Consider the following 66,870-nt stretch of genomic DNA (forward strand, 5'->3'; position numbering starts at 1 on the left):
TTGACACAACATATATGACAAACAAATATAATAAACCCCTGACAATTATTTTGGGCGTCAATCATCATTTCAAGACCTGCATATTTGGAATGGAACTGCTTAACTCCGAGGATGAGCAAACTTACTTTTGGTTGCTTGAAAAATTTATTGAATGCCACAATCATGTAACACCAAAGGTTGTGATGACAGATGGAGATGGAGCTATCAAAAATGCTGTCTTGAAGTACTTCCCAAATGCAACTCATCGGTTGTGTGCGTGGCACCTGTATACCAACGCTTTAAAATTTTCAAAAGACCCCCGATTCTTACAAGGATTTCAAGATGGCATGTACAACTATTACACAATAGAGGAATTCATGCAAAAATGGGGGGAATTAATACACAATTTTGACCTCCATTCTAGCCAATGGTGCACCAACACTTATCACAGTCGTCATTCATGGGCAGAGACATACCTAAGAGGGAAATTTGTCGCCGGAATGCGGACCAACCAAAGATGTGAGTCCATGAATTCAAGTATTAAAAAATTCCTACATGCAAGTTATAGTCTCCGTGAATTCGTTACCTCGATTGACGTTGCTATGACAAAGTTGAGGCACGTCGAGAGAGAAAATGATTACAATAGTCGACACAGTAGTCCTCCAATACCAGGTCCCAAAAATGCTCTTAAGACGTACCATGAGCAGTGTGCCAAATTATACACTAGAAATATGTACTATAAAGTGGCTGATCAAATCAAAGCGGAACATGCGTACTTTGTCAACAATTGTGAAGACAACGGTGAATCATTCTCCTACAGTTTGTCAAAGTTCCAACATGAGGATAGAGTGTACAACGTTCATTACCACCCACGAGAGGAGACATTCACCTGCCACTGCTTGCTTTTTGAGACAGACGACTATCCGTGTAGACATATTTGGGCCGTAATGAAATACCGTCATATGAAGATAGTACCACAGTCTCTCCTGCTGAAACGGTGGAGTAAGAATGCAAAAGCAGACCTCCCCATCGAACTAAAGCAACACTCCACAGAAAAGCAACAGTTATTTGAAATGGCTAGGCAGGCATCCTTCGCTTTGGATACAAAATTGTTGAGCTATTACGCTTCCAAGTCTGAGCAATCTTACACCAAAGCGAAACAAGAAGTGGCAACACTAACTGCAATGTTCAAGGATGCAGTTCCATTGGAATCAAACACCGGTGACAGCGACTCGGGACGATATCAAACCTATCAAGAAAATGAAAACATTACCAGGGACCCAACACCTTGTAGAACTAAAGGATCCGCCTATGCAAGAAACAATAGGGACAATGTTACGATAGATATGTCGGATGGAGCCGTTAAAACTAAAAGGAAGTGTTCGAACTGTTATTCTGCAGACCACAATCGAAGAACATGCCCTCAGCTGGTCGTTCTACCGCTTCCTCACAGTCAACAACCCTCACCAAGTAAGAGAGCTTAGCATTCGGCTAAATTCGACGAATCTAGATGACCATCGAACTTTATGATAGAATGATAGTGCAAATTGGCTAAGTGTCTATTTTCGTAGGCTTTCTGTCCTACTTAACAATTAAAGTGTTTTGTAATGGTTTATGTGGCTGAATTAGTATAACAATTGCATTAATGTAAGTGAATTCAAATTGTAGCTAAATAGTAGATTTGTTTCAATGGTAAAAAATTATTGATTATGGCAGTTCAATCATATTTGTAATGTTTTATAAAGGTAGATTAATGATAATCAAATGACCAATCCTAAATATACGTTCCTTTTTTAGTGACGCTTCACTCTATTTGATAAAATTAGATAACAAATTGACTGTAATCGTTTCTTTTCTTTCTCTTCATTATATACCATGCGTATCACTATTATTGAAATTTCATTAATTGTACATTAAAGAGTAAATTAGTAAAAATATTCATCTTCACAATTAAAATGAAGGATTACAAAATATGACATAATTACACTTAATCATATCGTGTAGATTCGAGCCTACTATCTATACTTACGAGATTTTAATAGTAAGTAACTTTGTTAGCTTTTTTAATTGATTGCTTAAAGTATATATGCTTCTCACCAAATAGGCATAAAATCATTAAAACCATGTTTAAAGCATAATATTAATATGAATTAGGTAATTAATTAGGATAAAAAAAAACAAAAAAAAATTCATTGTTAATGCAACTCACCAAACTTGTTTATTACTATTACAAATTTACCAATATTATTCTATTAAGTAAACTAATAATATTGTTATCTTTATCGTTAATTAGGATAAAAAGAAGTGTTAATTAGTTTTGATTTTAGCAGTCCTCATTGTTTTACTAACTTTTTACTACAATATTCAATACTACGTCTTTTGATATATTAATTGATCACTACTTTGTCTGCTGGTAACATAACAAAAGGGGAAGATATATTAAATAAAACATCTTCATTACAAAAATTTATCTTACGTGCCCCATTCATAACTTTGGGCCTAATAAAAAAAAATCTCAATTTTAAAGTTTATTTCAATGTAATAGATCCTTTTCGTTTGGGCCGTGCTCATGGACTCGGACTGGCCCATCTACCTGTGTTAAACAGTATGTGTTGCGAAATCATAAACAATGTGCAAAATAGTAAGGACAATGTACTAAATGTACACTCAATGTAAAAAAACAACAAATATGTTATGAAGCTACAAATTACCAAAAGACCAAAAGTTCAAGAAGTACAATTACCAGAAAACCACCCCCAACGTGTAACTATTCACATTAAATGTTATAAAACCAGTTATCTCTGGTGGCTTGCACAGTTGCATTAACTGTGCGATGGGACAAACTACACTATTTAGCCTCACTTTTTATCAGAAATAGTGTTACAATGTCAGTCCAATAGTAGTACAAATTGGGGCCTCCTTTGACTATTTTCTGACTGAACCGTTCCGTGAACGGAATATAATCTAAGGCCATATATATATGTATATATATATAGATATAGCACACTAGAAGAAGAAAAAACACAAATTGATTTGTATTACTTTTTTGTAGTGTAATTCGTCCATCTAGGAGAGCTATTTATATAAAGCTATTGACTCACCACTAACACTAGAAATTTTCTAGTCGAAAATAGGTCCGCTGCTACATCATATCTGAGTCTGACCCCTAAGAGCTTAACTTGCACTACATCCATTATCTCCTAGGATTACTAAAACACTACACCACTACACCTAAAGACTCGGTCAAATAGCCACATAATGAAAAACATAACCATTATTACATTTTTCCAACATTCCTCTCTTAAATTGATGTGTTTGCAAACACTCAGTTTATTAATATATTAATATTTATTTTAACTAATATAAAATTCTTCAAATAAAAACTAAATAGTTAATTAATTAAAAATTAATCAATTGCCCATAATTATAACATAATTATTTATTTTCCTTATAAAATTAATTCATTTGCAATTTAATAATTTCTCTATTAATCTTCCTAATGATATCCAAACATGATTATTAATTAAATTCTTTAATTCAATAATTTTATTTATTAATTCTGTGATTATTCCACTATAAATATGGAATTAATCATGGAATTGCACTCTAAGTATTTATAGAATTATATTTACAAAGTTTTCTCTTATAGTCTATTGATGTAATCAATAAATGTAGTTATGTCCTCCATTTATTGGTTCGCTAATTAGAGCTAATCAAAATTACCGTTTTACCTTTCTAATTACCTCGTGTTCCTTAAGTACCATCAATTCACTAGCGAATAATTAATCTATAATCAAATTATAGATTTTAGCTCAATAACTATTCAATGCTAGAATTAACCCTTAAGAGAACCAATATTCGATTTGTTAGGAAAGCATGGATTCCATTATTGTAAAATCATGTTCCCAGCCATTCATGATATTGAATCTCTAAAACAAAAGTCACTAGCCTCGGTAGATTAAGAGGCCTTAACGAATGAATCAAAAGATCCAATAAACATAAACACGAGTTCATGAATACTCAGGATTTAGACTGATCTACAAATGATCATCTATTATGATATGAATTAAATCTTTATGGCAAACGGTAAGTTTATGAAGATAATTAATTCATATCGATCCTATCATATATAATCACTATTATATACAACACATTTACCAAGATGTCTATCTACATTAGTAATCTGAATCTAGATTACTCGTATCTCATATGTTTAGTAAATTGTACTAGAAACCATTCATTAAAGATGCATTACTTTCATACGTTGTTGACTATTTTATTCATTATATACAATCTTAATTTTCTCGTACTAATACAAGATCATATTCACATAAATGAATATAGAATTTTCTGATATTTATACAAATTGTTCAAACAATAATTATAACATTCTAATATAATAAAATTGTACTTTTATTTAAATCAATAAAATATCTTTTCACATGCTTTTAGAGCATAAACCCTAACATGATCTTCACTTCTACAATGAATAAGATCAATAACTCCTTTCTTTGTGAGATCTCTTAAGAAATGAAACTTCACATCTATGTGCTTGCTTCTTCCATGCAAAACAGGATTTTTGGAGAGCTTTATTGCTAAACTATTGTCACAATAAATTGTAGTAGCTTTTTCTTGCTTGTAGTGTAGTTCTTCAAGTATATTTCTCAACCAGATAGCTTGAGAAGCACAAGTTGTTGCAACAACAAACTCTACTTCAATTGTTGATAAAGTAACAATTGGTTGCTTCTTTGAGGACCGTGAAACAGCTCCTGAGCCCATCATAAAAACATATCCAGATGTGCTTATCTATCATCTAGATCTCCAACATAATTGTTGTCTGTAAAAACCAACTAAATCTTTCTTTTCTCCCTTCTGGTAGAACAGCCCAAAATTAGTTGTACCTCACAAGTACCGAAAAAATCTCTTAGCAGCAAGTAGATGCATCTCTCTTGGACATTCCATATACTTGCTAATGAGAGTTACAACATGCATTATAATTGGCCTTGCGGCTGTCAAATACATTAAGCTTCCAACGATTTTCTTATATAGAGTGTTGTCAACCTTCTTTCCTTCAGGATCTTTGATAAGCGTTAAACCAATTTCAATTGGTGTGCCCACAGAATTGCAATTCTTAATTTGGGACCTGTCTAAGATTTCTTGAACATATTTCTTTTGAGAAATAAAAATACCAGCATCAGATTGCACTACTTCTATGCCAAGAAAGTAATGAATTAACCCAAGACCAGACATATCAAATTCAGCCATCATGGAATGCTTGAATTTTTCAAACATGGCACTATTATTTCCAGAATAAATCAAATCATCTACATATAAACAAATAATGAGTATTTTACCTCCATCTTCAAATTTAATTAAAAATGTATGTTCATATGGACATTTCTGAAAACCTTCTTCTAAAAAATATGCTTCAATACGACTATACCAAGCCCGTGGAGGTTGTTTTAGTCCATAGAGAGCCTTTTTTAATTTATACACTTTATGCTCATTTCCAATCTTAATATAATCAGGAGGTTGATCAATAAATACATGTTCTTCCAAGTCTCCATGTAAGAATGTTGATTTTACATCCAATTGGAAGATAGGCCATGAGTTTTGGGCTGCTAATGCGATTACCAATCGAATTGTATCATGCCTCGCTACTAGAGCAAAAACTTCTTTGTAGTCACACCAAAATCTTGCTTATAGCCTTTAGCCACCAAGCGTGCCTTATATTTGTCAACTTCATCATTTTCCTTCAACTTCGTCTTGTACACCCACTTCACACCAATACTCTTTTTCCCTTTTGGAAGCTTCGTCAATTCCCAGTATTGTTTCTTTCAATTGCTGCAATTTCAGCGTCAATTTCCTTTAAACAATTTGGTTATTTGAAAACATCTTCATAGGCTACGGGGTCACAATCTGAAAATAAAGCAAAATGGGTGAGTGGGTCTTCTTCAGAATCATCAGAATCAGATACCTCAGAATCCATCATCCATGCAAGCATTTTCCTCAGCCGATGAGGCCTGTGTTCAGTAGATGCTTCATTTGTAGGTGGATTTTTAGTGATTGTTGTTGGTTGTTGGATTGTCTCTATAGGTTGTTGCATTTTCTCTTCATCACCGACAAAATCTGTTGGAATTTGTTGTTGAACAATGTTCTCGTTCCATGCCCAAGTTCTTTCTTCATCAAAAATAGCATCACGGCTAATAATGATTTTCTTGGTTATAGGATTGTATAGCTTATAAGCTTTTGATTGATTACTAACACCAAGAAAAATTCATTTTTCTCCTTTGTCGTCCAACTTCTTCCTCTTCTCATTTGGAATATGGGCATAAGCAATACACCCAAAAATTCTGAAATGATCTACTAATGGCCTTTGCCCTCTCCAGGCTTCTTCAGGTGTCATATTTTGAACAACAAGAGTGGGACATCTATTCAAAATATGTGTTGAGATTGGTTAAATATAATGGTTAAGATGTTTACACATTGAGGTACAAAACACTTAACGATTTTCACTTAAGGAGAAGTGAAAATATGAGATTGTGTAGAATGCATCTAAAAGTTACTTTTATGGGTCTAAAGTGATACAATGAGGTATCCAACACATTCCCAAAAAGTTTGGGAGCATTTGGAGGTGTTTTGAGACAAGTCTTAGAGTATCGAATCAGATGCATCGGCGATGTGTCGCCTAGGGCTTCAAAACCCTAGCTGAGATAGACCAGGTAATGCATCGCCTGGTGCCAAGCGACGCGTTGCCTGGGCTGTTATGGGTGTCCATACATTTTATGTAAAATGCTCCAAATGATGTGTTTTAGGTGCTTTAATCCTATTGGTTAGACAAATGATGATGCCTACACTATAAATATGGGTTATTAGAGTTGTAAAGTCTTGATCGCACTTTCTAACTCTCTCTCTCTCTCTCTAGCTTTAAAAGTTCAAAGTTTTCTCTAAGAAACTCATCATGCTTTGCTTGACTTGCATAAGTTTTAAGGCTTGTAAATCTCAAGTCTCATTCTATTTAGTTGAAGCTTTAAACAATAAGGGAAGACTTGGAATAGAGATTTTGGACAACAATATTCTTATAGTGTATAAGCCTTAGAAGTTCCCCAAGTTTGAAGATTCAAGTAGCTCTAAATCAAAGATTGTATCTATCTAACCCTAACTTTCTTTTGTGTTACTCTATTATGTTTTAATTGTTAGTATTGATGATTAAATATTTCTAAGTTCATCTTATCATCATTAAATCATTTAGCATTTTATATTAAAGATTAACACTCATATCATGAACATGTTTATTTGATTATCAAGAATTGCATTCATACTTTGAATTTGGATCATGATTAACATCTAGGGTTTGGAATATTTCACTATTCCCATTATTCATTGTTGATTTGCAAAGTATAAAGTCATATATTCCCAATAATCAAAATCTCTAATTCTAACTAATTTTATTTTTGTGTTTTGCATAATCAGCAATGAGGGAAATTGGTTCATCTTCTACAACCTTCAAATCCTTGTTTCAAGAGTTGGTTTTTGTTGAACACATAACCATGAAAGATAGAAAAAAAATGTTCTATTTGGAAATGCTCTACATGAATGTGGATATGGATTCAAAGTATTCATCAACAAAGGATGAGACAGCTCAATGGGATTAAATATTTAAGGAGATTGGTATCATCAAATTCTTTATTTCTAAATGTGTAGATTTCAAGAATTTGAATGAAATGTGTTTTCTGCCATATCTTTGTGAGTTTGAGCTTATTGCTAATATTAAGAGTACAATGTGAATGTTAATGAACAATTCAAGGGTGATTGTTATACTTGTTTCGTTTGGAGAGTTATTGATCATCATGTGAAATATGGTAATTATAAAATTAACCATAATAAGATTAGGGTTAAGGCAATTGATGTTGAGATCATTGCACTTCTAAATAAATTTAATTTGGACACTTTAATTGATGATGATATCTTTGTGACTTTGATTAAATTTAATGCATTTAATGAGAAATTTATTGTAACCCTAATTGAGAATAATGCATTCGATGAAGAATGCATGATAACCCTAAAGAGAATTTACATAATTCATGCATGTAGTGATGAGAATAATGCAACCTTAAGAAAAGGTGAACATGTCAATGCAATTGATGATGAGATCATTGTAAAAGAAAGTGAAGATACTAAGGTCAATGCATTTGATGTTGAGATCATTGCAAACCTAAGTAAAGATACCAATGACAATGCATTTGATGTTGAGATCATGGCAACCTTGAGTGAAGTTAATGCAACCCAAGTAAAGGTGCAAGGATGTTGGTATGATACTTGTGCCACCATTCATGCAACCTATGATAAAACTCTTTTCAAAACATTTGAAAGTGCAAAGGTGGGACTTGAATTCTAAATGGGAAATGAAAAGAGATCCAAGGTACTTGGAGAGGGATGCATTGATGTGTTCTTCACTAATGGAAAGAAAGTGAATCTAGCTAATGTTTTCTATGTTCCCAATATGACTAGAAACATTGTGGGTGGAAGTCTATTGAGTAAATTCGATATCAAAATAGAGTTTGAATTTGATAAACTCAATTTGACTAAATTAGGCACTTTTGTGGGAAATGGTTATACATGTGATGGAATGATCAAACAATGTATTCTTGATAGTGACAATAATTATAACACCTTACTTCCTTAGAGTCGTTACTATGTGAGTTAAAAAGGTGTCATTAGCTCGATAATCGAGGTTTTAGGTTAAAAGTGTGACTAAACGAAAATAAAACTCGTTTACTCACATTAATTATAAAAACATGGACATTCATTGAAATCATAAAAAGTTACACAGTTGGGATCCCAAAATACTGTTTAGAAAATATATTACAACTCAAAAATATAATTACGGTCGACCTAAGCGAAAAAGCAGTTCATTACAGTAGTTTTCCAAAAATAACCTTGGTCATGGCAGCCAGGTAGGCCAGACATGTACCCGTCGCTCCACGCTTTCCGTACTCATGGTTGGTCGACTTTTCCTTTGCCCTTACCTACACCATAGAGCACTCGTGAGCCGAAACCCAGCAAGAAAACTCAACATATAACATATAAAAAAACAATCCACAATATACAGCAAAACAGCCAACATGCTAAACTCATAGCGACCTACGCTGTCCCAGGTGCTTTACCAGGCCCTGGGTTCACAGTCTTCATCAAGCGGGTTGATTCATCACCCTAGGAGGGTCTCGCTCTAGCATCTTGCACTCAACGTGCCCAATGCCGATCCCGGCCCCTTACCGTTCTCAGCCTTCGTCGTTCACTCACAAACATGCATAACATAGCATAATAATCACAGATGATAACCACGCATATATTAAGCATAAACAATATGGGTGCGTTATGAAATGCAAACAATAGAGTCATGCCCTGCTCTACGGGTACAAAAAATTTCTTACCTGTGTCCCAAGCTGATAAGTCAATGCGATCCTGAGCGCAGTCCCCTAATCTGAGCTTCGTTGAATACCTAGTCACAACACATTCATAATAACCATCCATCAAGTTGTAAACCAATAAATAACTTCATAATATTAATCTAGCCTTCAGGACCTTGGATTCCACTAAACTGGGTAGTAGAATCCTTCCCGTGCCTTAACATTCAAATTCCCGAGCTTAAAACCTCAATTTCCCTTTTCTTTCCATTTTGGGTCGCGGTGCGCCTACAGGTCAGAAAGAAAAACTATCTCTGCTGAAGGACACGAGCCGCAATGCACCTCGCCTACTCTGCGATGCCTGGGCAAACTCAGAGGCTTCTCCAGCCTCTTCGAACACGCGGGCCGCGGCGCCTGAAGAACAGGGTCGCGGCCCGAGCCCCCAAACCCAGAAATTCCATCATTTTCCTGTGTTTTTCTCCGAGCCTAAACCACTAATTCACACCCCAAATATCAATTAAACCTAGAATTGAGCCTAGACTTCCTTTCTACACAACTTAGGCTTCATAACAATCTCAGAAACAATTCGTATACTCACCAAAACTTAAAACCAAACTGAAATCCACCTCCCATGCAAACTTAAGGTTCTAGAAAAATTTAACAGAAACAAACCAACATTAATACTTACCTCTATGATATCTCCAACCTTGAGTTGATTTCCTAAGCACAGCAAGCTTTCAACCCTTCAATTTCTTAGTTTAGAATCCTCAAAGTTCTTCAAGCCTTCAAACACCAAAAGAGGGAGAGATAACTGAAGGATAGAGAGAGACTTGGAGCTAAAGTTCTATTTTTTTTTTTTACTTAATTCTAGTGTTTTATCAAAGCCACTAAGCTGCCTAAGTCTATTCTAGCTACCCCATGACCAAAATGCCCTTATATCCATCTGTTTACCCTAAAAACGGTTGTTGATGATGTGGCAGGGATTTATCACACGTGGTTGACACGTGGCAGAAGTGCTGCTCGGCTATCGACTAGAAGCACATCACTTCGTCAGGCTTAATTATAAGATACGACCAGTCTGGTCGTATAGTTTGTTTTATTTACTTCTAAAATTGCAATCTTATAATAATTACATTGAATATTTCCTCATTATGACCTTGATACGCGGTTATTAAGGAAAGATATGGCCCGTTGGCCCATGTAACCCTCATTGAGCCTATAAATATACATGAAATAGCTCAAGGAAATGACTTTTTGAACCCTGAATTTCTTTGTTAAGATAGAGAGAGAAAGAGAGCTATAGTGCAATTATCCATCGTTTCATTGTATTTCTTTTAAGGTTTGTGAAACTCAAGAACCCTAGTTCTTTGATCACAACTTTGAGATTCAATATCAATAATAGCACTAAGTGGACGTAGGTCATTACCATTCTTTGGGGCCGAACCACTATAAATCCTTGGTGTTTTCTTCTTTTCCATTGGATTATATTCTTAATTGTCGTTTTATCTTCTGTCGTACATTTGACTCCGTGTCGTTGGCCAAATCATGGGTCAACACCATCCTCAATCCTTTAATGCCACCAAGGGCAATCCCCTCAATTGCCACATCCCGCTAAATCCTCAAGTGTTCCTATAAATCCCCATTTAATTTCGACATACCCAAATAATTGCTAAATCACTACCCGTTACCTGGTAATTCCCGAACATATACTATATTCCCAAAATACCCTTAGGCTCCTCCTAAGTCGGGTATTCGACCCCGTTGTGACTATTTAACTACTCCGCTCCCTAAGACCGTCTCAGATCGCACATCACAAATATATCACCACTCACTCATGATATCAATCACAATATACACATATATCACATTTATGCCTTCAACAGGCTAAAATTACAAATATGCCTCCAATAACTAGATGGGGTCCACATGCATATTTAGTTCACCTAAACATGCATTTCTAATGACATAATCATTAAATTCACATATCAGCATAATTAAATCAATTATTGCCCTCCCGGCACGCTAATCAATGCCCTAATACTTATTAGCAAATTTCGAACCCTACAACTATCCCTTCCTTACAGAAATTCCGTCCTCAAAATTTACCTGAATAACTCGGGATACCTATCCTGCATATCAGTCTTAAGCTCCCAATCCGCCTCTTCCACTTTGTTGTTCCTCCACAACACTTTCACTAAGATACTGGTCTTGCTCCGCAAGACTTTATCTTTTTGGTCTAGAATCTGAATCGACTTCTCTTCATATGATAAATCTTGATCCAGCTCCAGGTTCTCATAACTCAGAATGTGCCTAGAATCTAACACATACTTCCAGAGCATGGATACGTGAAACACATTGCGAACCCCCGATAGAGCTGGAGGCATCGTCAATCTGTAGGCTACCTCTCCAACCCGCTCCAGAATCACAAAGGGGCCAACAAACCTAGGCTCAACTTGCCCCTTACTCTAAACTGTTTCACCCCTCTCAAGGGAGAAACTCTAAGAAACACGTGATCACCGACCCGAAATTCTACTCTCCTGTGTCTCAAGTCTGAGTAACTCTTCTACCGACTCTGGGAGGCGAGCATTCACGCTCTAATTTTCTCAATTGCCTCATTGGTCCCCTGAACAACCTCAGGACCTAAATACCTCCTCTCACCCGTCTCTTCCCAATGGATGGGTATTCTGCACTTCCTTCCATATAACATCTCATATGGAGCCACTCCGATAGTCCCCGGATAACTGTTATTGTATGAAAACTCAATAAAAAGGAGATACTTACTCCAAGATCCCCCAAAATCTAGTACGCAGGCTCGCAACATATCCTCCAGTATCTTAATCATCCTCTCATACTGTCCATCCATCTGAGAGTGATATGCGGTACTAAACCGCAACTGTGTACCCATAGCCTTCTATAGGCTCTCCCAAAACTTGGAGGTGAAGGTGGGGTCCCTGTCGGATACTATCGACCTCGAAGCCCCATGTAGTCGCACAATTTCCTTCACATACAGTTCAGAATACTACTCCACCGTATAAGTTGTCCTAACAAGAAAAAAGTGGGCTGACTTGGTGTACCTAACCACAATCATCCACACTGAATCATGTTGTCACACAGTCTTCGATAATCCAACCACGCAGTCCATGGTGATATCCTCTCATTTCCACTCTGAAATCCCTAGAGGCTGCAAGAACCCTACTGGCCTCTGATGTTTAGCCTTTATCTGCTGACAAGTCAAACAATTGGCCACACAATCCACAACATCTCTCTTCATTCCCAGCCACCAATATAAAGCTCTCAAATCTTGGTACATCTTTGTCGTATTCAGATGCAAGGAATAGGGAGTGGTATGAGACTCGTCTAAAATCTCTTGCCGGATACCAAAGTTCATCGGAACGCAAATCTGACCTTTGTACCTTAATAAACTCATCTTCAAAATAAAGTCCTTAGCCGCTCCAGCTAAGATGCCCTCTGTGTGTTCCCTCAACTGGGGATCCTACCCTTGTGCTTCCTTGATCCTCTCAAGGAGCGTAGACTGAAGAGTGATGTTGGCTAGCTGTCCAACTACCAACTCAATACTAGCTCTAGTCATCTCTTTAACTAACCCATCTGATATCTGCCTTGGACTGTATAATTGTCCTGGGCCTTTCTGACTCAATGCGTCGGCCACCACATTGGCCTTCCCAGGATGGTATAGAATGTCACAGTCATAATCCTTTACCAATTCCAGCCAACGCCTCTGGCATATATTAAGATTCTTCTGATTAAATAAATACTTCAAACTCTTATGGTCGGTGTATATTTCACACTTCTCGCCATACAGATAATGTCTCCAATCCTTTAATGCAAATATCACCACTGCAAATTCCAGATCATGTGTGGGATACCTCTGCTCATACTCCTTCAGTTGTCTCGATGCGTAGGCTATTATCTTTCCAGCTTGCATCAGTACACACCCCAAACCCTGTCTGGAAGAATCATAGCAGACTACAAACTTTTCATTGTCTAATGGCAGACTCAATACTGGAGCGGTGATCAGTCGCCGCTTCAAATCCTTAAAATTGTTCTCACACCTATTTTTCCACACATACTTAGTCTTCTTACGCGTCAGTTCGGTCAATGGTGTGGCTATTCTGGAGAATCCCTCAACGAACCGCCAATAGTACCCTGCCAATCCCAAAAAGATCTTAACCTCTGGTACATTGCTCGGTATGGGCCAATCTCTCACTGCCTCAATCTTACTTGGGTCCACCAGAATCCCATCCTTACTGAAAATATGACCCATAAATGTTACTTGAGGCAGCCAAAACTCAAACTTGCTGAACTTAGCATATAACCTATGCTCTCTCAACTGCTGTAGTACAAAGCGAAGATGCTGCTCATGCTCTACCTCTGACTGAGAGTACACTAGTATGCCATCAATGAATACGATCACAAACTTGTCCAAATAATCCCTAAATATCCTATTCATCATATCCATGAAGGTTGCTGAGGCATTGGTTAATCCAAAGGACATAACCAGGAATTCATAGTGTCCATACCTCGTGCGGAATGCGATCTTTGGTATGTCCTCCCCTTTAATCCTTAACTGGTGGTAGCCTAATCAAAAATCGATCTTGGAGAACATTGTCTTCCCCTATAGTTGGTCAAACAAGTCGTCGATCTTAGGCAGTGGGTACTTGTTCTTAATGGTCAACTTGTTCAACTCTCTGTAGTCAATACACATCCTTAAGGATCCATCCTTCTTCTTGATGAACAACATTGGAGTACCCCATGGCGAAAAGCTCGGTCTAATGAATCACAAATCTAGTAACTCCTGCAACTGAATCTTCAATTCCTTAAACTTTTTCAGAGCCATTTGATAAGGTGTTCTAGATACTGGCTCACCAATTCTATGATGAACTCGATCTCTCGATGTGGTGGCAACCCTAGAAAGTCTGCTGGGAACACATCAAGAAACTCGCATACTAATCTGGTCTCATCTGGTCCAACCGAAACAACTCTAGAAGTATCCACAATGATCGCTAGGAATCCTATGCAACCCTCTTGCATTAGGTCTCTAGTCTTCAGTGCTGAAATCACAGGTACTCGCGGTCCACTCACTGTCCCCATGAATACAAATGGTACCTCCCCTTTTGGTTCAAAGGTCCCCATCCTACACTTGTAGTCAATCATCGCGTACAAACCTTCAAAGCTAGATGAGTAGGTAAATGGTTTAAACAAAAGGAATGAATCGATTATTTAGACACGTATGCACCGGTTGCTAGGACAACCACAATAAGAGTTTTTTCTCCTTAGCATCAATATATAACCTTTATGTTCATCAAATGGATGTCCAAATGGCATTCCTAAATGGAGATATCAATGAGGAGATTTATATGGAACAACCAGAGGGTTTTGTTCTAAGGAGAAATAAACGTAAAGTGTGTAATCTTGTTAAATCATTATATGGTTTAAAACAAGCACTGAACAATGGCATGAACAGTTTGATAAAACTATTGTTTCGGATGGGTTTAGACACAATAATGTGTACAAGTGCTTATAATCTAAGAATTATCATGGCTATGTCATCTTGGTGTGTCTATATATTGATGATTGTTGATTTTGAGTAATGAGATGAAAGGCATAATATAATTGAAGAGGTTTCCATCTTCCACTTTCTAGATGAATGACCTTTGAGAGGTTGATAGCTTATTTGGTATAAAAGTGAGAAGAAATAGTGGGGGTTATGCCTTAATTCAAGCTCACTTTGTTGAGAAAGTGCTTGAAAAGTTTAGTCATCTCAAAATCAAATAGGTTACACCATTTGATTCAAGCATAAAGCTTGAAAAGAGCAATGGTAGAGCGGTTAGTAAACTAAGTAGGTTTACTAACAATCCAAATATGGAACATTGAAATGTGAGTGAGAGAGTTCTAGGGTACCTTAAAAGGACCAAGCAGCTAGGCCTCCAATATTCAAAGTTCCTGAAGATACTTGAAGGATATTTCGATGCGAGTTAGATATCAAGTGTAGGATATAATCTCTCCACAAGTGGTCAGGTATTTATGCTCAAAAGAGGAGCGATTTCTTAGGGCCCAAAGAAACAAACATATATTACACTCAACCATAGAGAATGAGTTTATAGCTCTAGCAGCAAATGGAAAAAAGGCCAAGTGGCTTAGGGATTTCATGAGGAATATCCCAATGGTGATAAACAAGCCACATTAGCTATAGCTTATAATGACATGAGAAGTCTATACATATAAGTCTAAGACATGAATATGTGAGACAATTTATTCGAGAAGGAATCATATCAATCTCATATGTTAAGACAAGTGAGAACTTAGCGGATCCATTAACAAAACCTCTTGCGAAGAGGTTAGTAAGTTCCACTTCAAAAGGGATAGGACTAAAACTGCTAGAATAATATATTCACCAATGATGGCAACCCAAGTCCAAACTTGTGAACATCAAGGGAAAAAGTTCAATGGGTAAGAATAAGTTATTAGGTGAATAGTTTTAACACTAACAAAGTCATGAGTTCCATCCAAGGATGGTTAGTGTTGGTTGCTACCAATTGACAGTTAAACCTGGGGATTTTAATGAAGTTTAGTTGTATGCAACAAGCATCTCTAAAGGTAGCAAAGATGTTGTAAGAACTTCACTTATGTGAACTTAGAGGTGGTGCCGCCTCTCATGGGAGTTGGAATTTCTCCTCGGAAAGTTCATGAAATGGATGAGCACAAAGTCATATGAGTGCTGATTAGTTATTGAAAATTCCATTTTATTGATATTAAATGTTAAAATAAATTAAGTTTAAATTAGTATTGTCATTGTACGCCCTAAATATCCACGAGTTATTAGCGAGCTGGAAAAGAGCATAATTCTATCCGCCACGTGGAAGCCACCTACCCGGAGCTGCTGTTACGAGTCTCCACCTCTTTAGCCCGAGCTAGTCAAAGGGTTAGTAAGAATACTCAAAGGCATCGGGTATTCAGCAGTGTGGATACCACGAGCTGGAACCACATCAAGCTTGAGGTGCGGCATAGAACTGACACCCCCGACCATTTATGAAGTCAACCATGCAATGTAAACGTGTGCATATCAGACATCACATGTCTACTCCATTCCTGAAATCTCGGACACGCAGCATAAACGTGCGTGTTCAAGCACCCCACGACTGGCTTGGGCCATGCGGCCCATTATCCCCCTTACCCATTGATTAGACAACACTTCATTGTCAGGTTTTAGGAATTAATCATAAGTGTCACAGAAGTGACACGATGGGTATGAAGGTCACGGGATGACCCCCTTTACCAACACCCAGATATCCTCTCCCTATAAATATGGAGACTCTGGGTATTGCAAGGGTTAGAGTCTAGTTTGTAAGGAAATACCCTGTAAGGAATACTAGAGATATATCAATAATATTGGCTGGTGGACTAGAGGGATTTTAACCTTTGAACCACCTAAAAGGAAAGGAGTGATAATCTTCCCACTATACTATTTTCGCCAATTTGGAATATAAACATTTACATATTACGGTTCACTATTTAGCACTAATCCATCCCATTTATTCATATAATTATCTGTTGCTAAAGAACAGCGTCAATAGTCATGAATTTTATATGATATATTTTTATATTGAAAATATTTGATTTTAATTTAATTTATGTTATTTTGTAGGAAATAAATTGTATTGTGACACAAAGAAAAAGAAAGAAAGAAAGAAAGATATAAAATTAAAGAAAGGAAGAAAAATGGCATTTTTGAACATAAAGTATCCCAGGCCCATTTGGTCCAAGCCCAGCCCTTATCTCTCTCCCCTGCAAGTCGCAGCGCCTCATGGAGCTCTCGCAGCCCAGCCCGATCCGGACCCGCACCCGACCCGCCTACCCGCGTGCCCACCTGGTGATGCGCACCCAACCCGCCTGTCAGCCTGTTTGTTAGCCCACCTACAAGAGTTCAATGGGTAAGAATAAGTTATTAGGTGAATAGTTTCAACACTAACAAAGTCATGAGTTCCATCCAAGGATGGTTAGTGTTGGTTGCTACCGAGTGACGGTTAAACCTATAAATTTTAATGAATTTTAGTTGTATGCAACAAACATCTCTAAAGGTAGCAAAGATGTTGTGAGAACTTCACCTATGTGAACTTAGAGGTGGTTATGCCTCTCATGGGAGTTGGAGTTTCTCCTCAGAAAGTTCATGAATGGATGAGCACATAGCCATATAAGTGCTTAATAGTTATTGAAAATGTCATTTTATTGATATTAAATGTTAAAATAAATTAAGTTTAAATTAATATTTTCATGAATTTTATATGATATATTTTTATATTAAAAATATTTGATTTTAATTTAATTTACGTTATTTTGTAGGAAATAAATTGTATTGTGGCACAAGGAAAAAGAAAGATATAAAATTGAAGAAAGGAATAAAAATGGAAATTTTGGAGATAAAGTACCCCAGGCCCGTTTGGTCCAAGCCCACCCCTTCTCTTTGGCTAGCTTAACTGAGCTCAATGATAAATAAGTTGTCCTCAGCTACAAGTGGCTGAGCCGCACCCTGTGCGCAAATATTGATTCCGGCACTCGTAGGCTGTTTATCACATGTCCCCATGGCATAATACCATCTCATGACATTATACAAATATAGGGAGCTCTTAGTCCCAACATATTCACATGGTTTATAACAATCATATAACAGTGCACACAAATATAGGGAACACTTAGTCCCAACCTATCCACATAAACGGGTGCATTTTTCTTACCTTTGATCCCAATAACTTGACTAGTGAAATCAACCTTCAAGCACGATCCTGTCTACGCCTTAGTGTACACCAAGTCACAGCCATAAATTAGAACCATTACTAAACTTCAATTTCAAAACCTAACCTCGGGACCAATCCCGAGCCCTCGCGACCAATCCCGAGCCCTCGGGAATCCCTAATTCCACCAAACGGGGTGCTGGAATCAAACCCCGAGCCCCTCGGGCTAAAACCCTAAGAAATTACTCAAAAACCCACTTCTGGAAGCAGCGCCCTAAGGAGGGCGCTACAGGGCTACAAACAGAGACTAAACCCATCAGGAAAGGAAGCCTGGCATTGTAGCGCTCCAAGGCTAGCGCTACAAGCAGCATGCATGAATTTTCTAGGTTCTCCTTCGAACTTCCCCGAGCCAAGGCTCTACCAAACCATTCCAAAACTTACCCAACCTCAAAATTGTCCTTGCAATCCACTATAACTCAACCAAGACAACCCATCAACATCAAAAACTCAGCCAAAACATCATCAAACACAAAAATCACACTTGAGCTCAAGAGCTCAAGAACACCATCAAAAAAGCCAAAAGTTCAAAACTTAAAGGTTAGAATTTGTTACCTCAACTAAGTGGATTCGACCCTAGGTTGTTTCTATGTCCTTCCAGCCATTAGGTCCTCAAATCCCCAAGCTTAAGCCCTTTGATTTTCATCCAAAATTCAAAGTCAGAATCCATTTCTTCAAATTTAGAAAACTTAAACCAAATTCTTAAACCTCACCTTAACTCGAGCTAAATCATGCTGAGCTTCTAGCCATCCCAAGGATTAGAGTCCTAAGACCTTGCCTAGCCTTTTCCCTAAGTTTCCAGCTCCAACAGCCACAAGAAATGGTGGAGAGATGGCCAACCGAATGGAGGAGGAAATAGGTCTCTGTTTTTCCTTCTCCTCTTCTTTCCTTTGGATTCTATAATCTTCTACAACTCCCACTAACTCCAAATAATCAGATATAAGAAGTATATCTCTTAATAGGCAAAAGTCTCTTTTACCCTCCCATTTAAATCAAGCCTTCTAAAACACTCTAAAGGCGTTTTGGTCATTTGTTCCTGATTCCCGCTAACTCCTCGTGTGTCCCTAATATTTACCACTTAATTCCTGTCATCTAATTAATCGCCAATATATTTCCCAAGCTCCCAGGAATACCCCCAGGCTCCCTCGAGCCGGGTATAAATCCCCACCATGACTATTTCGCTAAACCGCTCACTAGGATCGTCTCGAGCCACAAGCTGCAAATATATCCACATAATAATGTGGTCTCAACAATTTATCACATATAATTACATTTATGCCCTTAATGGGCCAAAATTACAAGCATGCCCTTATAACTAAGACATGGCTCACATGCATATTTAATACTCATAAACATGCCTCTACTCATATCCATGTACTCATATAATCATGCATGCCACAAAATCATGCATTTAATCATTTATTCACATGAATACCAATTATGCTCTCCCTACACACTAATCAAGGCCTTAAGCCTTATTAGCAATTTTGGGTCGTTACAACTATCTCCTCCTTATAACAATTTCGTCCTCGAAATTTATTCGAACACCTATCAGGCAATAAATCTCACCCCTCTGATCATAATTCCAGAGTCCAATTCTTTACCTTTAATCTTTCAATAACACTCTTACCAGAGTGACAGTCTTGCTCCATAAGATCTTATCTTATAACTGTACTATCATTACCCTTTTCTCAACCAAAGATTCTGATGAAACCCCAGAGTCCACTTATCTCATCAGCAATCGCTTCCCGTCTTGTTATTGACACCAATAAAACCCATAAGCCATTACCCACACTAGGGTAAGACAAACTTGTAGGCCCCTGGCCTAATTTTTTGTACAATCTCAAAATTCTTGTTAAATCGGGAATCGATCTCCCTTTTTTTCTTCCTCATACCATCATACTCTTTCTTATCTGCACTACTTGGAGACTTACAAGTCTCCCATCCTGGAATTTCATGTTCCGACACTTGATTCTTGCGAACCCTTATGTCCTTTTAGATAGGCTGATGCTCCTGCCCTAATGATTCTCACAACTTCGTTGGTTTTCCCCTGAACCAACACTGAACCATATTACTCGTTATTTTTCGTTTGCTTTCTTGGAATCAGCACTGCATGCCTCCTATCTTACCACAGCTTATGCTGTGTCACCTCAGCCGCAAACCAGTATTCATCACTGTGGCTGCTCACCAAAGGACTATATTTTTCTCTTAATATAACAGACACTCGTACATTTAATGCGTAGTTGTTAAGATAACCATCAATCCTTCAGATTGCCATTTAACTGTAGACAGCCATCAATTCTAAGATCCAATCCTACTCCCTTCGTTCTCTAATTTATTTCCAGAACTTGGAGAATTAAAGAGTCTCAACCCGTTATCATCAATTGTCACACATGCCACTCATTTACACGAACCCAAAATGTGTTAACTCAATCTGTCGTGTTACAACCTTTCATGTCCAATTATCCTACTTGTAGTCCAACGTGGTCCACACCAATGATCCACTACTATACCATGTTACCTCTAGGATCTTCACCTCAGCATCGAGTTCCATCAGATCACTCACCCGATTTTCATTTCTCAACTCATATCACAATGGTAGGTTTCTTAACCATTCTCATATAATCCTCTTCCTAAACTTCTTTGCCCATCGAGACATATACCTATCCACAACCCATCACCGGTACCATACCAATCCCCATTGTTATTTTATCTGACCTAGCTGTAACCCGTGGTGTCTTGTCCAACCGGCACAGACCATCCCCATTAAGTTTCACCCGATCCTGGTCTTAAGATTATTCCTTTACAAACAACCAAATGCTCAAATCTCTTACGCTCTACCTTCACTATCAACTGAATACTCTTTGTACACCAACCATGTCCCATTTCCTCACCTACCGCGAGGCTCAAGCTATCATCCCTTTAGTCTATATCTGGGCGCGCCTCAACCTGACGCACTGCTTACAACTTCATGACCCTAAAACAAAGTCAAGGTCCCTCATACTATCCTTCTATAACCATCCACTACACATGGAGTTCTATACTACGAGGTGTTAACCAATCCTAATTTCGTCTTCCAAAAATCTAATACAAGGTTGTCCATTCAGTCTACCCTTAGGTTCTTTTGTCATTTTAATCTCTGATACGACTGTCCTCCAAAGATACTTATGTAGTAGATGACATGTTCACCAGTCTCGTTGTGATTCTTATCCTTCAGACGTTCTTCAGTAATCTCTCTGTGGCTTCAAACTGAACCTCTTCATACCTGATCCCTTCTCTGCCTGTAGCATGACCTTGAATACCCTTGGCGAGATTGAAACCGACACCTTCTGAAGCCTTACCTGTTACCCTGCTTCTTCAGTCTTAGTATCGTCATTATAGTAGTCATTCGCATTTTGCTTCTAGCTTGAAAGTAGTTCAATGCATCCTTAACAACCCTGGATGTGACTTATTCATATCCTTCCTGTACTCTCTGCTTGTTAAATCTACCTGTGTTGTTGAAGCTTACGTCAGTCAAGAATCTTTACTGGTAATCCATCACACCCCACTTGGTACAAGTGATAATTCCTGAAATGTCTCTTTCCTTGATCCTCAACTGGTAATAACCAGATCGAAGATCAATTCCTGAAGACATTGTTATGTCTTGTAACCGGGCATTTAAAATCTTCATCCTTAACAGATGATAACAACAAATTCCACGGTACGACACTCTGTCCAATCCATCCCTAAGTCAGATACTCCCTCCGCTGAACTAGTAATTCTTTCTGCCAACCTAATACCATTCTTCACACTGTTCCTGATACTGAATCTGCCCATAGCCGACTCCTGAAGTGTACTCAACAACTCCTTACAAACCCATCTGAATCCCTACTGATCACTTCAGTTTCTATTCAATCCAACTTATATACTTCAACTAATGTCCCTCACAATTCATGGTTGTCTCTTAACAAATTAGCTCTCACTCAAGCTCATAACAAGGCTCTCATATGACGAGCTCAATTACTTTCACTACAAAACTCTTTATCAGTAGCATTTCCACTATTCTTTTAGAAGTTTCTAATTCATTCCTAACAAACACGAATATCTCCAGCCACTTGAATAACAACCTTGACGCATGTTCTTCATATAGGAATCTTTCCTGGAAGATACGCAACACCGAACTCTTTCACCCCATTATGTAACCAAGAACAAGGATTATCAAGTCAACCGGTCACCTCCGAGAAACTAGCCTCGAGCTTCGAATATAGCAAGACATTCCAGTCTTCCATTCTCTAATCCTGGGCAATCCCCAATCGGCCCTAACGTACTAAACCATTTCATATAGATAATGTGCCCTTATCTGGCATCTTTCCAGTTGGCGTTTTCTGCATCTGGTGCATACTGATTAATCTTCACTAAACCTTATCACTGTCCTGATGGCTATCTTGTAAACTATACCCCTTCTTGTCAAAACCAAAAGACAAAGAACTGTCGGAGGTTCTTTTATTCTGATTACTGAGCACCTGCCCTGACCATGTTCCACTAATGAAAACACCCTCATCCGCATTTCCTGTCCTTCGACACTTACACTCCATACTTCATTCCTTATATCTCAGATACCATGGTTGTCCCTGCTGCCTAGGCACCAATGAAAACCTCATGCACCGGAGCAGCCCTGATGCCCTAGTTCATCCCAGAGCTTAATCCCTAAATGATTCATCATCTTCGGCTACATCCGCTTATATCAGTTTCCCAAACAAATCGACCAACCCACAAGCTCATTGACATACGTTGTCGTTGCCTTACCATTCTCAATTAAGTTCATAAACTTATAAGCCTCCGTAGCTCAGCCTACGTCTTTATAACCTCTTTGTTGAATCACTGCCTGAATTCCTCTCAACCCTTTATAACGACATCTTGGGTCAGAGTACTATTTTTCAGGTATTCTTCTACCACAACCACTTAGCACCATTATTCTATCACGTCCTATCACCTTCATGTAAACAAGGATGGGATTAACTATGCTCACCCTTTAATCAATTTTTGGGCACATCCAAAACTTCCTCATAACCAGGGAGTAATGCCTCTAAAGCCTTCCCTATAGCACTCCTGACCGTCTATACCATTAAGTCAACCAACATTGATGCCCCTGTTGTTACACTATACAAAGCAGCTCTTTCCCCGGAAGAACCCGCTGTTTCACCCATCTAGTCTCCTTTATCAGACCTCACAGCTTACCCACATACCAGCGAACATTTGCTGCAACCTTCAGAGCAGATGGAGGGTTCCAATCCCAACCTATCATCTGCAATCCCTACCATATCATCACCAAGTCCATTTAACCATTCCGAGCACAAACAGTCTAAATTCATCCGCCATTACTGACTAACCCCTCAGCCCTGATGTTCATATCCAAAACCATCCCACGGGCAAGTCCAAACAACCACGATGACCATGCACACATAAAGCGTAACAAACACTAATCCACGCTATTATGCATTAGCTAACAAATTCATTGTTACTAACTATAATCATGTTCACCATGCTTTCCATATACTAATAAACAGATAAAACATTTAAATTCAATTTAGACAATTAACCACATGTAATCAATATACAAATCATTATCCAAACATTCATCCACATGCAATAGCAATGCTAATAAGCACGCCTCAATATCACCACACAACAATCAAGGGCCAGGCCCTATCAGAATCGCATGCTCCCTATTAATCATACAAATTAATGCATTCATATTCTATTCAAGCACGTAAGCATATAATCTCATATATTCCATCTACGAAACCCTGAGTCGAGCTTGTCTTTAGCGGCAAGTGTACATGTCCAGCCAGTCTTTAGGAACCCTTAAACCTAAACCGCTCTGATACCAAGTTGTAATGCCCTGGATAGCCAAGACTGTTACACTGTGTGATTATAAAGGTGCAAGACTTGCTAATCAAGTCATATAGTTGAAAACGTGGTCTTAAAGTTGTAATTAGGTAAAATTTAAAGGTTTTGGTCATAAACAGATAATTTTCCTATAAAATGTTTATTTAGTACATGGGATCCCAAAACAGGGTTTAAAAGACATATTTACAAAAAAATTCGAAAAGTTATAAACAATTGTGGCCACTCTAATGGAAAAATATACACTTTAGGTTTCCGTCCCTGTACAAACCCTCGACTGTGGCGACCGAGCAGCTAACAATGTACACCTCGCCCCCAGAGCTCTCCAACTCATGGCCGGACCACCAAACCCTTGCCTTTACCTACACCACGAAGCACCCGTGAGTCGAAGCCCAGCAAGAAAACATAATATCATAGCATGATCAATATCAATAACCAAATATTCCACAACGCATAACCAAATATTCAACAGTTCATAATATTCACCTATCCAGTGATAACAATCAACAAGTTAATAATTTGTCATCCAGATATTCAACATATCATATTCATCAAATTAACAATAGTTACCAATCAACGATTGGAGTGGCTCCCTATGAGATGTTATATGGGAGGAAGTGCAGGTCACCCATTCATTGGGATGAGATGGGTGAGAGGAAGTATTTAGGGCCAGATATGGTTCAGAGGACAAGTGAAGCTATAGAGAAAACCCGAGCTAGGATGCTCGCCTCTCAGAGCTAGGATTCTGCAACAGCAGGCTCCATCAGGGAGCATTGCCCCCATTGTGCCACTGGCAGTGGTACCTGTTGTACAACCAGTAGAGGTTGGGAATAGATGGGAGTCGTTGTATGAGCGATTCAGGAAGCAGCAGCCCCCGATCTTTGAGGGAGGACCTGATCCACTGAAGGCTGAACAGTGGATGACCATGATTACTACCATTCTGTACTTTATGAAGGTAGAGGGACATGACAGAGTGGTTTGTGCCACATATATGCTTAGAGAGGATGCTCGAATCTGGTGGGAGGTGGCATCACAGACCAAAGATGTTACTGCTTTGACTTGGGAAGGATTCAAGGACCTATTCAGTCAGAAGTATTATAATGTTTCCATCAGGGCAGCGAAGGTAAATGAGTTCGTGGGGCTAGTTCAGGGCAGCATGACAGTTACAGAATATGCCCTAAAGTTTGATAGAATTACGAAGTTTGCACCCGACCTTGTGCCTACCGATGCAGCTAGGCATGACAGATTTATTAGAGGGCTTAATGCTATGATAGCCCGAGATGTGAGGATTACAATAGTACTTGGAGGGACGACTTATGCCCAGGCTGTAGAGAAGGCTCTTACCGCTGAGGAAGCAGAAAATAAGATATGGAGAGAGAGTGCAGCGAGATGGGAGGGTCGTAGGGCGGTGCCTCCATATTTTGGTTCTGGTAGGGGCGAAGGCCCCAGTGATTTGAAGAGGAAGACCCCTGATGCTTCGACCGTTCTTGGTCCTGATAGGAGAGGTCGAGGTACTCAGGGTGGCTGCCAGGGAGGCAGTGATACATGGAGGACTTATCCTGAGTGCACGAGGTGCAGAAGACGCCATCCGAGCTAAGGCCTGTTATGTGTGTGGGGTGGTGGGAAACCTCAAGAAAGATTGCCTGACAGTGAAGAAGGGAGATGCAGGGAAGGTGGACAACTTGACTCCAGCTCGAGTGTTCACCCTGACACAGGCAGAGGCCGAGGCTAGCCCCTCGATAGTGACAGGTCAGCTTTCTAGCACTGGCTCTCCTTTTATTGTATTGATTAACTCTGGTGCTACACATTCATTTGTTTCTAGTAAGGTGATTCATAGATTGTGTAGACCTAGTGAGTATTGTACTTCAGGGTTTGGAACTATTTTGCCTACAGGGGAACTGGTAGTATCTAGGAGGTGGGTTAGAGCACTGCCAGTGATAGTTGACGGTAGAGAGTTGTCAGTAGATTTGATTGAGTTGAGTATGGAGGACTTTGATATGATTTTGTGTATGGATTGGCTGGTTAGATATGGAGCTATTATTGATTGCAGAAAGAAGATGGTGACTTTTAAGCCAGAGGGCGAGGATCCCTTTATTTTTGTGGGAGCGGTGCATGGACCCCGCGTACCTAGGATATCGGCGTTGAGAGCCAGAGATCTATTACAAGGAGGTTGTATAGGTTTTCTGGCTAGTGTGGTAGATACCACCAAGGTTTCGCCAATAGGACCGGAAGAGACCAGATTGGTTTGCGAGTTCTTGGATTTGTTTCCTGAGGACTTGCCAGGGTTGCCGCCGCGTAGAGAGATTCAGTTTGTCATTGAATTGGTGCCAGGGACAGAGCCAGTGTCGAGGGCACCGTATAGGATGGCACCGACGGAACTGAAAGAATTGAAGATATAGTTGCAGGAGCTTCTGGATTTGGGGTTCATCAGGCCTAGTTACTCGCCATGGGGTGCTCCAGTTTTATTTGTGAAGAAGAAGGACAGGACCTTGAGAATGTGCATAGACTACAGGGAATTGAACAAGTTGACTATCAAGAATAAGTACCCCTCACCAAGGAGTGATGACTTGTTCGATCAGCTGCAGGGTAAGACGGTGTTCTCAAAGATTGATCTTCAATCTGGTTATCACCAGCTGAGGATCAAGGACGAGGACATACCGAAGACGGCATTCCGAATGAGGTACGGGCACTATGAGTTTCTGGTCATGTCGTTTGGTTTGACCAATGCCCCAGCATCCTTTATGAACCTAATGAACAGGGTGTTCAAGGACTTTCTGGGTCAGTTCGTTATTGTCTTCATCGACGACATTTTAGTGTACTCCAATTCAGAGGTAAAGCGCGAGCTTCATCTTTGACAGGTTCTTCAGAGGTTGAGGGAGCATCAGTTGTACGCCAAGTTTAAGAAATGTGAATTTTGGTTACCAGAATTGACATTCCTTGGACATATTGTGGGCGCCAAGGCCGAGGAACGCCTCGGAGGTGCAGAGTTTTCTTGGTCTAGCGGGTTACTATAGACGGTTTGTGGAAGGCTTCTCGAAGATAGCGACACCGATGAAAGAATTGACACGAAAGAATTTGAAGTTTATCTTGTCAGACAAGTGTGAGGACAGTCTTCAAGAGCTGAAGCGACGACTTATTACTACGCCTGTGTTAAGTCTTCCCTTGGGGGAAGGGAAGTTTGTTGTTTACTGCGATGCATCGAGGTTGGGTCTAGGCTGTGTGTTGATGCAGAATGAGAAGGTTATAGCTTATGCATCATGACAGCTGAAGGAGTATGAGCAGCGGTATCCTACCCATGATTTGGAGTTAGTAGCGGTGGTATTCACACTGAAGATTTGGCGACATTACTTGTATGGGGAAAAGTGCGAGGTATACACTGATCATAAGAGTCTGAAGTATTTCTTTACACAGAAGGACCTGAACATGAGAAAGAGGCATTGGCTAGAGTTGGTGAAAGACTATGATTATGATATTCTTTACCATCCGGGGAAAGCCAACGCAGTGGCAGATGCATTGAGCCGGAGAGTCCCAAGTCAGTTATACAGTTCCACCCAGATCTCGAGAGAGTTAGCTGATGAAATGGTCAGAGCAGGGATAGAATTGGTGGTAGGCTGGTTGGCCAATATTACTCTGCAGTCGACCTTGCTAGAGCGGATCAAAGAAGGGAAATTGGTAGACGCTCAGTTACAGGAGGTTAGAGAGAATGTCTTAGCGGGAGTAGCTAAGGACTATTCTACTTCTAAGATTAGTTTGCTTCGGTATCAGGGACGAATTTGTGCTCCAGCTGATGAGGGGATCAGACGAGAGATATTGGAAGAGTCTCATACGAGGTCGTACTCACTTCAACCGAGTGCCACGAAGATGTACTAGGATCTACGGACATTATATTGGTGGCCTGAGATGAAGAAGGATGTGGTTGAGTACGTAGCCAAGTGTTTAACCTGTCAGCACATGAAAGCTGAGCATCGGCGACCGACAGGGTTGCTTCAGTCTTTGGGTATTCCCGAGTGGAAATGGGAGGACATTACGATGGATTTTGTGGGAGGTTTACCCAGATCTATAGGACTTCATGACTCGGTGTGGGTGATAGTGGACAGATACACCAAGTCAACCCATTTTCTTCCAGTGAAGTCGACATATATTGTGGATCAGTATGCTGAGTTGTACGTGAGGGAGATCGTACGCCTCCATGGGGTTCCTAAGTCTATAGTGTCAGACCGAGATCCTATCTTTACTTCCAAGTTTTGGGGTGGTTTGCAGAAGATAATGGGAACTTAGTTGAAGTTCAACACAGCCTTTCATCCTCAGACTGATGGACAGTCTAAGAGGATGATTCAAGTGTTGGAAGATATGCTAAGAGCGTGTGTGATCGACTTTGAAGGGTCGTGGAGTAAGTATCTCCCGTTGATTGAATTTTCGTATAACAATGGTTACCAATCAACGATTGGAGTGGCTCCCTACGAGATTTTATATGGGAGGAAGTGCAGATCACCCATTCATTGGGATGAGATGGGTGAGAGGAAGTATTTGGGGCCAGATATGGTTCAGAGGACAAGTGAAGCTATAGAGAAGACCCGAGCTAGGATGCTCGCCTCTCAGAGCAGACAGAAAAGCTACGTTGATCCCAAGCGCAGGGTCGTGGAGTTACAGGTTAGGGACCATGTGTTTCTCTGAGTTTCACCGTTGCGAGGGGTGAGGAGGTTTGGAAAGAAGGGCAAGTTAAGCCCTAAGTTCATTGGACCTTTCGAGATCCTGGAAAGGATCGGTCAGGTGGCTTACAAGTTAGCCTTGCCACCATCGTTGTCAGGAGTCCATGACGTATTCCATGTTTCTATGCTCCGGAAGTACGTTTCAGATGCGACTTATGTGTTGAGGTATGAAGACTTGGAATTGCAAATGGATTTGGCTTACGAGGAGCAACCGGTTCAGATCTTAGATCGGAAAGATAAAGTACTACAGAATAAGACAATTCCTCTTGTTAAGGTATTGTGGAGGAATAGTAGGGTCGAGGAAGCGACCTGGGAGCTTGAGATAGTGATGCGGGATCAGTATCCCGAGTTATTCAGGTAAATTTCGAGGATGAAATTCTCATTAGGAGGGGATAGTTGTAACGACCCAAATTTACTAATAAGGCTTAATGGCCTTGATTAGTGTGCTGGGAGGGCATAATTGGATTATATATGTGATTTAATGGCTAAAATCAGGTTACATGATTATTTGAATATCTGTGATGCATGACTATGTGTACTAGTATGCATGTAGGCCCTGATTAGGTTAGAAGGGCATAATCGTAATTTTGGCCAGTTGAGGGCATAACTATTTATATGTGATAAATTGTCGAGACCACATTATTATGTGGATATATTTGTAATCTATGACTCGAGACAATCCTAGTGAGCGGTTTAGAAAAAAGTCACTGCGGGGATTTATACCCGGCTTGGGGCGAGCCTGGGGGTATTTTTGGGAATTTAGAGAATATATTGGAGTCTATTTTGATATTGGGGAATATAATTGGTGATTGGTTAGGTGTCGGGAAGTAAGCGGTAAATATTGGAGACACTCGAGGAATTAGCGGGAATTGGGAATAAATTACCAGAATGCCCTTGGATGGGTTAAGGGCTTAAATTTTAATGGGAGGGTATTGTGGTCATTTGGTTTATAAGGGATAAGCATTATTAAGTTTTATACTTTAGTGGAATGTGTAGAAGGCAGTAGAGGTCTGAAGGAAAGAAAGAAAAGAAGGAAAGGGAAGGAAGGGAAAGCAGGGCAAATTTTCAAGAACTGTTTGGGTCTTCTCCACCAATTTCTTCTGGAGATTTGAGGCTAGAATCCAAAGGAGCTTAAGGTTGAGATTGTATACTTGGGGTCTTGATCAGGTTGGGGAAACTAGCTAAGGTTGTTCATCAGTTGAGGTAAGACTTTGAGGTTAATATTTCAGTTCTCGGTATTGGTGTTGATATGGTTTTCTAAGAAGAATTCTGTGGGAATTCTAGGGAGTTGAGGCTGAAGCTTTGAGGAGGTGAAAGCTAAGCTAGTGTGGAGAATAACCTAGGTTGGGCTCACCCATCAAAGGTAAGTAATTCTAGTTCAAGTTCTGTGGTTTCAGTTGTTGTTTTTATTGAGTTTCTGAGCTTTAGGTTCAGCTATGGTGATTTCCTTGATTTGGGGTGCATGTGATTGAGTTATGCGTGGTTGGGATCTGTGGGGTGAGTTGGAGATGTTGGTAGGCTTGTGTTTTATGTTTGGTTGAAGTTTGGAAGAGTTTTGGTAAGGTTTGGCTCGGGGAAAATCGAAGGAGGAAAATTCAGGGTTTGTTGTGCTGTGACTAGCGCTATAGCGCTAGTCACTGGGCGCTGTAGCGCTAGGCTATGTAGTCTGGGGTGTTTTAGGCTCTGTTTGTAGCGCTGTAGCGCTCTCCTTAGAGCGTTGTAGCGCTACCCTATTTCCAAATAGGGGTTTTTGGGTTATTTTCAAGGGTTTTTGCCCGGGGGTTCGGAGTTTGATTCCACCACTCCGTTTGGTGGAATTAGGGCTTCCCGAGGGCTCGGGGTTGGTCTCGAGGCTAGGTTTTGGATTTGAAGTTTGGTGATGATTCTGATCTATGACTGTGACTAGGTGTACGCTAGGGCTTAAGAGGGATCGTGCTTGAGGATCAAATTGGACAAAGATAACGAATCTAAAGGTAAGAAAACTGCACCCGGTTATGTGTTTGTGATGGGACTAAGAGCTCCCTATATCTGTATGATGTCATAGATGGTATTATGCCATGGGACATGTGATAAACGACCTAAGGGTGCCGTAAATAATACTTGTGCACAGGGCGCAGCTCGGCCACTGGTAGCTGAGGACAGCTTAATATTCACTGAGCTCGGTTTAAGCGGGTCGGAGTCAGTGGGATAAATAGAGGGTGCAGCCTAAGGGCGTTAACCCTAGTTATCATATGTGAATTGATTATTGATATGGAATGATATACTTGGTATGCTGAATACTTGATTAACATGAATGCTTAGATTGTTGAGTGCATGCTTATGTGGTATGAGTTATCTGAATGTCTGTTGAATGATTATGCTCTGTTATTGTGTTTTCTTGCTGGGCCTTTGCTCACAGGTGCTACGTGGTGCAGGTAAAGGCAAAGGCAAGTTGGACCCACCCTGAGATGGAGAGCTGCGGGGCTGAATGTACATAGTCAGCTGTTCGGCCGCCACGGCCGAGGAGTGGAATAGGACGAGAAATGCTTAACTGTCTGTTTTGCCTTAGAGTGGCTAATCACTGTATTTAAATCTTGAATCTTTGTAAACAATCTTTATCTTATTAATTTTGGGATCCCATGTAAAAAGAATGTTTATTTAAAAGAAATGAAGCTTTGAGACCAAAATCTTTTAACCCTAGTTCAACTATAGTTTCAGTAACACGTTTTGAATTAAATGACTTGATTAGCGAGTCTTGCACCTTTATAAACACACAGTGTAACGGTCTTGGCTATCCCGATCCGGACCCGCACCCGACCCGCCTACCCGCGTGCCCACCTGGTGATGCGCGCCCAACCTGCTTGCCAGCCCATTTGCCAACCCACCTGCAAGAGTTCAATGGGTAAGAATACGTTATTAGGTGAATAGTTTCAACACTAACAAAGTCATGAGTTCCATCCAAGGATGGTTAGTGTTGGTTGCTACCGACTGACGGTTAAGCCTAGGGATTTTAATGAAGTTTAGTTGTATGCAACAATCATCTCTAAAGGTAGCAAAGGTGTTGTAAGAACTTCACCTATGTGAACTTAGAGGTGGTGCCGCCTATCATGGGAGTTGGAGTTTCTCCTCAGAAATTTCATGAAATGAATAAGCACATAGCCATATGAGTGCTTATTAGTTATTGAAAATGTCATTTGATTAGTATTAAATGTTAAAATAAATTAAGTTTAAATTAATATTTTCATGAATTTTATATGATATATTTTTATATTGAAAATATTTGATTTAATTTAATTTATGTTATTTTGTAGGAAATAAATTGTATTATGGCACAAGGAAAAAGAAAGATATAAAATTGAAGAAAGGAAGAAAAATGGCATTTTTGGAGATAAAGTAGCCCAGGCCCGTTTGGTCCAAGCCCATCCCTTCTCTCTCTCCCTCGCGAGTCCCAGTGCCCCATGGCGCTCTCGCAGCCCACCATGCGGCCTTAGCAGCCTAGCCCAATCCGAACCCACACCCAACCCACCTACCCGCGTGCCCACCTGGTGATGCGCGCCCAAACCGCCTACCAGCCCGTTTGCCAGCCCACCTACAAGAGTTCAATGGGTAAGAATAAGTTATTAGGTGAATAGTTTCAACACTAACAAAATCATGAGTTCCATCCAAGGATGGTTAGTGTTGGTTGCTACCGACTGACAATTAAGCCTATGGATTTTAATGAAGTTTAGTTGTATGCAACAAGCATCTCTAAAGGTAGCAAGAATGTTGTAATAACTTCACCTATGTGAACTTAGAGGTGGTGTCGCCTCTCAAGGGAGTTGGAGTTTCTCCTCAAAAAGTTCATGAAATGGATGAGTACATAGCCATACGAGTGCTTATTAGTTATTGAAAATGTAATTTTATTGATATTAAATCTTAAAATAAATTAAGTTTAAATTAATATTTTGAATTTTATATGATATATTTTTATATTGAAAATATTTTATTGTAATTTATTTTATGTTATTTTGTAGGAAATAAATTGTATTGTGGCACAAGGAAAAAAAAAAAGAAAGAAAGATATAAAATTGAAGAAAGGAAGAAAAAATATCATTTTTGGAGATAAAGTAGCCCAAGTCTGTTTGGTCCAAGCCCAGGCCTTCTCTCTCTCCCCTGCGAGTCCCAGTACTCTATGGCGCTCTCGCAACCCACCACGCAGCCTCAGCAGCCCAGCCCGATCTGGACCGGCATCCGACTCACCTACCCGCATGCCCACCTGGTGACGTGTGTCCAACTCGCCTACCAGCCCACCTACTAGCTCGCCTGCCAGCCGCCTAACGCGCCAACCCCTTTTGTGTGCGCCTTGATCTCCATTGAGCCACTTTCAGTTCTCAATATTTTAGTTTTATTTTGTAAACCCCAAATTTTGTTAATTTATATTTTAACGCCTTATAAGACTCTATAAATAGGAGCTTATTTTCTAAGTTTTGGTGTGTAATTTTTGGAGTAGAAAAACTATAGCGATTTCCTCTCACTTTTCTTCTCATGTTTCTTTTTAGAATTTTTGTGAGAATGATGTGCATAATGGCCTAATCTTCATTGGAAGGTTAGGGATGATCTCATATGAAAAGTGATGTTATTTATATTTTTGATTCAATATATGTGTCTTTAAAGTTTATACATTTGAGTATTTATGTTCTTCTATCATCTTCTTCATCTTTACTTATTGTTGATAATATTATATATAGAATTAGTCATGCTTTTTCTATGTGTTTAAAGTTAGTAGAAATAATATTGATGTTTAGTTTTATGTTCAATCTTTTATTGCATTATGTCCTAATGGTATAGTGTCATTCTTAGATTTTTCATAAGATTAACATATTGCTTCCCAAGTAAGAACATACTTGCTCAAATATATTTTTGTGAAACAAGCATGCACTTTAATGTTAAATCCTCAAAATAAGTAGTTGAGATGTGAATTATTTGTTTGTGTAAATTTTATGAATCAAATATCTAAATAGCTAAACAATGCATATGGGTGATTCTTGATACATTTCTATTCTCTAATCTTAGATTACATCTTATTTCTATTTGCTTTACTTTACCATTAAATTCTCAAACCAAAAATCATAAATCCATTTCCCTTACTTTGTACTAATCTTTTGTGTTTATTTTTCTACTAATATTTTTGTTCTTAGTTACCACCTTGTGGAATCGACTGCCCATCTACACTACAACCACCGCTTAGTGGATGCACATTTTGGGAGCTAATCAAGTGCTAAGCGAGAAAAGTGGGACAATGAATGATCAAGTAGATGTGTGGGAGGTGTTTCCTGGTTTGTCATTAAGGAGTATTTGGTTCAATCTTTAAGACACTAATGACTTCGATAAGGCTTTGTAATACTTTCACTAAGGTAAAGTTCAAATCGAAAGATATTTTATTTTATGCACCGAAACTGTTAAGCTAAGAAGAGAGGATTATATTTAACCAAGTGGGGAAATGTTGATATTGGTTAAATATAATGGTTAAGACGTTTACACGTTGAGGTGCAAAATACTTAATGACTTTCACTTAAGGAGAAGTGAAAACATGAGATTGCGTAGAAGACATCTAAAAGTGACTTTTATGGGTCTAAAGTGATACAATGAGGTATCCAAACATTCCTAAAAAGTTTGGGAGCATTTGGAGGTGTTTTGAGACAATTCTTGGAGTGCCAATTCAGATGCATCGGTGAGCCTAGGGCTTCAAAACCCTAGCTGAGATAAACCAGGTGATGCATCGCCTGGTGCCAGGCGATGCGTCACTTGGGCTGTTACAGGTGTCCGTACAATTTACGTAAAATGCTCCAAATGATGTGTTTTAAATGCTCTAATTTTATCGGTTAGACAAATGATGATGCCTACACTATAAATATGGGTTATTAGAGTTGTAAAGTCTTAATCACACTTTCCAACTCTCTCTCTCTGGCTTTAAAAGATCAAAGTTTTCTCCAAGAAACTCATCAAGCTTTGCTTGAATTGCATGAGTTTTAAGGCTTGTTAAATCTCAAATCTCATTCTGCTTGGTTGAAGCTTCAAGCAATAAGGTAAGGCTTGGAATAGAGATTTTTGCAAACAATATTCGTATTGTGTATAAGTCTTAGAAGTTCCCCAAGTTTGAAGATTCAAGTAGCTCTAAATCAAATGTTGTATCTATCTAACCCTAATTTTCTTTTGTGTTACCCTATTGTGTTTTAATTGTTAGTATTGATGATTAAATATTTCTAAGTTCATCTTATCATCATTTAATCATTTAGTTTCTTATATTCAAGATTAACATTCATATTATGAACATGTTTATTTTATTATCAAGAATTGCATTCATACTTTGAATTTGGATCTTGATTAACATCTAGGGTTTGGAATATTGCATTATTCCCATTATTCATTAGTGATTTGGAAAGTGTAAGGCCATATATTCCCAATAATATGATTACTCCAATTGTCTGCTTCTGGCCAATTTTTTTTTTAAATTATGCTTCTTAACAAAAGACTTCGCACTATATTAGTAATAGTGTGATTTTTCCTCTCGCAAACTCCATTTTGTTGAGGTGTGTATGTTGCTGTAAGTTGCCTCCTAATTCCATGGGTCTCACAAAAATTTGCAAATTCATGTGAGTTGTATTCTCTACCACGATCTGTGCGAAGAACTTTAATTGGATTGCCAACTTTTTTCTCAACGAGAACTTTAAAGCTTTTAAATGCTACAAAAGCTTCAAATTTTTCCTGCAAAAAATAAACCCACGTCCTCCAACTAAAATTATCAATGAAGGTAATTATGTATAGTTCACCTCCATTATAAGATGGATTTATTGGCCCACATAGGTCCAAGTGAATCAGCTCCAATGGCCTATTTGCTCTCCATGATTTTCCATGTGGGAATGGATTATGATGTTGTTTGTTAATAACACATTCTTCACATACTTCAGAGGGAGTCGTGATTGAAGGAAGACCAGTCACCATATTTTTCTTTTGTAGAGTCTTCAATCCAACAAAATTTAGGTGATCATAGAAAAAATTCCATAGCCATGCTGCATCATCAATTTTGCTGATAAGCATGAATGAGTGATGTTGTTGTGGAGATAAAGCAGGAACATTCAATTTGTCGTCATGTTAACTTGAGCAATTAAGCCCAACTTTGCATCTTGAATTTGACATACTCCATCTTTGATAGAGATTGCGTACCCTTTTTCTTGTAGTTGACCCACACTAAGCAAATTGGTTTTTAAATTTGGAACATAAAGAGCATTAGAGATAGTATGGGTAGAATTTTCTTTAGTTTGGATAGTTACTCGTCCTTTTCCCATGACATAAATTGTGGAATTGTCGCCAAACTTGATGGTGGTGCGGAACAATTCATCCAGCTCATAAAATGCTTTCTTATCTCCACACATGTGGTTGCTGCAGCCATTATCTAAATACCACATGTTTTGTTGAGTTTCGTCTTTGACATGACACACCATCAAAAGAGAAACCTCTTCTTCTTTTTCTGCAAAGTTAGTTCTTTCTCCACCTTGTATATTCAAATTAGTACGGCATTCAGATTGATAATGTTCGTACCTATGATATCTGTAGCATTCGACATAAGACTTGTTTGCTGACTTTGGTCTATATGAGTGGTGGCCTCATCTTCCTCTTCCATGAGAGTAATTGACTTGGTGTTGGAATTGCTGCTGAGTTCCACGATTGTCTTGGTGGTGGAATTGCTGCTGAGTTCCACGATCATTGCCACCTCTGCCTCTACCTCGTCCTCTGTCTCCTATTGGTTTTGAGTGATTGTCTACTGAAGCCTTCAAGGCCTACTCCCCTTTCGCCTGCTGATTAAGTTTGTGGTCATGAACTAACAAAGAAAAATGTAATTCGTCAACTGAAAGTTTATCAATATCGTTAGCTTCTTCTATTGAACAAACAATATAATTAAAATTTGGAGTCATGGTTGGAAGAATTTTCTCAACTATAGTGACGTCCCCCATCTTATCACCATGGATTTGCATCTTGTTCATGATTGTCATTGCTCGAGAGAGATAATCTGATACCATTTCTCTTGTCTTCATTCGAAATGTTTCGAACTCCGTACGAAGTGCTTGAAGCTGCTGCCTCTTTGATTTTGTTGAACCTTGGTACTTCTTCTTCATGGCATGCCAAATATGTTTTGAAGTGTCCTTGCAAAGAATGGTTTCCAAGATTGAGCAGTCAATAGCTTGGAAGTGATAATTCTTTGCCTTGAGATCTTTCAACTGTTGTGCTTCTAGTTCCATTTTTTTTGTCCATCTGTCACTGCTGTGCCAGTTGCTAGTTCCCTAATTCCGTCGGAGACGACTTGGAAATACGCCTTTGATCGTAGAAATTCTCCATTAACATGCTCCAGTGATCATAGTGACCATCAAAGCGAGGAATAACCAGCTGAACAAGTGAGATAGAAATATAGCTACCGCTGTGCCACTCTCTATCTCACACTTTCACTATTTTTTAACTCAATGTATCTCTCTCTTTTTAACCAACCTCTGATACTACTGTTACAATACTATAGTATACATAAATATATATAGGGAGCTTCTTAGGTAGGGATATCATTTTCGCCCGATCGTATGAGCGTTTTCTATTTTTGGCACTTAGAAAAGTTATAACCCAATTTTTTTTGTATGATGACGTACATTATAGTTATAACAGGTATCCCGCCAATTTTCAAAAAATTCAAATGAATTTACAGTGTCAAAATTAGAGCTTAAATCATCTGTTTTTTCACTCGTATAAAAAGAAAATCAAGTACGCCTACACCTGACTATTTGAACTATAATTGCAGCACCGTAAATTACTCAGAATTTCCTGAAAATAGGCAAGATGCTTGTTATAACTATAACATACGAAATCATACAAAAAATTTGGGTTATAATTTTTCCAAGTACTAAAAATAAAAAATGCTCCCACGGTAGGAGCAAAAGTGAAGCTCATACCTAAAAAAATTCATATATATATAGGAGATTTCTTTAGTGCGGCTGTAGAAAACAACCACACTGGTGCGGCTGCCATTTTGTGATTCTATTGGTTCGCTTGTGTAAAGGAAATAGATGTAATGTAGGCACGACTGCAGGTTAATTTTCATTTATTTGTTTCCCTTCTTATTTTATATGGAATTTTTCTATCCATTTTGGTTTTTTATTTCCCCACTTTTTATATTATTTAATTTAATTGAAGGCACTCTTTCAATGCACATTAATCTAATATAACATTAGATCGTTAAGGTTTCCATATTAATTCGAGTGCACTCCACTGCTTCTTTCAAACAATTTTATATTTTATTTTTTCAGCTTTGTAAACATGGCATCTTAATGACGTTTACACTTCAATTGATTGTCTAACAGAGTCTATAGAAGAAAAAAAATTAAATAAACTCATTCAAGTACAGGAAAAATAACAAAAATATAAAGTAAATCACACAAACTGAATGAAAATGGCAACTAACATGTTTTATCTCTTTTTTTTTAATGGAACTTCATTAATTGAAGGCGGAACAATCCATACCAACATATTTAGGGAAGTGGCAGTAAAAACTAACTTCTTTCCATATTTTCCTCACTGTATTACAGTTTCAGAATGTGTGAGATATGGTTTCTACTCCCAAATGGCAACAATTATAATCTTTTGCAGCTACTCCCAGATGGCAGCAGATTCATACCTCTCTGTTTAAGAACAGCCCCAATAGGCATCCAACTTTTGCACAGGCGCAAGAACATGCTCTTGACTTTAGGAGGGTCACAAAGACTCCAACGTCTTTTCTACCAAGGTCTCAACGTGCACTCACTAGAAGGACCTACTTTGTTGTCATCAATTGAGAGCATGGTGCGTGAAGTTTCACAGTGATGAAATATCCCCATTATTATTGGGTTGCCTACTAGTCGTATTGCAAGTAATGCTTTATCTCCTCATTTATCTCCTCACTCATGACATAGGGCTGTTTGGCATAGCTTTTACTTTTATTTTAGACATAAGAAGAAGAGAAGTAAAAGTTTGAGCTTTTTAATTCATGTTTGGATTTATATTTTGAAAGAGCTTTTTTCTTTGTTGAAAAGCTTTTCAGGGTGTTTGGTATATAATGCATAAAAACACTTATAAAAGAAATATCAAATTTAACCATAATATATGTTTATAATAATAATAATAATATATGTTATGTCTGAACTCATTTGAAAATTAATCGTTCTTTTGAAGAAAAAAAATCTAATTACATAAATATATGAATTAATATTAATTAATAAATAAAAAATCATAAAAATCTAAACGTAATTAACAAAAAATCTAAAACTTTAAATTAAATATTCAAATATAAAAATCTAATTGTAGTTAGAGAAAGAAATTCTATATATAAAACAATAATAAGAAAAATAGAAACTAAAAAAATCGTACGTAGATTTTTTTAGAAAAATTAGATAGAATATTTTTTAAGAAAAAAAAAATCGTATTATATAACTGTTATCTTCACAATTTAGGATAAAGATGTAATTTATTTTTCTGTTTTATAAAAAATATGAGTAAAATAGGTATTATGAAAGATTCATTAAAACAAGAAAATAGCTTCCCGTGTTTTTTTAGAAGTCATTCCTGAAAAAGCTGCTGAGTCAGTGCTTCTCTTAAAAGCTCTTCTAAATTCAAAAAACTCTTTCTATATTTTAGCCAAACACACCTAAAAGTAACTTTAAGACTTCAAAAACTCTTCCAAAACCATGCCAAACAGGGCCATATTATATGAGAGATTTTACATTACACATGTCAACTGAAGATTTTATTGCCCCAAATAAAGGAAGAGAGGACCATTATAAAATTCAAAATCAAACCTTTTCGTTTGCTACCAACTACGATTATAAAATTCAAAAACAAACTTTCTTTTTCATTAGCCAAGAAAAAAAACTATCAACCCAATCAGGCAAGATGTAGGCAAAAGACTTCAATAACACGCTTCCTCTCCAACGAAAAAAATGTAAACAAGATTAAAAGTTAAATTGAAACGAATGTTGTACAACAAAACAGAAATAAATTGTCTGCTTCGTAGTAAAATCAAGTAATCAACATTCTTCCACCAAAAAGGCAGAACCCGACTTCGTCCCTTCAAATGATACAATATCCACACTAAAATAAAAGTTCACAAAAAAATAACAAAGAAAATACAATCGCAAAGCCTTAGGGATAATAGAGACTCATTCTCCAATAAGGTATGATCTTGAGGTCTCTAGTCTTGGTCATATTCGACACAATTCTGAAACAACTTGTTGTCAAGACTCATTCTCCGGTAAGGTCTGATCTTGAGATCTCCAGTCTGGGTCATATTCGACACAATTATGAAACAACTGTTAAAAGTCATTACCGTATCTTGAAATGCTCTAGAATTCTAGAATGTTCTAGAATATACTAGGAAGAACATAGAACATTCTAGAAAGTTCTTGAATAGCTTAGAACTAATTAGACAATATAGAAAGTTCTAGAAACATTTAGAAAAATGAAGAAAGTAATTAAATAAATTATAAAGTTAGAAAATTCTAGAAAGATGTAGATGTTTCCTTTGTAGCCTATAAATACAAATGTAATGTGTGTCCAAGGTAGTAGCAAAGTGAGTGTCCCAAAAGTGAGTCTAAGTGAGTACTATATAAGTGTGTGTAAAGAGTGTGAGAGAAGTCACCAGTGAGTGTTCCAAAATGAAGTGTGTAAGTATTTAGTGTGTGTTGTGGTCAAATATTGTATTCAAGTCTTGGCGTAATTACTTTTGTAATAATAAAGTAATTACGATTTCACGTGTTGTGGTATTCAACAATTGGTATCAAGAGCTAAGGTTGTGAGATCTTTTGAAATCCTGAGTATGCTCTGTGGTTGCAGCTTTGACTGAACTTCCACATCAGAAAAGATTTCTTGAGATTGTCATTGAGAGAGCTTTCTTACAATTGTTTGTTAAGTTTCTTTGAGAGATCGTGTGTGGTTTAGTACTACAAAGTTTGTTGTCAAAATCAAGCTTGCTTGGAAAAGATAGAATTTTTGCCAAGCCACGATGTGTGACCTTCAAGTGGTCGGTGGAATTAAGAAACTTAACTGTCAAAATTACAACACGTGGTCGTTGCATATGGAGGCATATCTCCAAGGCCAAGACTTGTGGGAGATCATTAAAGGCAATGAGGTCACACAACCAGAGGATGCAGATGTTCTAAAGAAATGGAAGATTAAAGCTGGAAAAGCATTGTTTGCTATTCGGACCACAGTCAAATATGAAATGTTGGAGCACATCAGGGAATCGAAGACACCGAAGGAAGCATGGGATACTTTCGCATCATTATTCACAAAGAAGAATGATGTCAGATTGCAACTTCTAGAGAACGAGCTTCTCTCTATCACACAACGCGACATGACGATAAGCCAATACTTTACCAAGATAAAATCTCTTTGTCGTGAAATCTCTGCATTAGACTCTACTGTTGGTATGTCAGACTCCAGAATTAGAAGAATTATTATTCATGGATTAAAAGCTGAATATAGAAGTTTCATTGCCACAATACAAGGTTGGCCAAGCCAACCTTCTCTTATTGAATTAGAAAACTTGCTAGCTGACCAAGAAGTGTTGGCTAAGCAATTATCTGGAGCCTCGATAAAGAGTGACGAAGAAGCACTCTTTATTAGTAATAAGAAAGGTCGACCCCGACCAAGTTCTAGCAAAGGTTCTAGAAGATATGATGACAAAGATGGTCATCATGGAAGCTCCCAAACAGGGGGAGCTCAAAAGAAATACAACCGGGGTGTCCAATTTAAGAGTAACAATAGATATGATGGTAAATGATACAACTGTGGGAAGATGGACCACCTTGCTAAAAATTGTTGGTCCAAGAAGAAAACAACAGAAGGCAATGCAGTCACGTCAAACGCAGGACGAGCAAGCGATGAAGAATGGGATGTTGAAGCATCTTTCACTGTGGAGGAGGGAGAATTAGCTCTGGCAGCTACTGCTCCTGGACCAATCGACTACAATAATGATTGGATAATCGACTCTGGCTGCTCAAATCATATGAAAGGGGACAAAGAGAAGTTGCAAAGCATGACCGAGTATAAAGGTGGTCGTGTGGTAGTGACAGCCAACAACTCAAGATTACCGATTGCCCATATCAGTAAAACAAAAATAGTGCCACGATTCAGTACACAGGAAGTATCACTCCAGGATGTCTACCATGTACCTGGAATGAAGAAAAACTTACTGTCAGTAGCGCAACTTACGACATCAAGACACCACGTCGTATTCAGTCTTCATGATGTCAAGATATATCAAGACCTTAAGATCTCTGGAACACCGATGATGAAAGGGCGACATTTAGAGTCTGTCTATGTAATGTCAGCAGAGTCGGCTTATGTAGACAAGACTCGAAAGAATGAAACAACAGATTTGTGGCATGCAAGGCTAGGACATGTCAGCTATCATAAACTCAAGATGATGATGAAGAAATCTATGTTGAAGGGTCTTCCGCAACTCGAAGTTAGAACAGAGACTGTATGTGCTGGCTGCCAATACGGTAAGGCACATCAATTACCGTATGAAGACTCAAAGTTCAAATCCAAAGCAATGTTGGAGCTAGTCCATTCTGACGTATTCAGGCGAGTCAAGCAACCATCGATCAGCGGCATGCGATACATGGTTACATTCATTGACGAATTCTCACGGTACGTATGGGTGTTCTTTATAAAAGAAAAGTCCGAAACTTTTTCAAAATTTAAAGAATTCAAAGAAATAGTTGAAGGAGAAGTTGGCGAGAAAATTCAATGTCTGCGAACAGACAATGGCAGTGAATACACATCAGATGAATTTTCTCAGTACCTACGAGAGTGCCACATACGCCATCAATTCACATGTGCCAATACACCACAACAGAATGGAGTAGCTGAGAGGAAGAATCGACACCTTGCAGAGACATGTTGAAGCATGCTACATGCGAAGAATGTTCCAGGAAGATTTTGGGTAGAAGGTATGAAGACAGGAGCTTATGTGATCAATAGACTTCCCCAAGCAAAGTTAGGGTTCGTTTCACCCTTTGAGAAACTGTGGAGTTGTAAACCTATAGTAAGTCACTTTCGAGTGTTTGGCTGTGTATGCTACGTGTTCGTGCCAAGTCATCTACGTAGCAAATTTGACAAGAAGGCAATTCGATGTATCTTTGTGGGATACGATAGCCAAAGGAAAGGGTGGAAGTGCTGCGATCCTAATACTGGAAAATGTTATACGTCAAGGAATGTGGTATTTGATGAAGCCTCATCATGGTGGTCACCACAAAAGGAAGAGTTGCCAGATTCTAAAGAAATAGAAGACAATTTGCAAAAGAAGATGGGGGAGCAAATTGTTGAGCTACATTCGATTCCAGAAATGGATGAAGAAAAAAAAAGTGAGGAAGACAACGAAGAGGCAACACAAAGTCCCTGGCAAACAGGAGTGCATCAAAGAGCAGCAGATGATGCAAGTGATATTCAACCTGAAGAAGTAAGCCCACAACCTCGGAGATCAACAAGAGCACGGAAGCCGAATCCTAAGTATGCCAATGCTGCTATAGCCAAAGAAGAAAAGTTTAGAGAACCAGATACATATGAAGAAGCGTCCTAGAATATCAAATGGATAGAAGCTATGAGAGAAGAGATAAGTGCACTAGAGAAGTATCAAACTTGGGAGCTGGTGCCAAAGCCAAAGGAAGTAAAACCCATTTCCTGCAAATGGGTATACAAGGTAAAAACTCGTCCTAATGGATCGATTGAGAGATATAAAGCCCAGTTAGTAGCTCGTGGATTCTCTCAATAGTATGGGCTAGACTATGATGAGACGTTCAGCCCAGTTGCCAAGATTACAACAGTACGAGTCTTGCTGGCGCTTGCAGCATGTAAAGACTGGAGACTATGGCAGATGGATGTGAAGAACGCCTTTCTACATGGAGAGCTAGATCGAGAAATATACATGGTGCAACCAAGAGGATTGAGGATAAAGTTCATCCTGGGTATGTTTGTAAACTGAAAAAGGTGCTCTATGGATTGAAGCAGGCTCCAAGAGCATGGTATGGCAAGATTGATGAGTTCTTAGTAGAGTGTGGATGTAACGCCCTGGATAGCCAAGACCGCTACACTGTGTACTTGTAGAGGTGCAAGACTCGCTAATCAAGTCATTATCTTAAAAACGTGTAATTAAACATGTAAGAACTAGGGTTAAAAAGGTTTTGGTCTCAAAAGACTCATTTTATATAATTAAACGGTTACATACACGAGATCCCAAAAGAAACAGAGTTAAAAGTTAATTTACAGACTCCCAAAAACATAAAAACACAAAGGTTAGCCATACTAAGGCAAAATAGACAATTTCTAGGTCTCGCGTCCCTGTCTACACCTCAACTGTGGCGGCTGAGCAGCTGGCTATGTACATTTCACTCGCAGAGCTCTCCAATCAGGGCTGATCAAGCTTACCCTTGCCTTTACCTGCACCACGTAGCACCCGTGAGCCAAGGCCCAGCAAGAAAACATCATATATAACACAATCAATGATATCAGACAGTTAATTCATTAAGCATGAACTCTCATCAAATAATCTACTGTTATCCCCAAAAATGGAGATTGATGACGTGACAATAGAGGTGACAAATGGCAATACATGGTCCGTAAAAGACACATTAAATAGTCAATAAATACATTGACTCCTCAGAGTTGTGATAAAGTGACCCGGTAGACTGATGAAGAGTTTTGACTGCTTGAGAGTGTCACGTCCAAGCCAAGTACATCCGAGGAGCAGTCCAAGTGCCCGGTCGGACCTTGGTCCGATGAAAGGCCAAGGTGAGGTCGGACCTTGGTCCGAGGAGTGCCAAAGGGACCTTGGTCCGAGGAGAGCCCAAGGGACCTTGGTCCGAGGAGAACCCAAGAGAGTGGTTCGAGGAGAGCCCGAGGGACCTTGGTCCGAGGAGACCCCAAGGGACCTTGGTCCGAGGAGAACCCAAGAGAGTGGTCCGAGGAGAGCCCAAGGGACCTTGGTCCGAGGAGACCCCAAGAATGTGGTCTTTATGCATATGTCCAGCAAGTGCATGGTTGTCCAAATAAAGAAATGGCATGCTAGAGGAGAGTGCCATGTTAGACGAGAGACATGGCATGCTAGAGGAGAGTGCCACGTTAGAGGAGAGACATGGCATGCTAGAGGAGAGTGCCATGTTAGAGGAAAGAAGTGCATGTCCTACCAGCATGCACATGTCCGACCAGCAAATGCTTGTCCTACCAGTACTTGCATATGTCCAGCATGCATGTGTCCGACCAGCACTTGCATGAGTGGTCAGTAGGAGATATGGGTCGACTAGATAGAGGAGGACTAAGTCAAGATTCCCAGAAATGGCTTCAACAAGAACCGGTCTTTGCACACGCGGGAATCTCTCCTTCTTCCCACAAATTGGGGGTTTTGTTACATTTTGAATGTTTTTTGTAATTTAAATGTAATAAATATAATAAAATATCCCTATTCTAGGGGATATCAGATATTTGATCCTAAGCATATAAATATGTGGCTTATGGGATTAGAAAAGGGCTTCTTCTTCTTCTTTTGAGATTTTTTGGGAAAATTTGGGTCTGAGGATTCTAGAGAGAGAAAGTGCTGGTATTTGAAAGAATTCTTGTATTTTTGCAATCTGTACTGAAGAAACTCAGTTGGCTCAGACCATCTGATCTTGAGTATAGATCTATAATCACAACTCTAAGTGGATTAGGCTATTACCGACTGATCGGGGCTGAACCACTATAAAAATCTTGTGTGTTCTTTATTTTCTTGATAAAACTGTCTGTGTTGTTTAAATTCTCTTGAAGGTTTATCGTTTTTGACGTTTTCACGTCGTTGGCTAAAAACACAATCAACATCTACAATAGACATTCAGCACATATATTCAGATTTAAGATGCAATCAATCACTCATATCACATAATACTTAGGACCGACGACTTAGGCCGCAACCTCTGTTTATCCCACTGACTCCGGCCTGCTTAAACCGAGCTCAGTGCATAATAAGCTATCCTCGGCTACCATTGGTCGAGCCACACCCTGTGCGCTAGTGTAACCCTTGGCACCCTTAGGTCGTTGGTTCACTAAATAGCTTGCATGGCATAATACCATCACTTCAAGCATTTACAATAGGAAACCCTTAGTCCCGCCACATATATTCAACCAGGTGCAGTTTTCTTACCTTTAGTCTTTACGGTTATTGATTATGAGCGACACTCCTCAACCATGATCCGTTCCCGAGCCTAAGCTTTTATCACCTAGTCACAACCAAGGTATAGGGTTCCATTAATATTCAAATATAGGTTTCTGGTTACAAAACTAACTCTCGGAAATCCGAATTCCACCAAGCACGGTGGTGAAACCAATCCCGAGCATACTATACCACATTTCCATGCCTAAAATCCCCAAAAGTTCAAGTACACAACTAAGGGCTGCGGCCCTTGAAGCTTAGCCGCAGCCCTAGCCTCAAAACAAAACCAAGGACCACCTTGGGCAAAGACACGCGTCGCGGCCCTTGCTTTGGGAGCCGCGGCGCCCACCCTTGGTCGAGCCTCCTTGGCTTTTCTTCATCCTAGGGCCGCAGCGCTCTAGAACAGAGCCGCGGCCCTTCCCTTCGTGCCCAGAAAACCCACCATTTCAAAGCTCAAAACCTCAGCCAAAACCACCCCTAAGCTCCCTACTTCAACACCCAACATTACCAAAGCTTATAGACCAACTTAAGCCACACAATTCAACAGAAAATTCAACTCAAAACTCATAGAAATCCCACTCTTAATCACTGAAAATTTAAGAACATAACCACTCAAACTAACCAGTCAAAAACCCAAACTCAAACCACTAATTCATAAATTTAAGCTTACCTTGTTAATGGAGTCCTTCTTCCAACCAAAAACCCAGCTGATTCCCAATGTTTTCCAACTCAAGTTCCACCCTAAACATCAATTGGACAATATCCTCAATAACCAGCTGAAACTCAAGGTTAAACCTCAGAAAACACATGGTTTAAATCCTTACCTTAACCTTGATTTGATTCCCCTGAATAAATCTTGAACTAAGCCTCAAAATCCAGATTCAATTCTCAGAAATTCCCAGCTTGTTCCCCTTTAGATTTCAGTGTTCCTTTTGCTTGTTTTTCCTTGAGAGAGAATAGAGAGTAAAGGCTGTAAAGAGTCGGTTTATTTTTTTTCCTTCTAAGGGTTTCCTTAAGTTTGTCTTATCCACTAAGTTATTTTCCAAGGCTCGGGGTGCCAGAATCGTCCCCGAGGGAAAAATGGTAAAATCCCCCAATATTCCCGCCTAGACTTCCTAACCTCAAATATATCTCCATACATTTATTTCCATAACCCGATAGTCTAAATAACTACCCGATACTTAAGATACCCCTGACTTATCCAAAGTCAGCTGATAAGCCCTGTTGCCACTTTTCCCTGCTAACTAGCCCTAAGATCGCCTCGAGTCGTGCTCTGCAAACCTACCCACATAATAATGTGGTTCTCACATTTATCACAAATGTATATCATATTATCATCTATTATCATGCAAACATTATTAATCATATAATTACACATTTAATCTAGTAATGCCCTCCTAGCACACTAATCAAGGCCCTTAAGCCTCATTAGCGAATTTGGGGTCGTTACAGTGGATATGTCATGGCACATGCAGATTCAAGCTTATTTGTTAAAGTAAAGGAAGCAAAGATCGCAGTTGTTTTGGTATATGTTGATGACCTCATCATCACTGGCGATGATGAAGTAGAAATTTGCCGAACAAAGGAGAACTTGTCAGTTCGCTTTCAAATGAAGGAACTTGGAGAATTGAAACACTTCCTTAGATTAGAAGTTGATCGAACTAAGAAAGGTTTATTTCTCTGTCAACAAAAATACACAAGAGATTTATTGCAAAGGTTTGGAATGCTCGAGTGCAAGCCCATCTCAATACCTATGGAAACTAATGCCAATTTATGTGTGCATGAAGGGAAGGACTTGCAAGATGGAGCAATGTATCGACAGCTGGTTGGTAGTCTAATTTATCTAACATTGACTCGATCAGATATCTCGTATGCAATTGGCGTAGCAAGTCGGTATATGCAACACCCAAAGAAACCTCATTTGGAAGCAGTGCGACGAATGCTAAGGTATGTCAAAGATACCATTGATTACGGTCTCTTTTATAAGAAAGGTGATGAGGTTAAGATAGTTGGATACTGTGATGTTGATTATGCTGGAGATCATGATACCCGTCGATCAACTACTGGGTATGTATTCAAGCTTGGATCTGGAGCTGTATCTTGGTGTAGCAAAAGGCAACCAACGATGTCATTGTCAACCACTGAAGCAGAATATAGAGCAGCAGCAATGGCAACTCAGGAAAGTACGTGGTTAATGCAACTAATGAAGGATCTACACCAATCTACAAACAATGCAATACCGCTTTATTGTGATAATCAGTCTGCTATTCACTTAGCAGAAAATCCAGTATTTCATGCAAGGACAAAGCACGTGGAAGTGCATTATCATTTTCTGAGAGAAAAAGTGCTTCAAGAAGAGATAGAGATGCAACAAATCAACACAGATGATCAAGTTGCTGACATATTCACCAAAGGACTAAGCACAATCAAGTTTTCGAAATTTAGAACTCAACTAAACCTCGTCAAACGAGAAGAAGCTTAGAGATTCGGTAATGAGGGGGAGTGTTAAAAGTCATTACTGTATCTTGAAATGCTCTAGAATTCTAAAATATACTAGGAAGAACATAGAACATTCTAGAAAGTTCTTGAATAGCTTAGAACTAATTAGACAATATAGAAAGTTCTAGAAACATTTAGAAAAATGAAGAAAGTAATTAAATAAATTATAAAGTTAGAAAATTCTAGAAAGATGTAGATGTTTCCTTTGTAGCATATAAATACAAATGTAATGTGTGTCCAATGTAGTAGCAAAGTGAGTGTCCAAAAAATGAGTCTAAGTGAATACTACATAAGTGTGTGTAAAGAGTGCGAGAGAAGTCACTAGTGAGTGTTCCAAAATAAAGTGTGTAAGTATTTAGTGTGTGTTGTGGTCAAATATTGTATTCAAGTCTTGGTGTAATTACTTTTGTAATAATAAAGTAATTACGTTTTCACGTATTGTGATGTTCAACAACTTGTGCTTGAGAGCCCATTTAGCTATTTTGACTTAAATGATGCATCTCCCACATTTGCAATCCTTTGACAGCTGCCCAGAAAAACTCTCTCAGATCATTCAATACGATGGTAGATGTCTTATTCTATTTCCTAATTAAATACCCATTCTACTCTCAAAAAATAAAATAAAAATCCTCTCAAGCAATTATCAGTTAGTGAAATGCACTACGTAGCAACTATGTACCTGTTATATTTTAGCCATCGATTAAAGCACCAATGGTTAATAAAACGTACGCACCGGTGCGGGTGATCTGTACGCCCGCACCGAAGAAACACCCTTTATATATATATATATAACACAGTAGAAGAATAGAAAACCCAAACTGATGTATTACTTTTCTGCACTACAATTCGTACATCTAGGAGAGCTCTTTCTATAGAGCTATTGACTCACCACTAACACTAGAAAATAGGTCCACTACTACATCATATCTCACAACTAATAGCTTAACCTGCACTACATCCATTATCTCCTAGGATTACTAAAATACTACACCACTACACCTAAAGACTCAGTCAAATAGTCACATAATGAAAAGCGATAATCATTAATACATTTTTCCAACAAAAAAGAGACCCTTGAGATTACATCTCCACAGTAGCGGAGCCCAAAGAAATATTATGGAGCCAATTTTTTCTTTTTTATTTTTTGTGAAAACCAAGAAGTCATTTACTAAATAGACCAAAATGTAAAATAGACCCTGAAAAGGGTATATTTCCATTGATTTCTCTTCATGTATGATATGAGTAATGATCACACATATATATAAATAATATTTATATATCTTATTGGCAAAAAATGAAAAAAAAAATTATAGTTCTAGAGAGTGCTTATTTTTAGTGTGGTTGGTAAATTTTCCAACGAAGTCAAGCTGACAAAGACGTTATACAAGAGCCATAGAAGACAACCAAAGAGACAGAGGACCAAGCATTCATAGCATGAAAGGAAAGCTAATGAAAAGCATCCAATTGCTGACAAGACAAGGGCCAAAATAAAGCCTTTCTCAAATACTGCGTCCGTAACATTCAAAGACGAAGAAAACTCAGACGAAACATTGTTCATCATGAAATTGGCATCAAGAAGAAATCCAATGGCCATCGACCCGAACAGGAAGCTTACTGACAGAAAAAGTGACGACGAACCGTACTTCAAAGCGTACATCTTACTTGATTGAGACCCGAAAATCGGATGGATGCCGAAGAGATTGCTGGCCGCCAGTGATAGTACCCCTAGAATGGCTACCGTGGCGGTGAGTATGGTCTCCATTAGAGTGTTTCTCAAGCTTTGAATTGCCAGCATACTTTTCTTGTCGTCTCCCTAAATGAACAATAAGGGTCAAAATCCTATTATGAAAATGAGAAATACTCTGTTTTTCTTTTAATTAATCCATAAATATTTGATACTTACATCTTGTAACTGCAGAAACCAAGCTCTCCGTTTTAAGGCGTTGATGCCAAAGGTTGTATGAGAAGGCTTGGTCTTGAAGCAGTGCAAAAGGTAGGCATGGTAACCCACTCAAGGGGACCAGTATGGTGTCCAATAAACAACCAATCTCATATCACAGACACTGAACTCGATAAGCTCTTACACATTTATTTATATTTATATATATATATATATATATATATTAGAAAAGAAGAGTAATGTTCACTTTTAGGTTTGTGTGGCTAGTGGGGTGTATGTCAAGTCGCAGTAATTTTTCAAGTGGATCCAATGTGTAATACATTATACATATATAAAATGTATGCATTGGCTTTTCTTGTATAGAATAGCTTAATTAATATTGGCTTGAAACATCAAAAATCCAAACATACACAACAAATGGCTCATTTCCCACTTGCACCAAATTTCTTCTATTTACAACAATTCAAAAAAAAAAACCTACTTCCAATTTGAGCTCTCAAAGTCTCACACCAATAAAATAATGAATCTAAACATTGTACATGCAACAATGAAAATTCTGCATGATGCAGCTTAATAATCTACACATTGTAGCCTTAAAATGTAAGCATTGTAGCATTCTAGGCTCTTTGGTGTCCTTTGGAAATAAGTTTTACTTTGGTAGAATCTGAGCTATCTCTACTAATATCTTATGTAAAGCTTGAGGCCTAGAGAAAAAAGGTGAATGATCAGAGCCCTTGATTCGAAAAACATGTTCAGGTGGATTCGAGTTGATCATAATCTCCTGTAGAGCAGGACTTATGGCATGATCTTCTTGTGTTACAATGTAAAACCGGCGCACCAAGCCATAATTCACTTGGGATAGAGAGAGCTTCTCCATAACTGGTGCAAAAGGAGCAGGCCTCATTGATAATGAGGCCAATGCAACATCCTGAAATTGGAATAGTCATAAAAAAATAAAAATAAAAAACTTCATCAACAGCAGCTCCAAATGACAGTTATTCGGCTTTGATTAGAACTAAGCGAGAAATGCTTCATTATGAAGTGTTAAGCAGCATACCTTAGAAGGACTTTGATTGAAGAAAAGATCTTTGACCAATTCTTTGCTGTGATCTATAGCAGTAGGAGGCTTATCCTTCCCATTAGCATACATGAATATCTGTGCCTGCTGCATTAGATCATTTGGCCCTAACTGCAAAATGTCATAAAACAGTTATCTCAATACGTAATTTTAGCCACACTAAAGTCACTTTGTAAGCGTTAATAAACCATGAATTCATACTAAACTGACAGATCAAGCTAAGGGCTACAATTGTTTAAAGAGGCTATCAATTGCTTTGTTCATTTGATATCTTCTGGGGTCAGATTCTAAAACATTTAATGGAATAATTTGGTGGTCAGAAGGGTGATATAACACAATAAACAATAAAAAAGCAAAAGGGAGCGCACACACAGATTTATATATTTGAGTCCAGAAAACAACTTTAGAGGAGGGTTTTAAGTTTGCTGCATTTTTTTAGGGAATTAGAGGTGCATACCTTTGAGTGAGTGATAAGCTATACCTTTTTTTATATAAAAAACAATATTTGTCACTTTATATATTCTTTTTTTATGAGTCAATATGTACAGAGGAGAACCAACCTGTCGAGAAAACAAATCAAGGGTACTCTGCCCACTAGCCAACATTGTTGCAGCAATGAATATGGATTTTGCAACTTTGGATGGAAATAACTCCATTGCATAAGATATACAAGCCCCACCAAAATCATGTCCCACCAGAACTACCTGCACTTATCCAAAATAATATATAAGTTATACGCATTCAGAACTTGAAAGGAATAGTTTTAAAGTTTGATTAATAAAGAATCCCAATATCAATTTTCTATTCAAGATGCTAATTAAATATTGGTTAAAATTATGTGAAATTGATCCAAACAACATTACAATCACGAAGAAGAAAGAGAAAGATAGAGGGTGCAAACCTTCTTTCCATCCTCTAGTTTCTCAAGAATATCAGTTAATGGCTTTACGTATAGTGCAAGACTAGTAATGCTGTTCGTATCAGATGATTGGACCCCAGAACCAGTTAAGTCAACTGCATCAACTTTAAAGCCTCCTTCTTCTAATAGTGTCATAGTTTTATACCAACACCAGGCACCAAATCCACCTCCATGAACAAGAATAAAATGATTGGTTTCTAGACCCTCAACACTCTTCGTGTCCTATGAGAGAACAAAAAAAAACTTCATTAGTTCAAGGAAAGACAAAAAAGGTACATTATAATCAACAAACTTATTCTAGACTGGAAGACAAATTCAGGGTGAAAATGGTTTCTGTTGGATTGAGCATTTGAGCTAATGAAATAAAGAACAGTACTCGGTAACAGCACAAGTATTAACTTTCAATTTTAAAGTCGAATGATGTGATTTTCCTTAAGTGGTGGAGTACATTTCACTCTGAATCTTTTTTAACCAATAACCATCATCTAAAGAAGTGGAGCATAGAAACATAGCTTTAGTTTAGTGCACGTTTTGATATATTACAAGTCTTATGTGAATAACGGTCAACTTCTGGGTTGAACTTGAACAGTTCAGAAAATCCCACAATGTAATCAAAGATAGATTTAAATAAATTTAGAGGTAGCTTAAACACCAACTGAATAAACCCATGTTGCTACAGGTGTTTGAAATTCAACATTTGACCGACTCGGTCAAACCAAAAATTAATCATGAAATGTATAGAGAGGAAGAAAAAAAACGAACTTCAGAGAAAACGGAAAATTAAACCATCAAATGAAATAAACCCATTTGGGCATACAATCACTCGATAATAAGAAATTCAGAGAGGCCAAAAATACACACATATAAATATATATACATAATAAGGAACTGACCTGTGAAACGAGAAGCTCCTGAGGGTGAAGCAAGGTATCTGAACCAGAGCGTAGCCTAGAACTTGAGCTCTTAACAAAGGCTTGCTCTTAACACTGGCCTCGTGCTAATGAATCGGTGATCGACATTTCCTTCCATACAAAGCCTCATAAGGAGCCATCTTGATGGAGTCATGATAGCTGTTGTTGTAAGATAACTCTATCAGTGGAAGCTTCTCATTCCATGACCCTTGAAAGTCGAGCATGCAAGCTCTTAGCATATCTTCCAGGGTCTGAATTGTTCGTTCGCTTTGACCGTCTGTTTGCAGGTGGAAAGAAGTGTTGAACTTCAGTTTAGTACTCAACCTCGTTTGGATTCTATCCCAGAATGCTGGGGTGAAACGTCCATCGCCATATGACACGATGGAGTTGGGTACACCATGCAGTCTCACTATTTCTGCAATGTAAATAGCTGCTAACTTATGTGCCCCATAAGTTACCTTGATCGACAAGAAATGAGCAGACTTAGTCAGCCTATCTACGATAATCCAAATGGCATCGTGCCCCTTGGGAGTGGTTGGTAGACCTGTGACAAAGTCTATAGTGGCCATCTCCCACTTCCATTCCGGAATTTCTAAGGGCTGCAACAATCCAGCTGGCCGTTGATGCTCAGCCTTTGTCTGCTGACAAGTCAAGCAGTGCACCACATATTATGTTGTCTCCCTTTTCACCCCAGACCACCAAAAGTACTTCTTCAAGTCTTGGTGCATTTTCGTGGTGCACGGATGCATGGCATAAGGAGCATTATGTCCCTCGAAAAATATCTGCTTCTTGATCTCGTCATCGTCCGAAACACATATTGTAGCAACCCAAATTTGCTAATAAGGCTTAGGGCCTTGATTAGCGTGCCTGGAGGGCAATAAGTGATTTATTATTATTATATGTGATATTTGTGATATTTTGGTGATATATTTGTGATGCACGATCTGAGACAGTCCTAGAGAACGAGTTAGCTAGAAAGTCACAACGGGGTCAAATACCCGGCGGGAGGAGCTAAGGGGTATTTCAGGGATATTATAATGTGTTCGGGAATTATTTAATAACAGGTAGTAATTAAATAATGGTTGGGATATGTCGGGATTAATAAGGATTTATTAGACTATTCGGGGACTTAGCGGGGTATGGAAAATGACTGAAACACCCTTGGGTTATTAAAGGATTATGGGTGTGGATGCTCAAAATTTCATGCTTGTAAAAGACCCAAAGTACATGCTCAGGTCCCATGAACGTCTAAATATATGGTTGAGTAGCGATGGCCTCGGGCCACCATAGCCTCGCACGTTTGCCCATATGGCCCAGCATCTCCTGTGGCTACCTAGATGGCATCGCGCCTCGTGAGGGTGGCATGCACCTCGGACGCCTCACGCACCCAGGAATCTCGTGAGGCTGCACCACCCCGGAGGCCCACGGGTGCCCTGCGCGCGCATATGAACGCCTTGTGTGCCCAGGCATCTCGCGAGGCCCCTTTGTCTCGCACGCCCCTGCTGGCACGCACACGCCTCATGTGCCCAGGTGTCTCGCGAGGCCCCTCCGTCTCACACACCCTTGTTTGCCCACACACACCTCGCGTGCCGAGGCGTCTCGCGAGGCCCCTCCATCTCGCACGCCCCTGCTGGCATGAACACGCCTCGTGTGCCCAGGCATCTCGCGAGGCCCCTCCGTCTCGCACGCCCCTGCTGGCACGCACATGTCTCGCGTGCCTAGGCGTCTCGCGAGGCCGCACATGAGCGCCTTGCGTGCCCCAGGAGCCTCGCGAGGCCTCTACGTCTCACGCGTCCATAGTGCCTCGCATTTGTGTTGCCTCACCGGCCTTATTGCATGCTATGCTCACCTCGTTGAAAGGGCCCTACGTCACTTGGTGGGGTTGGGGCCACCAACGAGATACCCCGTCTTCAGTTAGTCGGTTGGGACCACTTACATGGAGGCCAACCAGAGATGTTGTTCAAGGTGGCCTACAAGAGTCAAGAAATAGGAACAAGGTACCTTTAAAGGGGTACATACCTGTCTGCATAGATGAAGCCATAGACCTGACACCTGTACTCGACAAGTAGTGGCGATAAGGGATAGTACAAAGAGTGGCGGCACCACTTTCACACCTCTGACCATGTACTGGAGCCAACACCACTACCCGTGAGACCACTCTCCTGACAGTGTACTTGCGTACCATCTCGTCCCCTGGACCACAATGTATCAGGGGCCATTAGAGCCCACTATAAAAAGAACCACGCTTCCACACGGAAGGGGGTTGGAAAAAATACTGTAGCACTACACCATAAGAAATACAAATTCAGTTCACCATTTTCTTTCTGCAACTGTTCTTTGAGTTTCCAATTAGATCTTTGAAGTTTTCTTTTCATTTGATAATCTCTACATTTCTATTTTTCTAATTTAACTTGGTTGACGAGTTCTCACCGTCAACAATGGGCAAGTTAAAGGGTTATTTTGGTCATTTTGGTTATAGGATGATCTTATGTTAGGCAACTGGGGTTATCCTTAGTTTCTAGGCATATTCTGGAAGGGAAAGAAAGAAGCAAAAATTAGAAGGAACTCTCCTTCTCTCCCACGTGTAACTCTCTCTCTCTCTCTCACTATTTTGAAGCTTGGAAGGTGTTTGGGATTTTTGGAGGAGAAAGCTCTGAATTTAAGCTGAGAGTTTGGGAAATCAAAGCTTGGAGTAGATTATAAACAGCTGAGGGTCAAAACCATTCTTGAGGTAAAGATTTAAGCTTGAATTCTGTTTAATTTTTCCTCTGTTTTGCTGAAGTTTGAGGGGTTAAAGTTTAGATAATTGAACTTGAGTTATAGTAGGATTTTGGTTGGTTTTTCTGGGCTTATGTGTTGCTTAAAGTGTAATAGGATGATTATGGGACTCAATTCTGTTGTTGGGGTACGTTTGGGATGATTTCCAGGGGAGTTAACTTGTGAAAATTGCATGGAATTTTCTGGGTTTCGGGGTTGAGTCGTGGCCCTGTTCATCAGCGTCGCAGCCCGCTTGAGTTTATAGGCTAGTGGGGCTTCAGGAAATTTCCCAGGCACTGCGGCGCAAGGTTTGGGCATCGCGACCCTATGCTGGCAGATGTGTGGCAATTTTTCCTCTGTCTTGGGGCCCGCCGCGGCGCTTAAGGGAGGCTGAGTCGCGGCCCAAATGTGGATTTTTGGCAAAATGAGGGTTTTTAGCTCGAGAACTTGAACGTTAAGGCTCGGGAAGGTTTCTACTACCCAGTTTGGTAGAAACCAAGGTCCCGGAGGTTAGAATTATGATTCAAAACTATTTAATGGATTAGAACGTGATGGTTGATTATTGTTCATGCGTTGTGACTAGGATTTCTTCAAGGCTCGGGTTAGGGGAATGTGCTCGTGATCGCGGTGCGCGGATAGCTCGAGACACAGGTAAGGAAACTGTTGTACCCATAGAGCTGTGTTGCAGGGCACGACCCTATATGATTGTGTTGCAAGGTGTAGCCCTTTGATAGAGTTTATTCATGTTTAAGTATTTGCTTTATTATGCTATGTGTGCATATATGAGATTGAACGGCAAAGGCCGAGAATGGTGAAGGCCGAGAACGGCAAGGGGCCAGGAGCAGCGTTTAGCACGTGGAGTGCGAGTTGTCAGAGCGAGACCCTATAGGATACTTGGGATATCCTTACGGAGTGGACCGCAAACCCAGGGCCTGGTAAAGTACCTGGGACGGTATGGTCGTATGTGTTTAGCCTGTTGGCAGCTTGAATATATGTTGAATGATAAATATGTATATGTTATTTCCTTGTGAGGGTTTTCTTGTTGGGCTTCGGCTCACGGGTGCTCTATGGTGCAGGTAAGGGCAAGGGGAAGGTCGACCAACCATGAGTACGGAGAGCGTGAAGTGGCGCGTACATGTTTGGCTTGCCTGGCCACCACGGCCAAGGGTATTTTGGGAGATGGTTGTACTAAACCTAGATTTTTTCGTTTAGCCGACTTTTATCATATTTTTGAGTTGTAAATATTTTTAAACAGTATTTTGGGATCCCAAATGTTAAATGCTTTATGTTTTTCAATGAATGGAATTATTTTCAAAATATAAGGCTCTGATTATGGTTTAATCACACTTTTGCCTTAAAACCTCGATTAGCGAGTTAATTGCACGTTTTGAACTCACTTAGTAACGACTCTAAGGCAGTAGGGCGTTACAACTTGGTATCAGAGCGAGCCAAGGTTTATGCTTTCTGGAGATTGACCGAACATGTACACTCGCTATCAATGACAAGTTCGACTCAGGGTTGGTTGGTAATAATTGACTTATATGCTTGAATATGTGCTTGAATGCCCTGTTTGCCTGCTTACTTTATATAGAGCATGATGAATGAGTTAACATATGCATGATGCCAGGGCATGGCCCGTTGTGTGTTATATGCTATCTGTATGTTATATGGATTGTTGTTTATGGTTGGCTGATGTGATTGGGAGGTGGTTTTGGATGTTGTCATCTTGCCTGATGAGCGGCGTCATTGATTGCAGGAATATTGTTGTGATGCCTCGACAATCATCTAGACTCCGCGGCAGTAGGGCCGAGGATGACAACCAGGGTCAGGACCCTCCACCTGCCCCATAGAACTAGCAACAGATGTTTGCCAAAATGGAAGCAAGACTGCAATGAACAAAGGAAGAACTTTGGCAGTTGAGATAGCAGGCCCCTCCACAGGTCACTAGGTTGCCAGTTCAGCAGGTTGTGGCGCCAGTGACAGTTCAGCCTATTATGGAGAACAGGTGGGAACCTTTGTATGAAAGGTTCAGGAAACAGCATCCTCCCACCTTCGAGGGTGGACCAGACCCACTGCAGGCAGAGCAGTGGATGAATATGGTTTCCTCTATCCTGGATTTCATGAGGGTTGAGGGGAAGGAGAGGGTAGCTTGTGCTAGCTACATGTTCAGAGAGGATGCCCGTATCTGGTGGGATGTAGTAGTTCAGAGGAGGAATGTGACAGTGATGACTTGGGAAGAGTTCAGGAACATTTTTAATGAGAAATATTATAGCGTTGCAGTCCGAGCTGCGAAGGTTGACGAGTTTATCAACCTGACTCAGAATCGGTTGACCGTGACAGAGTATGCTATGAAATTTGACCGATTGGCGAAGTTTGTGCCAGATTTAGTGCCGACAGATGCGGCAAGAAGACACAGATTTGTACGGGGATTGAACGTTTTGATCGCCCGTGATGTGAAGATTACTTTAGATCTAGAGACTACTACCTATGCTCAAGTTGTGGACAAGGCCCTTACAGCTGAGGGGGCCGAGGACCAGATTTGGAGAGAAAGCGCTGTTAGGCGCGATGCCAGGAGGACGGTGCCTCCTTTTAATGGATCCAGTCGGGGTAGTGGCTCTAGTGAGCAGAAGAGAAAGGCCTCAGATTCTTTTGTTTCTCCTAACTCGGAAAGGAGGGCGCGGGGTGCTTTTGGTGGCCGACAGGGCGGAGGTGACAACTGGAGGAGTTTTCCAGTGTGTCCTCGGTGCTGGCGGCGTCATCAGGGAGAGTGCAGGATTAGGGCCTGCTTTGTCTGTGGGAGTGCCAATCATCTGTAGAAGGACTGCCCATAAGCCAGGAAAGAGGATCTGAAGCAGGGCGACAGTCTCGCTCCTGCCAGAGCGTTCACTTTGACTCAGACTGAGGCGGAGGCTAGCCCATCGGTTGTGACAGGTCAGATTTCTAGTGCTAGGTTTTCTTATACTGCATTGTTTGATTCGGGAGCTACTCATTCATTTGTGTCTGCTAGAGTGCTAGATCAGTTGTGTAGACCTAGTGTTTTGTATGCTAGGGGTTTTCAGACTCTATTGCCGACTGGGGAACTGGTAGTCTCTAGGAGATGGATTAGAGCATTGCCAGTAAAGATAGATGGTAGGGAGTTATCTGTTGATCTTATTGAGCTAGTGATGGATGACTTCGATATGATCCTAGGGATGGATTGGTTATCGAAGTATGGGGAGAAAATTGACTGCAAGCGCAGGATGGTGATGTTTGAACCAGAAGGGGAGGTACCCTTTGTATTTGTGGGGACAGTTAGTGGACCGCGAGTACCTATGATTTCAGCACTAAAGGCTAGAGACCTGATGCAGGAAGGTTGCATAGGATTCCTAGCGAATGTTGTGGATACCTCTAAGGTTGTGTCGGTTGGACCGAGGGAGACCAGATTGGTGTGTGAGTTTCCAGATTTATTTTCAGCGGATCTGCCAGGGTTGCTGCCGCAGCGGGAGATTGATTTTTTTATAGAGTTTGCGCCAGAGGCGGAGCCAGTATCTAGGACACCTTACAAAATGGCTCCAACTGAGTTGAAGGAGTTGAAGATTCAGTTGCAGGATTTACTGGATTTGGGGTTCATCAAACCGAGTTTCTCGCCATGGGGTGCTCCAGTGTTGTTTGTTAAGAAGAAGGATGGATCTCTTAGGATGTGTATTGACTACAGGGAGTTGAACAAGTTGACCATTAAGAACAAGTATCCACTGCCTAGGATCGACGATTTATTCGACCAGCTACAGGGAAGGATAATGTTTTCCAAGATTGATCTCCGGTCAGGTTACCATTAGTTAAGGATTAAAGAAGAGGACATACCAAAGACTGCTTTCCGAACGAGGTATGGACACTATGAATTCCTGGTTATGTCCTTTTGATTAACCAATGCCCCATCAACTTTTATGGATATGATGAATAGGGTTTTCAAGGACTATATGGATAAGTTTGTGATTGTGTTCATCGACGACATTTTGGTGTACTCTCAGTCAGAGACAGAGCATGAGAAACATCTGCGATTGGTATTGCAGTGGTTGAGGGAGCATAGGTTATATGCTAAGTTCAGCAAGTGCGAGTTCTGGTTACCGCAAGTTACATTTCTGGGCCATATCATCAATAAGGAGGGGATTCTGGTTGACCCAGGTAAGATTGAGGCAGTGAGAGATTGGCCTAGACCGAGCAATGTTCCTGAAGCGAGGATTTTTCTAGGATTGGCAGGACATTATCGGTGGCTCGTTGAGGAGTTCTCCAGGATAGCTACGCCGTTGACAGAATTTACAAAGAAGAAGATGAAGTATGTTTGGACAGACAGATGTGAGAACAATTTCAAGGAGTTGAAGCGGGGACTAATCACCGCGCCAGTGTTGAGTCTGCCGACAGATAATGAGAAGTTTGTGGTTTATTGTGATGCTTCCAGACAGGGTTTAGGGTGTGTGTTGATGCAAGCTGGTAAGGTGATAGCCTACGCATCGAGGAAATTAAAGGAATATGAGCAGAGATATCCCACGCATGATCTGGAGTTGGCAGCGGTGGTATTTGCACTTAAGATTTGGAGACATTATCTATATGGTGAGAAGTGCGAGATATACGCCGACCATAAGAGTTTGAAGTACTTCTTTACTCAGAAGGATCTAAATATGCGCCAGAGGCGGTGGCTAGAGTTGGTTAAGGATTATGATTGTGATATCCTATACCATCCTGGGAAGGCTAATGTAGTGGTTGATGGATTGAGTCGGAAGGGCCCAGGACAGTTGTTCAGTTCGAGGCAGATATCCAATAAATTAGTGGAGGAGATGACCAGAGCGGGAATAGAGTTGGTGGTTGGTCAGTTAGCCAACATCACTCTTCAGTCTACACTTCTTGGGAGAATCAAGGAGGCGCAGGGGAAGGATTCCCAGTTAAGAGGTCACAGAGAGAACATCTTAGTCGGAGTGGCTAAGGACTTTTCTATCTCAGAGATGGGGTTACTGAAATCCAGGGGTTGGATCTGTGTTACGATGGATTTTGATATCTGGCGGGAGATCTTAATTGAATCGCATACCATTCCCTATTCCTTACATCCAGGTACGACGAAGATGTACCAAGATTTGAGAGCTTTGTATTGGTGGTCGGGCATGAAGAGGGATGTGGTGGATTATGTGGCCAAGTGCTTAACTTGTCAGCAGATCAAGGCTGAACATCAAAGGCCAGCAGGGTTGTTGCAGCCTCTATGGATTCCAGAGTGGAAGTGGGAAGATATCACCATGGACTTCGTGGTTGGTTTACCGAAGACTGTGGGACAGCATGACTCGATGTGGGTGATTGTGGATAGGTATACCAAGTCCGCCCACTTTTTACCTGTCAGGACGACTTATACTGTGGAACAGTATGCTGAGTTATATGTGAAGGAAATTGTTCGACTTCATGGGGCTCCAAGGTCGATAGTATCCGACAGGGACCCCACCTTCACCTCCAAGTTTTGGGAGAGTCAGCAGAGGGCTATGGGCACGCAGTTATGGTTTAGTACCGTTTATCATCCTCAGACATATGGACAATCTGAGAGGATGATTTAGATATTGGAGGACATGCTACGAGCCTGTGTGTTAGATTTTGGGGGATCTTGGAGCAAGTATCTCCCTTTGATTGAGTTCTTATACAACAACAGTTATCAGGCGACTATCGAAGTGGCTCCGTATGAGATGCTTTATGGGAGGAAGTGCAGGTCACCTATCCATTGGAATGAGACGGGTGAGAGGAGTTATTTGGGTCCTGAGATGGTTCAGAGGACCAATGAGGCGATTGAGAAGATTAGAGCTCGAATGCTCACCTCCCAGAGTCGTCAGAAGAGTTACTCGGACTTGAGACGCAGAAGCGTAGAGTTTCAGGTCGGTGACCATGTGTTTCTTAGGGTTTCACCTTTGAGGGGAGTGAAACGGTTTGGTGTTCGGGGCAGGCTGAGCCCTAGGTTTGTTGGCCCCTTCGAGATTTCGAAACGGGTTGGAGAGGTAGCTTACAGGTTGGCGATGCCTTCAGCCTTATCAGGGGTTCATAATGTTTTTCATGTATCCATGCCCCGGAAGTATGTATCAGATTCAACGCATGTACTGAGTTATGAGAATTTGGAGCTGGACCAGGATTTGTCTTATAAGGAGAAGCCGGTTCAGAATCTTGATCGGAAGGACAAAGTCTTGCGGAGCAAGACCATCACCTTGGTGAAAGTGCTGTGGAGGAATAGCAAGGTTGAGGAGGCGACGTGGGAACTTGAGTCAGAAATGCGGGAGCGGTATCCCGAGTTGTTCAGGTAATTTCGAGGACGAAATTTCTGTAAGGGGGGGATAGTTGTAGTATCCTAAATTTGATAATAAGGCTTAGGGCCTTGATTAGCGTGTCTAGAGGGCAATAAGTGATTTATTATTCTATGTGATATTTGTGATATTTTGGTGATATATTTGTGATGCACGATCTGAGACAGTCCTAGAGAGCGACTTAGCTAGAAAGTCACAACGGGGTCAAATACCCGGCTCGGGAGGTGCTTAGAGGTATTTCAGGGATATTATAATGTGTTCGGGAATTATTTAATAGCAGGTAGTAATTAAGTAATGGTTGGGATATGTCGGGATTAATAAGGATTTATTAGACTATTCGGGGACTTAGCGGGGTATGGAAAATGATTGAAACACCCTTGGGTTATTAAAGGATTAGAGGCAAGTTAAAGGGTTATTTTTTGGTCATTTTGGTTATAGGATGGTCTTATGTTAGGCAGTTGGGGTTATCCTTAGTTTCTAGGCATATTCTGGAAGGGAAAGAAAGAAGCAAAAATCAGAAGGAACTCTCCTTCTCTCCCACGTTTAACTCTCTCTCTCTCTCTCTCTCTCTCTCTTGAGGCTTGGAAGGTGTTTGGGATTTTTGGAGGAGAAAGCTCTAAATTTAAGCTGAGAGTTTGGGAAATCAAAGCTTGGAGCAGATTATAAACAGCTGAGGGTCGAAACCATTCTTGAGGTAAAGATTTAAGCTTGAATTCTGTTTAATTTTTCCTCTGTTTTGCTGAAGTTTGAGGGGTTAAAGTTTAGATAATTGAACTTGAGTTATAGTAGGATTTTGGTTGGTTTTCTGGGCTTATGTGTTGCTTAAAGTGTATTAGGATGATTATGGGACTCAATTCTGTTGTTGGGGTGCGTTTGGGATGATTTCCAGGGGAGTTAACTTGTGAAAATTGCATGGAATTTTCTGGGTTTCGGGGTTGAGCCGCGACCCTGTTCATCAGCGTCGCGGCCCACTTGAGTTTATAGGCTAGTGGGGCTTCAGGAAATTTCCCAGGCGTCGCGGTCCTAGGCTGGTAGATGTGTGGCAATTTTTCCTCTATCTTGGGGCGCGCCGCGGTGCTTAAGGGAGGCTGAGCCGCGGCCCAAATGTGGATTTTTGGCAAAATGAGGGTTTTTAGCTCAGGAACTTGAACGTTAAGGCTCGAGAAGGTTTCTACTGCCCAATTTGGTAGAAACCAAGGTCCCGGAGGTTAGAATTATGACTCAAATCCATTTAATGGATTAGAACATGATGGTTGATTATTGTTCATGTGTTGTGACTAGGATTTCTTCAAGGCTCGGGTTAGGGGACTATGCTCGTGATCGCGGTGCGCGGATAGCTCGGGACACAGGTAAGGAAACTGCTGTACCCATAGAGCTGTGTTGCAGGGCACGGCCCTATATGATTGTGTTGTAGGGAACGTCCCTATATGATTGTGTTGCAGGGCACAACCCTATATGATTGTGTTGTAGGGTGTAGCCCTTTGATAGAGTTTATTCATGTTTAAGTATTTGCTTTATTATGCTATGTGTGCATATATGAGATTGAACGGCAAAGGCTGGGAACGGTGAAAGCCGAGAACGGCAAGGGGCTGGGAGCAACGTTTAGCACGCGGAGTGCGAGTTGCCAGGGCAAGACCCTATAGGATACCTGGGATATCCTTACGGTGTGGACCGCGAACCCAGGGTCTGGTAAAGCACCTGGGACGACATGGTCGTATGTGTTTAGTCTGTTGGCAGCTTGAATATATGTTGAATGATAAATATGTATGTGTTATCTGCTTGTGAGGGTTTTCGTGCTGGGCTTCGGCTCACGGGTGCTCTGTGGTGCAGGTAAGGGCAAGGGGAAGGTCGACCAACTATGAGTACGGAGAGCGTGAAGAGCGTGAAGCAGCGCGTACATGATTGGCCTGCCTGGCCACCATGGCCAGGAGTATTTTGGGAGATGGTTGTACTAAACCTAGATTTTGTCGTTTAGCCGACTTTTATCATATTTTTGAGTTGTAAATATTTTTAAATTGTATTTTGGGATCCCAAATGTTAAATGCTTTATGTTTTTCAATGAATGGAATTATTTTCAAAATATAAGGCTCTGATTATGGTTTAATCACACTTTTGCCTTAAAACCTCGATTAGCGAGTTAATTGCACGTTTTGAACTCACTTAGTAACAGCTCTAAGGTAGTAGGGCGTTACACATATTGTGCCCTTGAACCCCAATACTCCATCTTCGAAGATATGGAATCCTGGTCGCCTCTCCTTCCTCACTTCGTACATCAGTCTTTGTACCCCAGGATCGACTAACTGCCCCCCTTTTATAGCTTCCATAATGGTAGGCTCAATAGAGAGGTTAGCCAATTGACCGACTACTATCTCTAAATCCTAGGTAGCAAGGTCGGCACGTAACTGCTGCGAAATATCTTTCATTATCATCACATAAGCTCTTGGTTGTCGACTCAATGCATCTGCCACCTTGTTTGCTTTTCTCGAGTGGTACAGAATGTCGCAGTCGTAGTCGTTGAACAGCTACAACCATCGACATTGTCTCATATTCAATTCCTTCTAAGTGAAGAAATACTTCAGGCTTTTGTGATCTTTGTGGATGTCGCAGTATATCCCGTACAGGTAGTGCCTCCAAATTTTCAGTGCAAAGTCATGAGTGGGATAGTTCTTCTCGTAATTCTTTAGCTGTCGAGAAGCATAAGAAATTACTTTTCCATGCTGCATCAGCACTACTCCCAACCCTTGGCCTAAGGCATTGTTATAAATAGTATATCCCTCTGTGCCATTAGGGATTGTCAGCACTAGGGAAGTCATCAATCTCATTTTCAGCTCCTGAAAATCTTCCCAGACTTGTCAGTTCATTCATACTTGATGTTTTTGTGGGTGAGGGCAGTCATTGGTATGGCTATCTTGGAAAATCCTTCCACAAATCACCGGTACTATCTCGTTAACCCAAGAAAACTTCTAACCTCATGAGAATTTTTCGGAGGTTTCCACTGCTTAACAACTTCTATCTTGGTGGGATCTACCAAAATTCCATCTCCCAACACTATGTGCCCCGGAAAACTAACTTTCTATAGATAGAATTCACATTTCAAAAACTTAGCATAAAGCTTTTCATCTTGCATACGCTGGAGGACCAGTTCCAGATGCGTTGCATGCTCTTCTTGGCTTTTCGAGTATATTAGAATATCATCAATGAACACGACGATGAACTTATCCAAATACTCATGAAATACGCAATTAATGAGATCCATGAATGCTGCAAGTGCATTGGTTAGTCCAAAGGACATCACTAAGAACTCATAGTGATCGTAGCGTGCTCTGAAGGTCGTCTTTGGTATATCCGTCTCCTTAACCTTGAGCTGATGGTAGCCTAATTGCAGGTCTATTTTGGAGAATAATGACGCTCCTTGCAGTTGATTGAAAAGATCGTCAATCCTGGGCAAGGGATATCGATTCTTGATCGTCACTTTGTTCAGCTCCTGATAGTCAATGCACATTCTCATCGAGTTGTCTTTCTTCTTCACGAATAAGATCGGGGCTCCCCACGGAGAATGGCTTGGCCTTATGAACTTCTTGTCCAGTAACTCTTGCAGTTGCAACTGCAACTCCTTGAGTTCAGCTGGCACCATCTTGTAACGGGTCTTTGAGATTGGCGCAGTTCCCGGAATTAGCTCTATCTCAAACACGATCTCTTGGTCTGGTGGAATCCCTGGGAGATCTTCAAGAAATACGTCGGGAAACTTCCACACAACCGGTACATCAGAAGGTTGTTGACCCGCCTCTTTATCCTTATCCACTATGTTTGCCAGAAAACCGATGCATCCATCACTCAACATTTTTCTCGCCTTCATCGCAGAAATCATGGGGCACTTCTTTTCTCTTGATGTACCCTTGAACTCGAATGGTTCTTCTCCCGCTGGGGTGAAGAACACTTTTCTACACTTGCAATTGTAACAGCTCCATATCCAGTTAACCAATGCATCCCAAATATGATGCCATATTCATGTAGGTCCAATACTAAAAGATCCATCATCAGCTCACGACCTTCAACCCAAATTGGTACGGCTCTAACCCATGTTCTCACCAGCATATCCTCTTTCGAAGGCAAAGATACCCCAAAAATAACAAGCATGGGCTCAGGCATTCTATTTCATTTTTCCACAATGGATGTAGTTACAAAAGAATGTGATGCACTAGTATCCATTAATGCATATGTCGAGGTTTGGGCGATAGAAATCTGACCTGACACCATATCAGATGGTCCAGCTCCTTTGTCGCTTTGCATAAGCGCATAAACTCGAGGCGGAGCTCCAATTTGTTTTTGCTGGTCATTTTTGTTTCCCTTGGCTGGCATTTGACACTCTTTAGCAAAGTTCCTTGGCTTTCCACAGTTATAACATACCCCACACTCGCCCCGATGGCGTCGGTTACACTTGTTGAACAGTGGCCATTGTTCAAACTCGCGTCTCGGCTGTTTGTTGGTACTAGCCATTGCCTGA

The 66,870-nt window shown here is 40.0% G+C and overlaps 5 protein-coding genes and 1 pseudogene across 5 annotated transcripts in view; 2 read left to right on the top strand and 4 right to left on the bottom strand.

Moving 5' to 3' along the window:
* The window catches only part of LOC133824637 (protein FAR1-RELATED SEQUENCE 5-like), a 1,983-nt gene extending 520 nt beyond the window's left edge, over nt 1-1,463 (top strand). Inside the window, exon 1 of the mRNA XM_062257588.1 lies at nt 1-1,463. This exon is cut by the window's left edge and continues 520 nt beyond it. Within this exon, the coding sequence (XP_062113572.1) occupies nt 1-1,463 (1,463 nt within the window).
* A 34,416-nt stretch (nt 1,464-35,879) lies between these two features.
* LOC133824638 (uncharacterized) lies at nt 35,880-36,508 on the bottom strand. The gene is made up of 2 exons (XM_062257589.1): nt 36,343-36,508; nt 35,880-36,295 (listed from the first exon to the last, which is right to left on the bottom strand). Exons 1-2 carry the CDS (start codon nt 36,506-36,508, stop codon nt 35,880-35,882), a joined length of 582 nt encoding a protein of 193 aa, XP_062113573.1.
* A 73-nt stretch (nt 36,509-36,581) lies between these two features.
* LOC133824639 (uncharacterized) lies at nt 36,582-37,040 on the bottom strand. The gene has a single exon (XM_062257590.1). It carries the CDS (start codon nt 37,038-37,040, stop codon nt 36,582-36,584), a length of 459 nt encoding a protein of 152 aa, XP_062113574.1.
* Nucleotides 37,041-47,462: 10,422 nt separating this feature from the next.
* On the top strand, nt 47,463-48,482 carry LOC133824640 (uncharacterized mitochondrial protein AtMg00810-like). Its single transcript, XM_062257591.1, has one exon. The coding sequence runs from the start codon at nt 47,463-47,465 to the stop codon at nt 48,480-48,482; it is 1,020 nt and encodes a 339-aa protein (XP_062113575.1).
* A 1,312-nt stretch (nt 48,483-49,794) lies between these two features.
* LOC133822952 (uncharacterized) lies at nt 49,795-50,510 on the bottom strand (annotated as a pseudogene).
* Nucleotides 50,511-50,720: 210 nt separating this feature from the next.
* LOC133822951 (putative methylesterase 11, chloroplastic) lies at nt 50,721-53,372 on the bottom strand. The gene is made up of 5 exons (XM_062255428.1): nt 53,290-53,372; nt 52,379-52,618; nt 52,038-52,181; nt 51,457-51,588; nt 50,721-51,327 (listed from the first exon to the last, which is right to left on the bottom strand). The coding sequence occupies exons 2-5, from the start codon at nt 52,529-52,531 to the stop codon at nt 51,049-51,051; spliced, it is 708 nt and encodes a 235-aa protein (XP_062111412.1). The 5' UTR covers nt 52,532-52,618; nt 53,290-53,372; the 3' UTR covers nt 50,721-51,048.
* Between the last annotated feature and the right edge of the window lie 13,498 nt (nt 53,373-66,870).

Source organism: Humulus lupulus, chromosome 3, assembly GCF_963169125.1.
Source record: "Humulus lupulus chromosome 3, drHumLupu1.1, whole genome shotgun sequence".
Taxonomy (NCBI): domain Eukaryota; kingdom Viridiplantae; phylum Streptophyta; class Magnoliopsida; order Rosales; family Cannabaceae; genus Humulus; species Humulus lupulus.

Coding starts and splice junctions, on each gene's coding strand:
- LOC133824638 (XM_062257589.1), bottom strand. CDS start 36,508: ATGATCGTGGAACTCAGCAGCAATTCCACCACCAAGACAATCGTGGAA. Junction 36,296..36,342: donor GAATGCTACAGATATCATAG/GTACGAACATTA, acceptor TGAATATACAAG/GTGGAGAAAGAACTAACTTT.
- LOC133824639 (XM_062257590.1), bottom strand. CDS start 37,040: ATGGAACTAGAAGCACAACAGTTGAAAGATCTCAAGGCAAAGAATTAT.
- LOC133824640 (XM_062257591.1), top strand. CDS start 47,463: ATGGCACATGCAGATTCAAGCTTATTTGTTAAAGTAAAGGAAGCAAAG.
- LOC133822951 (XM_062255428.1), bottom strand. CDS start 52,531: ATGACACTATTAGAAGAAGGAGGCTTTAAAGTTGATGCAGTTGACTTA. Junction 51,589..52,037: donor TTGATTTGTTTTCTCGACAG/GTTGGTTCTCCT, acceptor GACATTTTGCAG/TTAGGGCCAAATGATCTAAT. Junction 51,328..51,456: donor TCAATCAAAGTCCTTCTAAG/GTATGCTGCTTA, acceptor TTCCAATTTCAG/GATGTTGCATTGGCCTCATT.